Raw genomic sequence first — 70,866 nt, 5'->3', positions numbered from 1 at the left:
CAGCCACATCTCAGGCAATTTGGGGCACAACTGAACAGATTTCCCCATAAAAATTAACGGCAGAATGTGGCTTGTTACTCCCCCAACACCCAGCCAAAAGCTAAGCCTGGCCTCCAAAAGGGCTCACGTTAGCGTCGGCTGTGGCGCAGTGCACGTCCCCGTCCCCCCACGGAAAGGGAGAGCCGCCCGGGCCCCCGGCAGGCACCCACCTGTTGAGGATCCTGGTGACGATGAGCTTGACCCAGGGTGCGGAGGGGCTCAGGCACACCGTCTGTCCCTGCTTCGTGGTGGCTCTGCGGGGCGAGGGAGGGGGTGAGGCCGGGGCCGGGGCCGGGGCCGAGGCCGGGGCCGGGGCGGGGGCCGGGCACTTACATGACCTCGGGCTCGGCGCAGTGCGGGCCCTCGGCGACGAGCTCCACGCGGGCCAGGCGCCGCGGCGGGATCACCTCGGACACGGTCCGCACACAGCGGCAGCGCAGCTCCCCGGCCAGCGGCGCGCCTGGCAGGCGGGAGGCGCCGCCTGAGCCTCGGCTCCGGCGGCCCCCCCCCGCCGTCCGACCACCCCTCCCCGGCCCCCCGCCGGGCCCCGGGGGCGCCGGCACCCCGCGCAAGCCCCTGCCGGCAGCCGTCCGCGGACGGCTGGGTGCCCCCGGCTCAGCCCGCCTGGCGAGCTCGCAGCCGCTTACCCCGGCAGAGAGCGGCGGCCAGGAGGAGGACGAGGAGGAGGTGCGGGCTCATGGCTGGTGCTGGCGGCCGAGGTGCTGCGGGAGGCGTCTCTGCGGCCCCGTTCTCCGCCGGTGCTTTTATCTCCCGCCGGGAGCTGTCGGGCAGGAGAAACGTGATTCACACGCCGTCACCCATCTTTCCCTCCTCCCTGCACATCCTCGGGTGGCCGCTGCTGGCCCTCTTCCCTGCCTGCCATACGCCGGGGTCCGTGAACGGGCTGCGGGGTCGGGTTCTGAGCTCTGGCCAGTCTCCCTGCCTCACTGCTTCTGGCCGGGGGTGTCTGTTCAGCCTGCTCCACTTACCGGGGAGCCCAGCAGTGCCAGGGAGCCAGGGGTCAGAACTCACACAGGAACGGACTGTCGCTTAGACACCAGAATTTGGGGGTGAAATTTAGCCTGGCCCGAGTTTTCAAAGGATCATGGAATGGTTTGGGTTGGAAGGGACCATAAAGATCATCTAGTTCCAACCCCCCTGCCATAGGCAGGGACATCTTCCACTAGACCAGATGGCTCAAAGCCCCATCCGACCTGGCCTTGAACACTTCCAGGGAGAGGGGAGCCACAACCTCGCCAGGCAACCTGTTCCAGAGTCTCACCACCCTCACAGTGAAGAACTTCCTTACATCCAATCTAAATCTACCCTCTTTCAGTTTAAAGCCATTACGTCTTGTCCTATCACTACATGCCCTTGGAAAAAGTCCCTCTCCGGCTTTCTTGCAGGCCCCCTTTGGGTACTGGCAGGCTGCTGTAAGGTCTCCCCAGAGCCTTCTCTTCTCCAGGCTGAACAACCCCAACTCTCTCAGGCTGTCGTTGTAGGAGAGGTGCTCCAGCCTCCTGATCATCTTCGTGGTCCTCTTCTGGACCCGCTCAAGCAGGTACATGTCGTTCTTATATTGGGAGCCCCAGAGCTGAACGTAGTACTGCAGGTGGGGTCTCGTGAGAGCGGCATAGAGGGGGAGAATCACCTCCCTCGACTTGCTAGCCACACTCCTTTTGATGCATCCCAGAATGTGATTGGCATTCTGGACTGCAAGCACACATTGCTGGCTCATATTCAGTTTTTCATCCACTAATAGCCTCAAGTCCTTCTCTGCTCTCAATCCATTCTCCGCCCAGCCTGTATTTGTGCTTGGGATTGCCCCGAACCATGTGCAGGACCTTGCACTTGGCCTTGTTGAACTTCATGAGGCTCACACAGGCCCACCTCTCAAGGCTGTCAGGGTCCCTCTGGATGGCATCCCTTCCCTCCAGCACATCAATGGCACTACACATGTGGGTGTCGTTGGCAAACTTGCTGAGGGTGCACTCAATCCCACTGTCTATGTCGCTGACAAAGTTGTTAAACAGTGCCGGTCCCAATGCCAACCCCTGAGGAACACCACTCGTCACTGGCCTCCACTCAGACATCAAGCCATTGACCGTAACTCTCTGAGTGCAACCATCCAGCCAATTCCTTATCTGCTGAGTGGTCCATCCATCAAATCCATGTCTCTCCAATTTAGAGACAAGGATGTCACGCAGGGCAGTGTAAAATGCTTTGCACAAGTCCAGGTAGATGATGTCTGTTGCTCTTCCCTTATCCACCAATGCTGTAACCCCGTTTTAAGAAGGCCACCAAATTTGTCAGGCAAATTTGCCCTTAGTGAAGCCATGTTGGCTGTCACCAATCACCTTTTCTTGAAGTTCATAAGCCTGAGAGGTACTAGTGGAAACTGAGACATAAAATCCTTTGCCTTCTGCAACTAAGTTCACATTTAATTTTAGCATCTGGCTTTCTCTGCCAAACACACATTAATTTCCATGTGGATTTAGTTGTTAGCTGAAAAGCAAAGAACCCTGAGTGTTATGCAAAGCAGTGAGTGGTAGGGGTGCTCTCCAGCCATCTGGAAAGATGTCAAGGCTTAAACCCTGCCAGAGGATCCAGGGATACCTCTGAGCAGCAGGTGCAGTCCAGGGGTGCCACAGCCATCCCACCCTTTCTTCCCAGTCTTTGGAGATCATGCATTGTTTTATTTCAGTCCTCCAGCTTTTCTTTGGACTGCTGTTGTGCTTCCTGGAGCAGTGAAGAGTGATTAAATTTTTTTCCACTAAGATCTTTTCAAAGATGTAATAACTGTGTTAATTTTTTTTCCTTGGTCTGGGCAGCAAAAGAGCCAATCTGGTATTAGGCAATGAACACCTCGTTTCTTTTAACTCGGGCAGGGGAAGATGACAACACAGACTGATTTATTAGTGCAGTGTGTCCAAGCTTGTAAATCAGCTCTCTGCTTAATTGCACAATATTCCCAGGAAGAGGGAAGCTAAGAACAGAGATAACTTTGTGTTTGCAATTACCTGTTCCATCAGGTATTTCCCTGCACACTGACCAATTTGACTGCCTTGCCATTAATGAGCTGACTTTTCTGCCCTTGGAGCTGGGTGTGAACTCACTGATTTGGGCCTTGCCACTGCAGTGTCTGTGGCTCTAGGTCCATCAGATCTGTAAGCCATGGGGCACTTGAATATTTCTCGCTTATGCCACCCTGCAGGCAGTTATGGAAGCACTAAAGTAACCAGGAGGGGAAGATCTGAGAGCAGTGGGTGTTTGTATTTCTCTCGAAAGCACCTGCCTCTCATCGTGCTCGGTCTGCCAAAGGGTAGGAAGCAAATACCTAATTCCTAACCATCTGTAATTCCTTCTGCCTTGCTGATGAGTTTTCTGAAGAACTACATGTTCTATCTCAATAGGTAAGCACCAACTATCAAATGCTAGCCTGGGTGCTAGTCCTTGCTCCACAACACCAAAACTCAGCTAAAACCCTGCCTGTTATTGTGAAATTTACAAGGTGCCAAGGGAAAAATAACATTTTCATGCTGAGAATCCTGTTTCTCCAACACAGAAATATTCAGAGTAGAACCTTAAGTGGTATGCTAGGTGTGCCAAATGCAAAGACATCATAAAGATGTGGACTAGCTTTAAAATGTGAGGAATATAGTCTCTGTGAAGTGTTTTCTGACTTTTTTCTCCCCAAATTTCAGGTTCCCCCCACGCTCCCCACCCTCTATATAAACTAATGTTTCCTGCCTTGTGGCTGTTTATAAGATATGGCATTATGTGCTGTCTTTTGTTTATTTGGGAAAATCTTGCCTATGCTATCGGTTTGTTTTTCTTTTTGTGGCATGTTCTGTGCAAACAGGCTTTCTGCTTCGGAAAGTACCACCTCCATAGCAGCCTCGTTCTGAATGCAGTCGTCTTGGATTTCAGGGTGAAGACTTCACTTGTTGCGTGAAGTCCTCATCACACTGACGTCAGTGGCAACTTAGATGAAGCTGGCTTTTCATCGCTGACTTCAGTTGTCACTTTAAGTAGACCAGGTATAGAAGAACAATTGGTGCTGACCTGCATTTTACCCCTTTTTTTGAGCAATTCATGGAGGGCAGCAGTGGCTGAGCTCTTAGAAAATTGCTACAGATGGTATGTTAAAGGTCTGTCCCATGGAGGAAAAGGATTTCTCTGTTAGAGAGTGACCAGTGCCTTGCATCACATAGAAATCTGCATTTACTGAGCATATTTCATTAGAGTAACTACTTAAGTCTTATCCAAAACTCTCAGCAGGAATTTATGTCCAGGAATAGGCTTAGCTAAATAAAATATATAGCAATATCAATGATTACATTAGTTTGGCGGTTAAACATGCAAGTGGTAAAACAGCAGTGACAAACTCCCCATACAGTGAGAAACTCTTCAATGAGCCTTCTGTCCCGTTGGTTTCAATTTATCAACTCCAGCAACAGGATCTTAAATTACATTACTTTCCTCTGTCTTCTCAAACATCTGGAAAGCCGCTTCCTAGTCTTTTTTGTCTCCAGTGGGAGACTTCATAACAAATAATCAAGAGGGCCTTAAAAAAAACAAGCTACCTTCAACTAAAGCTAAGGTTCTTGTGAACTGGGAAAGTTTTTATCTTTTTAGTAGAACAGTCACAATCAAAATCTGGAGGACAGGTGTTTGTGGGATTTGGAACTTAATCTGTTCAGGGCTTATAAAGTCAACTAGACAATGTGCCCATGTTTTCCTGGGCCTGGGACCGCCTCCCTGTGCCAATACAGCTTTTCAAAGCAATCTCTTTTATTATTCTTCAACTAGGAAAAATTCATTCACATACATTCACTTGCCACTGCCTGGTCTTGATGTGAATTATAACATATTTCAGCATTAATTCAGCAGATAAGCTGTTCAGGTATATTGCTTTTAAAGGGAGATCTGAGCACTGAGCAGCTCATAACCATGAAATAATGATATGTCAGGGAAGCAGAAACTCACTGCAGAGAGAGGTGAAGAAGCTCTGAGATTGCTTCACTATGCCAAAAAAGGAAATACTCCTCAGTCAGCAAATGTGGCTTGTTGACAAATGTGTAACATCTGCAGTGCTTATGAAGAAGCTGATGTGCTCAGTCATTTTCCTGTGATGTAATTAACCATTTTGTTTGACGTTCACAAGAACATTTATTGATGGGCTAGAATGTCTTCATTCTCTGACATATCAAACTCCTCAACAGCTGGCCTGACCTTTAGCCCAGGCTAGAGTTTGGGGACAGTCTTGTGCAAATACCCATCATACCAAGAGAGCGAGAGGAAACTCGAGATGTACAACAACTCGAAAAGATGTCTCGTGCCCAGGAGTGTTGCTCAGTCACTTCCCTTTAAGCTGTGCTAGACTAACTCTACACATCTGGCTCAGTCAGGGTACGCTCCAAGCCGTATTATCAGGATCACGTTTTAGAAAAAAAAAAGCAATAAAAAGTCAGATGAGCATCATTTATTCTGTCTCTCTCCCTGTGAAACAAGAACACCTTGTGCTGTTTGGACTGGTGCTCAGAATAATCCTGCAACTATTCCTTTGTAGTGGAGTCCATGCAGTAATCTTTAATGAAGGCTGTGACTAGGAGGCAGCTGAAATTATGAATATGTGATCCACACTGTCACTTTCAGATAGACTCTCAACAAAGTTAAGAGGAAAATAATTCAGGATCATCCCAAAGGAATGAGCTCTTTCAAGGATTATGCCCTGGGCAATTAGCTGAATTTTGCAAACGGGACCAGCCCAACCTCCTGGCCAGACTTTTCCGGCTACAGGGAGATTCCCATCCCTTTTCTGACACAACCAGTTGGTCACACTTGGTCATTAGTTACTGGTGAGACATAAGAGAGTCTGACTGGTCCACTGCCAGTTAGCATGATGAAAGGCCATAGGTATGCTGTCCTCTTGCACTGGTGCCTCCTGGAAGAAGAGATAAGGAAGGGAGGCATCAGATAATATTCTTATGCCAGTGCGTATGAATCAGGGAAGCCCAAGGAGAAGGAGTAACTTTAAAAGCATTTATCTGTGATGAGGTTAGTGTGTTAAGAGGTCTATCTGATGACACAAAGAGGACAAGAACCTATGTCGTAAAGTAAGGAAAATATGCAATCTGCACAACTCATCCTGCTGCTGTGCATGGATGATATTTTTGGGACACTGAAGGAAGGCCCAGCAACATTAACCTCTACTTGACACTGACATGGTAGACCTGACCCTTGCTCCCACAAGGTGAGGATTATTGCCATGGATGATTAAGGTGCTTTGAGCAAATAAGTAGCAGAATTGATGAAACTGGTTTTCAATGGACTTGAGTTTTGCAATTGAATTCTGTGATATCTAATTAGATACAAAGTCCAACCAAGGAACTTCCCCCAATTAAGGCTCGAACTTCTCTTTCTCCCTCTGCCTTAGGTTGTCTAGTGTGTTACAAAAGTGTGTTATGTGCTTATGCTGCAGTCTTTTCCTCAGTGTGAGCACAATGGCAATTTCTACAGCTACTCATAGACTTTCAGAAAACATCTAGAAAGTGAATATCTTTGATCCTAATACTTTGAAAATGGCCAACACTCAAAAGTTGCCAGGGGAACAGAGGAATACAGAATAATCAAGGCAGCTTTGTCACATAGTAGACTTGATTTACTAAGAAAACCAGGCTAGATCCTGCCAAACAGATGTGGAACTGGATTTCAGTACTGTTCCACTCCCAGGCAGTCATCCAAATAAAGTAATCACATTTGAACAATAGCTTTGCAGACAGAAAATCCCCATGTTGTCTATGGTAGCTACAGACATGTAGCAGGGGTAGAGTGAAGAGGACATCCAGCCATTCCAGACCTATTTAAATATGTGTGTGCTGAAGAGATGGCGTGGGGTGGAAGTGGAAAGATATTCAGATGAGGACAACAATGCTGAAATCCTGCTGCCACTCTCAAAGTGAGTTGAGAATCACTGTCAAGCTTGTGCTGTACCTCAGATTGTCCTTCACAGTCTCCTCTAGCCACCTAGAAGTGCCCCAGTAGCCAGAGGATTCTACAGGTCACAGAGGGAGTGCTGGGGCAGCCACATCTCCTCTTTGTTCCATCAAACAGCTTTGGAAATCTGTCCACTTTGCTTCTCTGCTATGAACTTTCTGATTTCCAGCCTTTTTTGACCCATGTAAATATGAGGAAGGGAGGAAGGTGCCTTCCTTCCATATTGCAGCAGCAGAATTTGCTTAGAGCAATGGCCTTGCGGCCATATTTGTGTTAAAATGGTGTGTCTGTGTCCCAAACAGGGAGAGGAGCCTCAGTCCTAGGCACTGTGCAAGTATGGACCAAAAGGATCATTCTTCCCCAAAAAAGGCTTCCATAGCTGAGTAACAACAATCCGTATGAACTGGGAAAGGCAATGTCAGGTGTGGCAGACAACAGATACTGCAGTACATTCGCATGACTCCGATTGCACATCTGCAGATTTGTTACTGCAACAACTAGGCAATTTGGAAAGCAAGTTCTGTAGACACTTTAAATTCCACATTCCCAACAATTTCCCCTTTATTAAGGAGAACATCCAGCCTGGTCATGTTTTCACAGAGGCTGGGAATAAACTTTGTGAAGCCATCACAAATGTTGGCATGACCAGTATTTACTTAGGAGGCAGTTTGCCTGAGGAACAAATTAGCAGCAGGCTAATTGGGGCCGAAATAGGTAGTATTGCCCTTGCTTTACCCACAGCCTACCGCCTCCTGCTGCATTTTCATGGAGAACGTGTCAGAAAAATACATTGTGAAAATAGCATTGCTCCTTTGCAGTAGGTGAAAGGACAGAAGCATGACAGTAGACAGAAAGAAGAGCCTCTTGGGCTTGAGGAACCTGAGACGATCACACAGCTTCTTATTTAAACTAACGTCAATCTGTTATTGGTGATGAAGTTACGTTATCTGACCTCTGCCATCCAGACCGCAGTTTGCTGGCTTCATTCAACTTAAACCAGCTCAGACTCGCTCCCTGCCCTTGGCCTCCAAGGGGTCTGCCAAAAGATCAGGGTTTCTTCTCAGCCTCTCCAAGTGGCAGCACTAGCTTGTTTCAAGCACAGCGAGAGGATGGAAGGGTAAAATGTTTTCTCGTAACCTTGCTAAGAAAAGGTTTAATCCATTTGGCCATATGGAACCTGTCCTTTTCCTCATTTCAAAAGGAACCAGAAACTGGCACAAATATTTAGGGGGATACGTGGGAAAGAGTTGTTTCACTGCTCTAAACCCTATTGTCTCTAGCCCAGTTTTCAACTTCTAGGTGACTGCAGTGAAATGGAAGCGAGGAAAATGGAGCCCTGGCGCTTTTCACATCAGCCTCCCAAATAATTTAATTTCCCTGCAAATGGGACCAAATAAAAGAGGTTCAGTCCTACTGCTCTCAGTCCAGAACTCCCATTAAGGCACAGGAATGCTGAGGATTGTAGTTTTGGAATGGTGAAAGTGGGCACAGCTTACAGAAACCATTAACTAAAATGACAAGATTTGATGGTGTAAGATCTGGTTTTTATGTTAACACATGGAAGCAGACACCAGGCAAGTATATCTAAATATTTATTTTTTAAAAAGCACAACTCTGTAAGTAACAAGGGGAAATTTCTTAATTAGGAAACATAGATAGTAATAAAAACATCGGAAAAAATCTTCCATTTGATATACAGGAACTTATTACTGTTATTCTGGATGTATGATGATACCTCTAGACAATAATTATACATGTATAACGATGAGGGTTTCTTCAGCATTTTGGAAAATGAGTAGGTGAATAGAAATCACATGGTCTCACCATGATGACATTTAAATACTAGTATTTAGAAGTGGTTTAGATCCCCCTTCTTTTTAATTTCCTGCTGGACAGAAACATGAAGAGAAGAGGAAACTGCATATACACAATTCCAAAAGGAATCTGGACTAGAATAAATAAACATCCATCAACACAACTGCACGTTCCCTTACATATAACTTTATATAAATTATGACATTATGCCATACAAAAAAAGACATCACATGTCTAAGGTTGCAAGGAGCAAAACCCACCAGCTCCCTCAAAATGCAAACGCACAAGGTAAGCAGTGCTGTGTATACCAGGACTTCTGGCAGGAGAAGGGAACTAGAGGCTGCTGGTGAACTTGCGCTGCCGAGTTAACCTTTGGCTGTGGCACAGCAGGCTGCACAGCTTTCCAACAGAAGCTGGGAAAGTTTTCTCCCAGGCACGTAGTTTTATGATGCGCAAAACAAAACAAAGACGTGTTTTGGAAGGCAGCAGTTCCCATCTCCACTCAAAGCTGCTACGCAGAATAAATGTTTCTACGTGAGTTACTAAAGTCCTTACAAAGGCCTGTAGTGTGGAAATACATTTCATGCTGATGCTAAAGCCTCATCAGTGGTTTGCTGATGATGCAGCCCAAGGGAATATTTTCCTGTGAAAGAATTCAGGATATTCCCTGTATCTTTTCTCCTGCACAACACCCCAAAAGCAAGGTTTTAAAGGCAGTAAATTAGCACAGCACTGAGAATGCTGCTTTTCAGACAATGTCCAAATAAAAGACACGTCTTACATAGTACTTGCAATATTTAAATAGATACAAACAGGTATCGTTACGTTAAATAAAGGCCTCAATAAATAGGCTGAGCTCAAACGCAGTGCATTTCAGGAGAAGAAGGCCCCCGAAGCCTCAGGCTCAATGTCATCTCCCCTCCAGCGCGTTTCTCTTCCCCGGTCAGTTCTTCTGTGCTGAGCTGAAAGCAAAAAGCCAAGGCGGCCGCGATCAGCGATCGCCTGCCATCACCTGCGAGCCTTCAGCTTGCCTGGAAGCAGGGTACGGGGGAGGTGAAAGAGGCTCCCCCCTCGCTTTGCCCGGGGGGTGCTGTGCGGGGGCCGCCCCGCTCCGTCGTCCCAGGACATCCCGCCGGCGGCGGGCGGAGCTGGGCGTGCTGCCCCCGGCAGGCACCCACCTGTTGAGGATCCTGGTGACGATGAGCTTGACCCAGGGTGCGGAGGGGCTCAGGCACACCGTCTGTCCCTGCTTCGTGGTGGCTCTGCGGGGCGAGGGAGGGGGTGAGGCCGGGGCCGGGGCCGGGGCCGAGGCCGGGGCCGGGGCGGGGGCCGGGCACTTACATGACCTCGGGCTCGGCGCAGTGCGGGCCCTCGGCGACGAGCTCCACGCGGGCCAGGCGCCGCGGCGGGATCACCTCGGACACGGTCCGCACACAGCGGCAGCGCAGCTCCCCGGCCAGCGGCGCGCCTGGCAGGCGGGAGGCGCCGCCTGAGCCTCGGCTCCGGCGGCCCCCCCCCCCGCCGTCCGACCACCCCTCCCCGACCCCCCGCCGGGCCCCGGGGGCGCCGGCACCCCGCGCAAGCCCCTGCCGGCAGCCGTCCGCGGACGGCTGGGTGCCCCCGGCTCAGCCCGCCTGGCGAGCTCGCAGCCGCTTACCCCGGCAGAGAGCGGCGGCCAGGAGGAGGACGAGGAGGAGGTGCGGGCTCATGGCTGGTGCTGGCGGCCGAGGTGCTGCGGGAGGCGTCTCTGCGGCCCCGTTCTCCGCCGGTGCTTTTATCTCCCGCCGGGAGCTGTCGGGGAATTTCCCGGGTGCGGAGCGGAGCAGGGGGTTGTGCCTGGCTGGGCTCCCCACCTCCCGGCCGCGGGCCAGGTGGGGAGGCCGGGCGGCCGGACTGGAAGCACCCCCCGTTGGCCCGTTTCCGGCGCCGAGCGTCGGGTGCCGAAGGAGCGGGGCAGGGGGAGAAGGGGCGCCGCTCCCTGCCCCGAGAGGCTCCCGGCACAGCGGCCCTTTCAGGTACGGGGGAGGGGGAAGCACGGCACCGCACCGTCCCGAGCATTGCTCGGGGTCTGCGTGGGACGTGGAGGAGACTCGCCCCATTCTCTGGAAGGACCTGAGGCTCTTTCGTGGGGGATCTCGGTTTGCTCTCAGTTAGTCTCGGTGCAGGGTGCTGAGCCGAAGGAGGGTTTGGGCTCTGGAGCTCGCCTTGCTGGCTAACCCCGTGCAACTACGCACTCTAATCCGGTGGGGGTTGCTCCCCTGAGCACCCCTTTCTTCACCTGCCTTTTGAAAACTGCAGACCTGTTTTTCCTGCAGCTAGGAGACACCCAAATTTCCATACCTACACGCCACTAATACAAGTCTTCAATTCCACTCCTCTGCACAGATAGGTCACTCTTTTTGTCTTCATGACTGTCAAGGCATTTTGCTAACTTTTGTTATAAACCAGCAAAAAAGCAGTTTTCTGGGAGCTTTTAAAGAAAATTAGATGCAATTTTTCTGAGCTTTATTTCTGAGGTTTAGTTCAGTTATGGTCAAAGCACTTGCTTTTGTAATTAGTTTCAGTACAAAATATGATTTTTCCCATCCTTTTTTTGCAGCAGATCCTTTTTCTTTCTTCCACAGGCACTTGTGAACATGAGTGGAGTTCAGCAAATCAGATTGTTCCTGGGTCAGGCTGCCACATGTCTTGTCCCAACAACTCGAATGCCTTGTGTATCCCTGAAGCTTCTAGCTTCTATTTATGATGTGTTTGTGGCTATGCAGGAATTTAAGATTTGCAAGTGTGTTCTTAGTTCTCCCTTCCCCTGCAACTTTCTAATATTTATTTACTTAATAAATATTTCTTAGCTGTATACAGTATACATCTGAAATTTTAAGTGCTAATGCAAAATTAGGTAAAACCAGTCAGATTTCAGTGAAACCTTCCTGGTTTACAAAGAACAGGTCCGCTCATGAATCATTATTAGAATGACTTAAAACCAAGCACATTATAGTGACTGTTTTGAACTGGCTTGACCTGATTTTCAGGGGGAAAATGACATTGTTTCCTTATAAGAAGATTTACTGTCTGAAAACAAAACCAAGTCAGGACTCAAAACAGGTAGGATGTAGCATATGAATCAGTCCTAGCGAGAGCTTAATTAGGTGGCACCCTAGTGGTACACAGAGACTCTCATTCCAGAGAGTTGTTGTCTACAGAGCAGCTAGTTCATATGCCTGCTGGCTTAGTCTCTCGGGAGATCAGCTGTGCGGGAAGATCATATGTCATAAGTAAATGGCGATTGCCCCACGTAATCAGGAAATATCTAATGACTAATTTGCACCCCTTTCCAATTGCAGTTTGGTAATGACATCCTTGGAAGCTGTTGGCTTTTAGCTTGGTCTTAAAAGGAAATTACACGATCAAGACATCTCTCTGTCCTGCTCTGTCATTCCCCCACCGCTCCCCAGTTTCACCACTCTAGTAAAGTTTGTATCATTTGGCCAACTTCAAAAAGATTTGACAAAAGTCTATCAAGGGGTATTAACGAAGTTAGTACAAGTTTGTGGAGAGTCAATATTGGATGGAGGGAGAGAGAGTGCCAGATGAGTGCTGCCATTGAGGGAAAATCTGCAGCATAAGCTGTGCTCTTTCCGTCTTGCCAGCTGGCCAGTCCAGATATTCCTGCCTGCAGCCAGTGCATAGCTTGGAGTTAGCTACCTCCTGCGCCATGTCTCATCCAGCTGTTCGGGTATGATTAGAACATGAAAAATGTCGCAGAAATGCGGACTGGCTTATATGGCCTTGGGGAGAAATGGAGAGGTTACAAGAGAAGCAGTGTGGACTGTGGTCTACTAGAGGACACAGAAGTTTTGCTGGAGTCCAGAGGATGTTACATTGAGTAGACTGAAAGAAGCATACATCTTTAAATATGGGCCTGTTACCCTCCCGTGAGTCATATGCCATCTCTCTCTTTTTCTTTTTTTTAGTTGAAAACTAATTAATTATTTTTAATGAAAACGAATTCTGCACTGATGGGTATATGAAATTGTGCATATAAAGCTGATGCATCATGTAACTTGGGCTTCTGTCTTCAAGACAAAACTTTGTAGCAGAGGTGCTCTTCCAGGCTCAATTTTTGCAGCCTGACTCACTCTTCTAAGTAGTAATAGTAGTAGTAGACCCTGGTAAGTGGTGCTGTATACATTTTTTTGAAGCCAGTAGAGTGGCAACTGAAGAAGTTGGAGTCAGGGAGAGGCAGGGGCATGCCTTCCTTGAAAACTAGAGAGATTCCTTAAAAACACCGTAAGAAACACCACTGTTAAGAATGGACAATTGCTCACAGGTGCTTAGGGGCAACCACTAAGCAGAAAAGTTAGAAGCCTTCCCTGGGATCACTTGAGACCCCTTGAGATCATAGGGATGAAGCCACCATTCCCTCCAGGCTGTAGCACCACAAGCATTGCACTGTGAGTTCCCCATATGGCTGCCCCATGGAAGTGCCATGTTCTTCGCAGGGCAACACTAATGAACACAAATTTCATCTGCAAACGTGCATTACTATGTTGATAGGAACACACACGCTTGAGTGACCTGAATCTATGGGAATCAGGTGCCCTATACCACCCTCATGGGTGGAATAGACTTCTGTGTGTCCCTAACTAGTTTCCTCCTAAACATAGCCCTCACAAGCTGAACAGCAAAGCTGAGGCTTACGCTGTATTTCCAGGAAGAAGGATTTGCCCAGCTGTAGCAAACTGAGGCGATAAAGAGTTAGAATGATGCACAGATAATCCAGTGCAGGTCATTGAAACTATCGTTAGCAGATCCAGCTCTGAATAAATGTGGAGAGCAGATCTGTTAAGTAAGAAATTGTCACTCATACACAGTAGGATTACGTGTTGTTCTTGGACGGTACACATGAGTAAGGACAGTTTACGTGACAGTGCTTGGTGTTATGCTTGGATGACTGTTCACAATATCTGAACTGTGAACTGTCAGATTCATTCCACAGCGGTTACTGCTGAGGAAATTCCAGAAGAAGCCTCCCGGGGTCTGAAGCGTGAGGCTGTTTTGGACGCAGAACAGCAATATGTGAAACTCAGCAGTCAGCTTTCCAGCAGAGAGGCATGTGCTGAGATGAGCAGTAGTCAGAGAAGTCGTGAACATGCTGAGATGCAGTAGGCATTACAGAGCTTGATCCTGTGAGTCAGTACTCGCGCAAACAGGCCTGGCACGAGGGAAATGGGTATCCCTCGGAGTATTTCAGAAGGCAAGACCATCTGCCTGACCAAGGCTTTGTACCTGCTGACTTCCAGATCACCTCTAGCTGCCTTCCATGTGAATGTGGGTAGGCTCTCTTCAGTCCAGATGACAGCAGCCCCTCACCACCTTTGGCACGTTTCCTTCTGAAAGTAAGGAAAAGACAGGGAACAGATAGCATCATGTCAGCCAGAATTTAGAAAGCGAGTTCTTCCCCACCTGCTGCCATATCTCTTTCATTATAGGTGAGTCTGTCATGCATTGGCTGCAGGCGGTACAGATGTGCTTGAGTTATGTTTAAATTAGTTATCATGAGTGGTGGTGTCAGTATAGCTATGACAGAACTCACCAAAGTGTTTGCATCAGCTTCGTTGAAGTTACCGTTGAAGTTACCCACCTTGCTTAGGTTCTTCGGTAGCACCTGCTGTGTGAAGAAACTCTGAAATCCCTCAGTGTCCTTAGCGTGGGCCTCTGGGTGGGCCAGAGCATAGAAAGCTGTCCCGGCTTAGGTAGGCCCTAAGGAAATGCATACCGAGTATTACTACCCACATGACTTAATCTTCTTTGAGTTACCCAGTTGTTAATTCCTTAAATGCAGGAAGCGATTCCGTTGCTTTGTTGCACACTTTGGCTGCTTGCCTTTCCACAGCAGGTATTTGGCTTGGCATCTGTAGTGAGACCATCCATTCACTGGCGGCAGGCCCAGAAAAGCTAATAGGCAATTAAACGAGAGACAATGTCTCTTTCATTTCAACAAGTGACGACCTTTCCTAACTGCACAAAAATGAGTTTGGAGGATATGACCCAGATAAAAGTCTTAGGTCAACTTTTTAACACCGCCTAGAAACCATTTAACTTGAGCAATCTCTGAAGGGGCAGGGGTTTTTCCTAACAAGTCAGATGTTCTCCTCCAGTGCTTTGATCAGGAATGAATAATGTTCTGATTTGTAAGAGAGCGCTAGAAAAATGTAAAGTCACTGCTACTTATTAGTGTCTACAATCAGAGGGTATATACTGCTGATATTCCCTCTTATCTTTATTATTATGTTACCTTTTTTTCTATACCAATATTATGTTTCATAGTATTCCCTAGTACCTATGACTCCTCCTGTGGATCCAGCTCTGTCTTGAGGTACAAACATATAAACCTCTGCTCTGAGAGAGCCAATACTGCGGCTTTTCAGTGTCCAGGATTATTTGCTGGAGGTAGTAGCCAAATTTCAATATCATGATACTATTTTGTGCAAAGTATCTTTTATATCTATCATATGTTTTCTTTCCTTAAATTTCCTTGTGTGCTTCTCTAGTTTTGAACTGTTTCCAGTCCATATTCCCTTGTAAATAATACCTGAATATGTAAGAAATACAAGCATCCCGTTGTTCAACTTGTGTTACAAAGGATCTCAACTCAGTTTTGTGAACTGCATTGTGGCACGCATCACGCACTCTTGTGCGCTCATTTCTTAAATACCTTTTCAGATGTTAACATTTGCATTTAAAATTACGATCTGTAGCAAATGATGGTCAGTATTTTCTTGCCTGTCTTCTGGATGTTCACCTAATTTTAACATTCTGGAGTCCTTAGGTCTGTCTTTTTCCCCTCAACAGAGTTTGAGGGTCTCCTTTATCTGTGCTCATTGGTGACAATAAGAGCACAAACCAGCACACTGTTAATAGCTGCAAAGGAATGTGTTTGTATTACTCAAGCATTACCTTAGCAAATATAAAGGGTTGGCTTTAACATCAGTTCTTTGGTAATCATTTATCCGTTTTTCAGTTTCAAGTGCCAGCTTACCTTTTCTGAGGTGGCTAATGGGATTATAGTTACTGCCATGCTGTGACCTTACTTTGTGTGACTCTTGGACATACAGCAATTTCAAAAAGCACATAAATTGATTGGCTGGTGGTGGACTGACCTGGTTCTGGTATTTTATACCTAACATATAAGGGCAAGAGGGGCTTCCTTTTGAGAATGGGAGCAAGTTGTTCAATCAATTTGTTCTTACCCCTACTGAGGGGGAGGAACCCCCAGGCTTTTGAGTGGTAGGTGTGATCCTGGATAAAGATTACAATTGGGTGATGCCTTTCTCTCCCCCCATAGCTGTTCAGCTAGTAAGCCTTTGAGGTTATCCCAACTCCTGAAAGGCATGAAAAGCTCCTCTTGGCCTTACCAGCAGCTGAAAATGCTCTGCATCTTATGAACTTCCTGCAGGTTTTTGCCCTTGGATCTGTAAAAACATTAGGAGCAACTCTTTATTCAGACGGCAGAGTGGATCTCTCGCCGTGGGCTGTTAGGTCCTGCTTGTCTGCCAGAAACAGGCAGGTTTTCTGATTGCTGGGGCAGATCTTGGTTCTGTGGTTTGCACATTAATTCAGGCATAATTACACTGAATATGCAGCTGGCTGCTGCTCCTTGTGTATCTGGCTCTAACATCTGACAGCAGGACTTGCACTTTGTCCATGCCTTGTACAGGCATGATACAGCAGATCCTGTAACAGTTGATGGTTGTTCCAGTGGCTTTATCTAAGCAAGGAATAAAGGATGCAGGGCCAGCAATATGCTGCCATTGTGCTGATACTTTCTAGGTAGTAATATTTTGCAGTAGTGGGTAGAAATATGTGGGGGTCCCCAGGGAGCACGATCAAAAGCCTGATATAAAAAAGTGGGGGTTTTTCAATTTGAAAATTTAATACAGTATTAATACAGCTCATGAGCAGTAAAATGCGTGTTTCATTTCAGGGCATTGTTAACTAAGATTAAGTTTTTGCTTCCCAAGGGGACCCTTCAAAGAAGCGGTGAAAACAAAGTCCTCCCATCCTGATAGAAAAGATTTCCCTTAACTGAGAAACAAACTCTTTAAAAATAAATACATAAAAGTCTGTTATGTCTGCAAATAGTTGGAAGTGGAGCAAATATGAGTCTCTTATAATATGAACTATTCACCCAATTACAAAATTAACAATTCACCCAATAAAAAAAACCAACAAAAAAAAAAAAGAAAACCAAACATCCCCAAACCTGTGTTAGCCAATTTCAATCCAACTAAGTTTTCAGGTTCAGTGAAGCTGAGTAATTTTTGAGGGTGTGCTTTGGGTAGTTGTGGTCTTTTGGCTGAACTGATGACATCAGTTGAGAAAGCTGTGACACGAGACTGGTGACCATGTGAAAATGGGAACACTTGTTGGAATCATCACAAAATCTTTGAAGTCTTCTCTTACGACACCCACACTTTAATCCTCTATGTTACTTTCATTGGTTGTGTTGCAATGAGGGAAAAATGAAGAAGTCATACTTGACTTATACCCTAGAAGATAATAAATCCGCAATCTCAGAGAATACTTTCCTAAAGCAGTTTGAGTGCTATGTGTAGGTTCATTCTTCAGCATGTTTGGACTCTGTAATAAAATCGATTACGTTTGTTCCTGGCAACAAAAAATGCTTGCTTGTTAGTTGAAAGGAAGGAAAAAATAATATTGATAAGTTTGCTTAATTTTCAGTGAGCTATCCAAAAGAGCATACAAAACAGTGAGAGGGGCAAGTATTCATTTCAGCTTGTTAAAGGGAGATGTTTAGAGAAGGAGGTGTTTGGAGGAAAAACATCGATAACATTTTTGATAAATGCAGTCACTACTGAAGTTACGGTCAATGGTTATCTTCCCCATTATCTTGTATTTCTTTCTTTTTCTCCTTTTTTAAATTTTCTGATTGCTTGGCTTCAAACAGCCTCAATACACACAGGGTGCAGGAATATGCAAGGAGACCATGCTAAAAATTACACCAACAAATGTGAGCACACCATTTTTTCTTTCTCAAAATTGCTAGTGAGCGCTGGTGTCAACAGTACACAGAGAAGGCAGAAGAGTAAGTAAGCTAGAAGGATTCTTTAGAACATGGGCCACTGAAAAAAGCAACTTCTGATTTGCTTGAAATTCAGCATTTTTACCTTTGGTTTTCTTCTAAATAGTCAAAATTCCATTAAAATTAAATTGATCAGAACACTGACTGAAAAGAATCATTTCACCTATCTCCAAATACTGTTTTGCTGTGAGATCGAAGTAGTTTAATTTAGATAAAGTTTGCCATTAGCATTTGAGTATGTGCTTGAATTTGACAAAATAATTGGTTTCTAGTGAAGCTTTTCAGTTTGTTTAAATCCTCATTATTCTGGTGGAACACTGTTTTATCAGCACACTTTCCATCTGGATGGCCCTAGCTTGTATTCATGGTACACATTATTTGAAACAAACTGTACTTGGTACTTCTCACTGAGAACTCAGTCTTTTTCTTTTAATAGTCATTTTAGTATCAGAAGGCATTTGCATGCTCTCCTTTATCCGTTCCTCCAAGCAGGAATAATATTAAGGAGAATTTTTCAACAAGGAAATTGCTCTATAGCATTTGGCCTGCCGATAGGTCAAGTGCGTGCAGATAGATTTACAGCCTTTCCCATGTTTCTTACTCATTCTAGTCTCCTGCTGACTTCGGTGAAAGACTTGGGTATGCAAAAAACACTTTTTTTTTTTTTTTTGGTGTTAATCTTAACTAGGAGTGGGTGAAGCTACAGTCTTCAATATGAACCAGCTGCAACAGTGCCTGTTTTCTTTGGCTCTCTTTTTATTCAAATTGTGTTCACCGTGAACCGTGCTTACGTAAATTGCTTCTCTTTTGTAGAATGAGTCTTTGCTGTCAGAAGTGAAGTACCAAACAGAGAAAGCCTAGAGGGAAGCGAGAGAGAAGCAGGAGTTAGTGCAGCCTTGTGCACTCTACCTCTAACAATAGGAGCCTGAGGACACAAGGACTCCACCTGTCTTAACCTTCTGGAAAAAGGAGTTAGCAGAAAGTGAGGAGTTGATAGAATTTTGACAACAGGAATTAAGTGAGTCGGCAAACATGTTTTTATTGGCTTGATTACTGGTCTGCTGCTGACAATGTTTGGCTTAGTCATCCGTGAACCAGCCCAGATTGCTGTGCGTTTGTTTATCAGTTATCGATAATTCAAACATAAAGCTTTCAGAGCATTACATTTCTTGACAAGTCACTTGCTCTTCGTTATTTGTGTTGGGTCATGAAGTGCCTTTCACACAAAGATCTGACACCTGCATGGACAACTCTTTTCAGTAGGAGCAACTGAGCTGCATTAAATATGAATTAGTACTTAAGGAAAGACTGTGGAGGTTGATGGTCCAGAAGTTCTGGGGGAAGAATAGTCTATAGTTTTGATAAAAGAGAGTAGAGCCTATGTGTTCACATAATGGATTGTGCTTGATTTTAAGCATGCCTTTCTGCTTACAGTGGCCTTCATGCCTTTCCAGTTACAGTGTGCTACCTACAAATTTCTCGCAGACCCCACGTGGCACAGTGAGCTGCAAATTAAATTTTGGCTCTGGTGTTCTGCTTGCAAATATAGTGAATGTTTGTTCTGATTTGGCAGGAAGAAAAAGGTATATAGGGTATTCAGATTTTATTTGCACCCATTTTACGCTGGTGTCGTTACTTTATGGTGCTGGGTGAAGCCCTAACACAAGCTGTCCCGAGACGTGGTTTATATCCTTACTGACTGATGTTCAGTAAATTCTTAAAAGCAATGGCATATGCTGGTTCCTGCATCTGTGTTTCATTCTGCAGAGGCAGGCGCTTTACTCTCCCCAAGATCTGTTGAGCTTTTCCAGCAGCCGCTGAAAGTGTCAACATGCAGTTACGGGATGTGTTTTCTGAAACTAGAATCCATTAACTTGCTGAAATACTCTTGATGCTTGTTAAGGACCTGGATCTCCAGGTCTGATGAATAATTACTTTACAGGTCCATCTGTTACTGTCCCAGCAACATAACTTTTTGGAGGGTCAATGTGAGACCATTTTGTGAAGCAGTTAGCACAGCACTGCTACTTAGGCAAGGTACTGGTGCTATCATGATTGTGCTTGGATTTGTGAATAATACTGAGATCATAGCATTGCAGTTTGGAACTTGTTGTGAGGTTGTCCCAGGATTTTGATGCAAGGAGGTATGATTTATCCTGACCATGGGGCAGGGGAGGGGTTGTGCAAAAAGTAACAAAAAACTAATAACTTCTAGAAGTTTCTGCTGGGTGAAATTATTTTATTCAGGAAACCTTAGACCGTGGGCTTTAGGTTGTTGAATCAATACCGTTCCTAACTGTAGGCATTAGCATCTACATCTAGTGTGATAGAAATTTGGAAACATGGGCAATTCAAGTCAGGAGCTCTTTTTGTCAGTAAAACCGCTGAGGAAATGTGCTGTTGACCACTTTCCTTTTTCACTCAGCCAGTATAATAGTTTTGCAATAAAAGCAATTCCAAAATAAGTCTTGCGTAACAGGATGAGAAGCCTATCAAAGTGCACCTCTGGACTTCTATGGAGATTTGGCCAATCCTATATAGCTTCAAATTTCTTCTTGTAGTGGAAATCCCCTTCCCACTGACCATTCTTCTATGGTTTTTTTGGTTTTTGTTGTTTTTTTTAAATTGTGGTGTCTCTGACCAGATATTTAGATCTGGTGATTTATAGACTAAATGAAAATTTACTGTCCCCCACAGTTTTGAGGGGAAGATCAATTTGCCCATCTCCTCCTTAATTTCTGCTCCGTTCTGAACTGGCAAGTCTGCAGCTAGCCTTCCCCTCACAGCAGAAGTTTAATGTTTGCTGTTCCAAAAAAAATATTTTCACCTCTAGCCACACACATCTTGCAGTTTTCTTTGGAAGGCTTCCAGCCCCTCTTTTAGAACATCATAGCTTATTTTGAACCTTCTCCATCTCTTGGATTTCATAGTCTCACTTTCTTTTGATTTTAATTCTTTTTGCCTGTTTTCTTCCAGCCCTACTCCACACCCACTCACCCCCACCAGCACCTTCACTTACTTCCTCTTGTTTCACCAGGAATGCTGGGTAGCTGATGGTGTGTCTTCTTTGCAGACTGAATCTACTTCTCATACCAGTGTCTCCCTTTCTTGTTATTGGTGATTAATCAAAATTTGGGGGTTCAAAGTGCTTTTTCAGTCAGAAGAAAAGATTTGTGGATGTAATTAGATATCTTTCACGTAACCCCATGTATTTATTAAAATGGACAAAGCATTCCTTTCCTAAGGAGCCAAACACCAGATGTAGTTTCCCCACTTCACATTCCTTTTGTCCAGTGTCTGGCAAAAGCCCTGTCTTGGTGTTTTTTTCTACTGCAGTAATTCCACCTGCACTGGGCTCTTTGTTTGTGAGGTTCTTCTGTGCTTGCCTGCCTGTTACCGCTGCCTGGTTTCTGCATGTGCTCCCTTCCTCACACCGATGTCCAGCCAGGCAGGCAGGAAGTGTTCGTGCAAAGCCAAGTTTTGAGTTTTGAGCTGGCTCCCATGGCTATTGTCCACAAAGCTGGCTTCAGCCTGCGGGGCTGTGGCAGCCTGTCCTGACTGGGGCATGGTGGAGTGGCCTGCATAGTCCCGTTGCGCAACTTCAACAAAACACTGGCAAGACTCTTGCTGAGTCACAGGAGGATTGTATGGGCCTAAAACAACTTTTTTTTTTTTTTTTTTTTGGTCTTAGTGCTCTGACCTTAATCTAAACCACAGAACAGTTCTTTGAGGCCTGTCTTTCAGCCTTCCTTTTTGATGGTATTTTCTGAGTCCTTCTGTGCTCTTGTGTCCTGTACTTGGATTACAAAATGAGAGAGACGGTAATCACCCAAGTACCTACATAATGACAACTTGAGCCCTGTGTAGTCTGGAGGTATTAGCATTTCCAACCCTGAACCTGGAGATGTGACTGTTGAATTCCAATCAGTTTGCCTCTGAGGGAGAATGACAGTGTCTTGCTATCACCACCTACTGCTGCCTCTTGTCTGTGCATTTTCGTTAATAGGCATGAGTTTCTTGACAGTGGGGAGAAACAATTAAACTAAGCCCAAACTCCTGAACGTCTCCAACCGAATGTTTGCTTGCCAACACCCTGCATTTGGGTGGGCAATCTCTGGGAGGTTTCGTGCATTGCATCAAAGAAACAGTAATAGCAAAGCTGTTGGGGTGCAGAGGGATTTGCAGAGAATCATCAGCAGAGCGTTCAGTGCAGAGGGTGGAGTGGTAAGTTACTGGGTGGAAGGGCTTTGTGCTGTTTAAGCTGCAGTGGCACATTGTCATGTATTCTACAGGTTGTCTTCTTATCAGTTGTACAGTTCATTTTTCATTATGCATTTAGTTTGAAAACACCATCTGTTTGTTTTGGGCAGCTTCTCTTGCATAATTATTCAGAGAAGGGTAACTAAATACTAGTGAGGGCTCTTTCCTGTGTCTTGTGTCATTTTTCTTTATTCTTTCTCTACTTCACCTGTACTTTACTTGGAAGTCAGATTGCATCTTTTTCCTAGATGGCATGGGGGACTTTGAGAATTAACCTCCCAGTGTGAAATGTTTTCCAGATTTCATTTCTTGGGGATGTGCTAATAAAAGGTACCCATAACATATGGGAAATAAAAAGCTGCCTGCCTCTGCTTAGCTGCAAAATCTTCACAGTTTTTCTTATTGCATACTGGGTAGACCCTGAGGCACCTGTGAAGTCTGAAGCAAACAACAGATGTATTCCCCCAAATTTGTATCTCTAAGATAACTGTCAGCCTGCAGTGAACTCTGGCTTGCTAGGAAGAGTTCAGCTATGCTCCTGTTTATGAACAGCTGAGTTCATCATAGTTGGAAAACTGTGAGTGCTACTTAAACAAATAATGGATGCACACAGGCATAGTTGCCAAACCCTCAGCAAAATGTCATCTGGACCAGTATCTTGAAGGCAAGTTACAATGAGTCATATGGGGCTCACAGTATTTCAGGACAGTGACAACTGCAGCTACTTGCATTTTCTAACTAACTCCATGAATACATGTTTTAGATGCTCCTGTCTCAGTAGATAAAAATTAGATGCAGATGATATTCAACAGGGACTGAAAGCTCTCTGCTGTGTTGGAGGGTACTAAAAAAAAAAAAGGCTTATCTTCTTTCTTCTAGATGCAAAACATAACTGAGTGCACTCATAAGAGCTTTAGTGATCTCAAATATTCCGCTTTTAAATAAGTACACAGAATCTATATTTCCTTGTATCATGTTAGATCCCTAGCAGTGCTGCCACGTATGTATAACTTATAATCTTTTCACCCCATAGGACCTCAGAAAAACAAAAGATCAGTTTTTAAAAAGTTTTTTTCTGTTTTCAAAATGCCTTTCTTCTGGTGTTCTAAACTTACGTAGTTACTTAAAAAACTGCTTTAATGTTTGGGGGTTTTTTATCAAGTAGTCGGGCCAGATGTGAGGGGTTTCTAGGGGTCAGATCTAAAAGCAGGATTTTCACAATGTCCCAGATTTTAAGCCTTATTTTGAGGTGCCCAGTTGTCCCCTTTCACAGACACTGTGTCCAGGTGCTTAGGTTTCTGATTTCCAGGGCCAAGTTAACAAGTTCTTATTTGTATTCCCCCCCTCAGAAGACCAATTTGCTTTCATAGTTCAGTGTAGCACCTGTAGTTAACTTACTAAGACCTGCAAATAACATCACCACTTTTTGTGCCAAGTGGCAGACTTAAATTCAGTGTTCAGGGAGGTGAATTTAGGAAACAGGAGAAACTTGCAATGAAGTGAAATATTACTTTGGTGACATTGTTTTTGTTTACAAAGAAAGCACAGTTATGTTTGCCTGGATGCTAGTAGCAAAAAACTTGTTTACACTATTTTTTCCAGACAGCAGTTAGCCCAGAGTGTCCCTAGTGTTTTCTGAGGAACATATTCTAAGTGCTTTCCTTGGCTGAATGTACTTTATTTGTTTATATCCTGCTTCATTTCCACCTCCAACCTTGTCTTCCTAGTATATGGGAAAGAGGGGTGTTGTGGTTTAACCCCAGGCAGCAACTAAGCACCACACAGCCACTCACTCATTCCCCCTCCACCCAGTGGGATGGGGGAGAAAATCGGGAAAAGAAGTAAAACTCGTGGGTTGAGATAAGAACAGTTTAATAGAACAGAAAAGAAGAAATGAATAATGATAACACTAATAAAATGACAACAGTAATAATAAAAGGACCGGAATGTACAAATGATGCGCAGTGCAATCGCTTACCACCCGCTGACCCACACCCAGTTAGTCCCCAAGCGGTGATCCCCCGCCCCGCTTTCCCCCCAGTTCCTAAACTAGACGTGACGTCCCATGGTATGGAATACCCCTTTGGCCAGTTTGGGTCAGCTGTCCTGGCCATGTCCCCTCCCAACTTCTTGTGTCCCTCCAGCTTTCTCGCTGGCTGGGCATGAGGAGCTGAAAAATCCTTGACTTTAGACTAAACACTACTTAGCAACAACTGAAAACATCAGTGTGTTATCAACATTCTTTGCATACTGAATACGAAACATAGCACCGTACCAGCTACTAGGAAGACAGTTGACAGTTAAGTCTATCCCAGCTGAAACCAAGACAAGAGGTTTTCCAGCCTGCTGCCTGATCCTCTTCCCTGCATGTTCATGTTTCTTTCCTGTGGAGATGAGGATATGGCAGGGGATGATGAAAATCCAGGTGTTGTCCTGACAGGAAGTCAGGATGCAGCTGGGTCACTTGTGCAGCTCCAAGAGTTGGGGAGTGCTCTCAAAACTGTCTTTTTAGATGGAGCCACTAGGAATGGGTATTATCCAGCCTGGCTTACATCAATCAGCGATATCCCTTTACTTGTCTGTGCTTTTCATAGGTCTTTGTTTTGCATGGTGAAACAGGCTTTTGTTTTGCTGCTAATTTTTTCATCTGGAAAAGATATTACTTGTTCATAAAAATTATTACTAATGAAGGATAGTGATTGTATCTATTAGTTCCAGCATGATTTAACCTTGATGCTGTACATACTGTATTCACCCACTGGCATTTGTCTTCTGAATCGGTATCTCAGAAGCCACATGGAGGTGTGCTAGCATCTTGATGACATCCATACATGCTATTCTTATAGTCCTTCTGCCATTCCTCCTGGTGCATCCACACCTGGACATTCCCCTTCGTTCTCTATTCAAACCAGTTTTAATGTTGATATCACAAGGCTGTACAGCATGAGGCAACCAGTGATATAAAGCTGCATGTGATAAAGAAATCCTCATGCTCTTCTAGAGATCTTTGCAGGTTACCTAAGTTTTTCAGGAGTCAGTTCTTAATGTGTTGTTTCTGTCGCATTTGCAGGGCTAACCACAGCAGTTATGAGGGCCATTGACACAGCAGGTATAAAGAGGAATCCAGTTCCAGTCTTAAGAAGCCTTAAGGATGGAAATGTCCCAGAACATGCTTGTGTCAGGTAGGTAAGTACATACTTGGAAGCTGGTTCTGCATGGAAGCAAGGCATCTGTGGATTAAATAAATCAAGCAACTCTTGCTCATAATGCAAGTTTCATTGTTTGAAAATAAATATTCCATAGACACAGATCATCCAAGGTACTTCGATATCTACTTCCTATCTACATAAGGGGGCTAAGTGTCTTGACAGACTTTGGACAGTGAATCAAAAGTGAGCTACTGGATCTGTTCAGCAGTGTAGCCTAACACTGTGAAAAAGGTTCCCACCTTCCAAGTATGGATGCTGGAGCCACATGTCAGGCTACTCCTGAGGTAGTGCAGTTTTCAGTCTGATATGTTAGTATGAGATGCTTCATTTCTGGTTTACGGTAATACAATGGGCTGTCACGAATTCCTAATGCAGAAGGAAAATAACCCTTCTATAGCTGTGTAGATAGCTGCAGACAATAGGAGCCTCAGGAGTAGGAGAAATATCCACTTGTACAAAAAAGTAGTGGATGGCTATTATGAAGTCAGTGTATCATGGTCTTTTTGCCCAACAAGGACCTGGAGTTGCCGTATTTCCTCTAAGAGTGTGTGACACAATGCAAGAGAGCTGAGAAGAAGCAGAGCTGCCCCTTGATATCTGTCCTCAACAAATTACTGTGAGATGGTGTGAAACCAAAGAGATGAAGGGGAAATTGCTGACTTGTAAACAAGCTGCTGGTTATCAGGCTGGTCAGTCAGAAATGCCTATGCCTGGGATAGACACATACCTGGGGAGAGCCCAGGAAGATATTTTTGTTGTGTTTTGGGGTGGAGCAGTCTCTGAACAGATCAGCGGTAAACAAACAGTGCTGGCTGTCTTGGGTTTTCACTTTTTCAGTTACATCTTAGCCTAGGCAACAGAAAAGCAAGAAGTCATTAATTATAGCACACACATGATATGCAAACATCTACGGGTATCCTTGGACACAAGCTTTTGTCTGTATACTACCAACAGGTAAGGGAGTAGATGCACTGGGCTTGTACTTGACACAGCTTCTCTACAGTGAATGCAGCAGTGATGCTGAGCAGGATGAGAGAGAGTACAAATTAGGTGCCTCGAGGAAGCGATGGTGCTGAGGGAGGTGGCAGTTCTCTTTGGCTTTTGTAATCATTGCAATAACATAGCGCTGCTCGGAGAAAGGAAAGTGTCCCTGGGGAATAAAAAAATGACTCAGATGCACCAGCATGTCATGACCACCTAGGAACCGCTCATTACTCTGTACTTACAAGACCTGTGAACTCAGAACAAAGCTTGAAAAAGCACTCCCAGATACCTGACACAGTAGCAGTGCTGAAGTATAAAGGAGGGACAAAAAAGAGAAAGAAAAATCCTACTGATAATGAGGGTCGTGCTCCTTTTCAGCTCTGTGAATCTGTGAAAGGCAGGACATGTGGCACATGAATTGAAAAGGACTTGCACACTGTCTCCAGAATGCTTCGAGCATTCAAAGCAGGAGGAAGGCAGGGTGCTTTTGAGAACCAGAACCACCACATTTACCATAAAAACATCAGCCATAAGTATACATGCAATATACCAAATGACCAATAGCACAGGTTAGAATTGAATGGAACAGTGCAGCTGACTGCATTGACTATATATGCTCTGCTCATTATGCTTAGGGTGTTTACTCAATAATGTCTCCGTTTCCTTGAGCAAATACATGGCTCAGATTCTGTGGTTTCCCCAGAAATGGGGTGGGGTTCAAATACCTGCTATTTCTAAACCTTTTGTTTGCTGTTCCACAGGAAAGAAATCTGTACTGTGGTAGAATCTATATTTCTGTTTCTGTTTCTTTCAAAGCCAGTTACTGTAGGGTGCTATGGGTTGAAAGTCTTTGGCCTCATAGAAACATACAGGATGCCTTGTAAGGAGTCTAGAATCTGTTAATATATGGCTATCAGGAGTAAAAATAGAATAAAGCTAAATGTAAAGGTATAAGGGTTGCATAAAGCCTTTGCATTGGCCGGTACCAGTTCAGATCATCGCAGGGCACCATCGTGCCCCAAACTCAAGGTATTAATGCTGTAGTTAAATACTATAGCTCAAATCCTGTTCTCACTCCACTCTACTTATAAATGTGGACAACCTAGTGTCTTGCCATTATGTGATGAAACCAGAGCGCTACGATCCTAGGCCACTGTTTAACAGTTGGTAGCAATGGTCTTTGTATTGGTTTGAATGGTCCCCATCCTGCTAGAGATATTCACTCCTAGCCTTGATTCCCTCTTGTTGATTACACCAACACAGGTGTTCATAGAATGGACAAGTCAAGAGAAAAGAGCTAACTCTTATTTTGTGCCACATTATTGTTCAGTTACCAGGTCTTAATTGTGATGCATCATGCAGCCTGCATGTTAGGCATCTGAAGGGTTGGAAGAAATGAGGAAATGTGGAGATTAGATAGGAGAAGAAGGGGGATAGCAACTTCTTCTGAAGGCAGCAGTGATGTAAAAAAATATTTTTAAATCTCACTCAGAAAGAAATGCCCTGGTGTGGAGCTGCACAGGCACTTCACCACACAGAAGAGCTGAGGCTGGCCAGAAAGAGGAGGTTAGATGAACAGAAGAGATTAGTGTGTTTGTAGGTTAGATGAACAGAAGAGATTAGTGTGTTTGTTGATGCTATCCTTCTTACCCAAAAAAGCCTCAATGATCTTGAATGCTTATGTGAGGGTGGTGAAGAAAAGGTAAATGACCTCCTAATGTAGCAGGGGCAAAGCAGCTTTTTTTGCTTTTTTTGAGCGAATGAGGAACACTGTATATTGTGGCCTATCTTGGGGATCTGGTATGGTTTACAGGCTGTTTTGGGTGGGAATCAGAACCATCCTACAGTGCAGTGGTTGAAATCAGTTGGAACTGAGCATGCGCCTTGATTAAGGTCGGTTGCCCTTTAAGTGCTGGGGAAAAAGTTCTCCCAAATATGTATCTGCATCTTTAATATCAGGGGGCAACTGTATTGGAATTTGATGGCATTATAGTAAATTCCGATTCATGGTGACTTAGCTGAACTGAAGAATATCTGTTGTCTTAAGCTGTCAGAGACCCTAAAGATTAATGTAAAACAGGAAAGAATTCTTGTAGGCAAACATGTTTTCTCACTCAGATCAAATAGTTAGCATTCAGAAATATTCAGAATGTGGCCATTTAATTTACAGCCTTTCTTAAAAGTAGAAAATGCAGGATTTCCAACACTGCAGCTCAGAGGACGTTTTTGATTGCAGGGTCACAAAGTACACTTTGTATCAGTCATATCTGATTGTTGATACGGTGAAAGGAAGCAAACTGAGTCAGTGAATCACATTGTTTTAGAGACTAAGCCTGTGTGCTTAAAAGCAATCACTATAGTTCCACAGAAGAACATTGCTGGGCTTGAGATTCCCATCAGTGAGACTGAAATGTTGATCTGAAACTACTTCTTGCATTTTCTTATAGATGGAAGTGTTTGTCAGCAACAGGTAGAATTCATAGCTCTTAAGAACTAGAGTAACAATTTGCTAGCAGCTGGACATGTGAATTGGTGTGAGAGGTTTTTTGTTGTGTCCCTATAGATAAAGGGGCAGTCCGTAAAAGCCTCAGCTGAGGCCAGTGCTGGAGTTAGTGGTGCTATTCTGTCATGCCCATAGTGCTTGGGGTGAAATTGGATTAATATCACAGGAACTAATTTTGCTCACTTTTGAGCGTTTCCAGAAATTTTGACCAAATGCTATTACGTGTATTGTACCTTATCTGATTTCTTGACACTTAATAATAGTTCTATTTGACTGGACAATAACCTTTAAATATTTTGTTATCTAAGAAAGCCTCACTAAGCAGCTACTATCAGGTACTAGTACTAGAAGTAATCCTAAACAAATCTGATTCAGGCAGGTCACCTAGTTCTTGAGTCTGCAACATGACTTTTAAATTTTCTTCATAAATCACTTTGGATTCTGATGTAGACCAGAAAATGTAGGAATGGCCATTGAGGATCAGAGTGAAGTTCCATCAAAGTTGGTATTTTATTCTGTTCCTGAGCAAGGGGTGCCTTAGAGAAGAGCAGATACCTTGGAAAAGAGGAAAATAAGAGGACAAGCATTTGGGGCTACTTGTCCAGAATTTTAGAGCAGGTGTTTTCTGACCTGGGTGACATTTCTGTGCATCTACGTGTCCTTGGTGGATTTTCTTCTGTGTTCGTTGAATCTTGTCTTCAGTCTCTGTACACTTTTGAAATACACAAAATTCTTTGGCAAGAAGTTCCCCAGGTCAAGTATTTGTTGCATGAAGAATCACCTATTATTGTTTGTCTGAACTTTGCTTCCATTAGCTTTATATGATGGCCCTAGTTCTTGTATTAGAAGAATATTCTCATATTGACAAAACTCGAATAAAGGATTGCCTCTGATCCTTGTTCTAAACTGCCTAAATATTAAAAAAATCTAAAGGTTTGTTTTCAAGCACCTTCAACATGATATAACCACAATTTATAGTTAGTTATATCATATTAAATATGCACTAATGCTTTTCCAAATATTTATTTGTTATGGCTTTGAAGCTTGTTTATAGATGCTCCCTCCATTTGAACAATCCTTTTTCATACAGAATAATTGTTATATTGGAAAAACAAATACAAACCAAATTCTGTGGCTTTGCCATACAAAAATCAAGAAAAATGAATATGGCATGAAAGAAAATATTATTTGAGTCAGAATGAGGTCAGACAAAGTAGAAAATAGGACACAAATAATTTTCTAATGTGAGTGGACTGTTTCTCTAAATATATGCCAGGAGTTCAGAGTAAGTACTGAGCAGGATAGGTAGATTTCTCCGTGAGTGTAGACTGTTGAAACTGAAAATAATTTTTCAGGTTTCTTGTCATTGCCTATGCATACAAACACACACTTGGATTTTAACAGGTAGGTCACTGGGTATTTTTGGAAGGTTATTCTGGTTGTAGTCATAAGGACTGGAAAAATTTGCTCACTTTCAGACACAGCTCCTGATATCAGGAAGAGCCAGGGCAGCAGCAATGCCATTCATGATTAGATAAGGGATTAGATAAGAGATAAGCAGGCGTTGCTTGTTGCAGAGCATTACGGGCATCTGGGGAGTGTAATTCATCCTCTTTCTACATTGCGCCCTCAGAATTTGTTTCATGTTCAGTGGTTGGTTATGTCATAAAAAAATCCTAAATGTTGCAAAAGGTAATATTTTCCTGTGAGTAGCATGTGACTGTGGACTGTAGCGAACTTGCTGTTTACACTAGAAACCTTGCTAAGGACAGAGATGTAACCAGACATAAGATAGGCACAAATTTATAGAAAAAAATCCATTTACGTTGTATCAGCAGCGTAGTTTCATTTACTGGTTTCTGTAGATCAGTTTCTTGGGCACTGTATTTCCATATCTTTTCTTGCCATTTTGTATTCTCAGCACATTAACAGTTAACATGTTTTAAGACTTCACTTTTTTGCTTTTGTGGAACATGTAGGTTTAGTAGAAATGGGAGAATTATGTTTCAAACCCAGTGTTGTAGATTTGAACATAAAGACAATTTCTACTTTTTCTTTCCACCTATGAGAAAAAACAACTACAGCGGGCCACTTAGTTTTCGAGCACATTGCAAGGGAAGAGTGGCCTGCTTAAACCGAGAAATAAGTCCTCTCTGTTTTCCCCTTTCTGATCAAGAGTAATTTCTTGTCCGCCCAGGAGATTTGAATGACCATAAGCATCTCCGATGGCTCTGTTTGCAAATAGATTTTGGGTGTTCTTTTTAAAACTGCTTAAGGATTTAGATACCTTGTTGTCCCAATGACTTTTGGGTTTTTTTAGTTTTAATTCACATAAGTTTTGTGTAGTTTCAGTTAGTGGAAAAACCCAAGGTGAAAATCAGTGGAGGCTGAAGTCTGAAGTGCTGTACACTCTGAGGAAGATTTCACCCTGGATGCCTCTGTATGGGAAGGAATATTGCAAAGTTCTGTCCCATGTCCAAGACTGGGTGGTGGCAGGTGATGTTTTAAGTTCTGGTCTTTGGTCTTTTCCTGTGCTTGGTATATAATACTTCTCCTTTACTTCTGTGAAAGCCTGACTAAAGGGAGAACATAATACAGTCATCTGTTGTTTGTACACTCATTAATTATCTCCCATTGTAGCAGGTGGCAGTGCTTTCCTGAGTACCGGTAAATAGGTACTGGCTTTCAGTTAGAAGACCTTTCCTTTTGACCTTTTGACTATTAATTGTTTCCTTGATGCTTATGCTTTGCCCCCACACAGTGGTTCATCCTCCTGCAGTCTTATTCCTTCTAGAAGTTCTGCATCATGTAAAAAGAAACACATGTGATCCAGGCTTTCACTAGCGTGTCCAGTCTTACTGCTTATGAAATCTGCCACTGAATGCTTTAGTATTCAGCTAATGGGGCAAGAATGTCTTCTGTTAGTGCTTTGGTGTTATTGATGCTTCATAGCCATAAACAGAGCTTTCTTCAATTGAATGGAAGGGGACAAAGTTTGTTTTCATAAAATGTATATGCTCCTTCTTATTTGGATTTTTAAAAGTCACTACAAAGTGAGACAAAAAGTCCTTTCAAAAGTTAGCAGTAAACACTGCTGAAGATTGCTATAGTTTGAATATACACTAGCAGAACTCTAAGAGAGATGGTAGTCTAGAGGACAGGCAAATGTGTGCCTCATATATGTGTCCTACACTTCATACAATGGTAAAGAAGGAAAGAATACACTGCAAATTGTGTAAAAAAAAAAAAAAGTTTACATTTCTCGTATTTAAGGTTTGTCTTCCTGTCATCCACCTAAGTTTTAGTTTCTCTTAAGTCATTCATTATTTCCTGGAGGGAAATTCTCCCTGGCACCACCCGATTCCTTTAATTTGCCAAGCCTCCTGTGATAAGAAGGCAGTAGAAGTGAGATGAAATAGTTAAGAGAGTAGTTTCAGTAGCAGAGGCTTGAGCACAAACCTGAAGGCCAAGCACCCCTCAGCCTCTATTACAGGGAGCATCCTCAAGTCAATCCCCTGAAATTCTGGGCTTGCATCCCCTGTGGAGCAAAGGCAGCCTTCTAATCTTGTTTGTCCCCTCAAGGTAATCTGAAAAGGCTGTCAGAGACACAAGCATAATTCAGAGGGCAGACGGGTAAGCAGGAGCCCAGGGGCTTGGCGTTTTTCTTTCTTAAGCCTGGGAATGCTAGTAGTTCATTCAAGAACCTCTCAGCATGTTCACATTCATAGCAAAACAAAACTGTCAAAAAAGAACAGTATGAATCCAAGAACCATAAATATGGTCATTGCCCTGACTTGGTGCCAGACAAAAAGATGAAATGTGTATCCATGTTTCAGATATGAGAGAAGGCTCCCTTCCCCGTGATACCCTTATGTAATAAAAAGGTCGACAAATGTGATTCATAGAAACATTTACAGAGGAGGTCCCTAAAGGTAAATAGAAGAGGTATTTCAAGCTTTTACAATTTTATTGACATTTTGGTTTTAGCATGGACAGTTGAATTCTGATTCTCTTGTCTGCTTGCAATCTTGAAAAAAATATGGCCTCAAAAAAAGAGGAGTAAAAGAAGAATTGTCAGTATTTTGAAGTCTCATTTTTTCTGTGTATGCATGTAATATGTATCTTTTATTAAAGAGCCAGTCTGAGAGAGTGGACTTACTCATTTGGTCCTTTTATGAGTTATGGAGCTTTCATTATTCTGGAAAATTGTTGCAAGGAAAAGGTAGAAATCATTGATCTCAGGACCTCAGTGTGAGTGTTGCTTCAGTGCTTAGTTTTGGCATTCTGGCATTTTGTATTAGCTGAGTCAGAAAAAGCTGCTTAGCTCTCCTGTTTCCACTGTCTTCTCAAAAACTGAAGACTCATTTGGAGGTAAGGTGATTAACTGGGTCCAAATGTGCTCTCAAAACAAGCTACTTGTCTAATAACCTCTTATTTCCACAGATTTTTATAAGGTCTATATATATGAAAAATTGCTATCTGCAAAAGCAAAAGAATATTAGATTTTCCCCAGTTTACCTATATTCTGGTAAGGAATAGGAGAAATTGATAGACTGATACTGGAGTTGCCAATGTGCCCTTTGGAGGGAAAAGTCTTATTTCACATATCTGCTGGAGTCATTGGCTGAGTCCGTGGAGATACAGGCAAGTGGGATCTGGTCAACCTAGTACAACCTTTTTTTTTTTTTTTTTTTTTCAAAAAATGTGATCATGTTCCTTGTGAATTTTAACTTTCATGGAATAAGATAGTTGGACCTGTCAGAGGTTGGTAATTGTTTAAAATAAATATATTTGTAATGATGCAAAATTATTGAGCATTGCTATGTTGAAATCAGCCTGCAGAAAGTTGTAGAACAATGTCACAATGTTACCTGTTTCATGAAAGGGCAGATGAAACTTATTATCAGTGAGCCTAGTTATACCTATAACCTAACTGTATATGCACAGAAGGAATTGTAAATTAGCTATTGTCACTGAGGAAGTAGATCTGGGGTCACAGGTCTGATGTTTTTGTAGAACTGTGTACAATGTCTTATGGCAGTCAAAAAGGCACCTATAGTTTTTGGAAGCATTTAGAAAGGAATTATGGGAAAAAAAGAAGATAAAATATGAGAAAATCGTATTGCTTTCAACGTGTTATGTTGAAAGCAACCAGATGTGTGTACTTCCACAGTGTGTGATTAAACAGTAGAAGTCATTGTCACAGGATGCTGAGCTGGGTTTGAAGAAAATGCTTTGTAAGTACTGTAGATACGCAGCTGTAATAGTACAGAGTTTGCACTTGAACTCTTGCTCAGCATTAGATCTGACTAAAGGAAAACAGTTTATTCCTTTCACATTTTCCGAATTGCACTTAGATTCTCAGCCTACCTCCCAGATTCTTACACACATAGTATCTTCCTCTGTAGCAATCCACAGAAATTGTGAAGTCGTCTGTGCGCTGACTGGCTCTAATAGTTATTATTAAAAATAATTAACTGCAGATAATATTAAAAATAAGTTTTCACGATGGTTTTCAACAACAGAGATCTCAGGTTTATATTTTAGGTGGCAAAATTCTTGTTTCACTTTTGCACACAGAAACAAAATGTCTCTGTGCTGGCCCAGAAGTTTCCATGGCAGTCTGAATAATTTACAAAGGATCCATTTCCTGTGGAGTCGCTCCTAATAGCCTGTTATAAACAAAAATAAATACAATGCTTGGAACAAGTCTGCAATATCAAGCCAGTGCTATGTGTAATTTTCCTGGGATTTTCCCATGTTATGTGATAACAACATAAGAAATGCAATAATTTCCAGAATGGGAAGGAATCCATAAGCAAAAGCAAGTAAATGTTACCTGATACATAACCAGGATGTTTGTATTAGTCAATATTGAGGACAGAGAGAGAAGTGGAGGACAGCAAGCCAGTGTTTGTATTCTCTGTTCTCCTAAGGAAGAGTTAAAAGTATTTTTCAGGGACTTTCCAGGATTCCTTTCAATGACTTCCTTTATGGTTTGGAGCATGTATACATTAGAGAGAAATATACTTTTGGTATTATAAGAACAGTAACATTGAAACTTGAGGGAACAAATTACAGTTTGTGATTGAAAAGGCTGTTGATACAAGAGCAGAACTACAGCAACCAGGCATGGGAGAGGGAGTTTGAGGATAAGGAAATGACACGAGGTTGTTGCTTGGTTGATTGGTTGTTGCTACTGTCCTCTTGCCTCCAAACTGAAATTGTTGATGAAAGAAGGAAGTGAATGTGGTTTGGAAGGAAGGTGAAGTAAGGGACCAAGAAAATAGCTGAGGACAGAAAGGACATGTAAACATCTCTGCTACATTTAATTGTGAGGAGGAGGGCAGTAGAAAAATGAATGGAAGGCGGTGAATACACAAGGCAGCTGTAACATGCAGTGGCCTTCTGACAGGGTTGTAGAAATACAATTTAGATGCTAAATGAAGTGGCTGTGGGGAGCAGAAGCTTACATGAGATTTGGAAAAGGAGAGATGGAGAAGAACATGTAGTTAGCTGCAGTGAAATTTCAGGGTCCTTCCTTTCATTGTGGTGCAAATGTCCTGACTCTTACTCACTGCCTGGTCAGCTTCTGGGTATGTTGCACAGACATGCACGTACACACACAAAGACACTAATTAAATAGTCTCCATGTTTTCAAAGGGTGCAGTTTTCTCTTATGGCTTCTGTATGGCCTGGTAACTGGCGGGTGACAGGGGACATTGTTCAGAGTTCAAGTGGCTGAACACATCAAACTGGTGCTGAAATAATGTGGGTCGAGGAGAGGACTGACGTCAGTCTTACTGCAAAAGGTCTTCAAGAAGAAGCAAGCCAAAGACAGCTCTCTCATTTTGTGACAGCCAAGTTAGCTGGCAAAAATCCTTCTTCTGTTTTAAGACTATCTAGATCGTAGGTAAAAGTGAAATCAAAGTGTGCATACCTCAAATAAACAAGTACATACTAGTTTAAAGCAATAGGCTTTAAACCTATTCCCCCTCTCTCTTATTCTCAGTTTCGTTCCTGAAGATGCCCCACATGTTACTGGCTTTCATTTGGCTGCCGTTGCACTTTGAGCTGATGATTTCAGGGAATTGTTAAGCATGGATGTTTTAAACTACTGTCTTACAAACTGAACTGGGAGTCCTGTGGGAAGACTCATTACAGCCATGAGGGCTATGCTCTCCAACAGTCCCCATGGGACAGGAGATGGGGTGGTAACAATATGAAGCATCCCAGATTTATCTGCCAGAATCCTTCCTCGGTGTTCATATGCAGTATGAGTGCTTCTCTCCCAAAGGGCCTGAGCATTGGTACCTGTGCTTGCTGGGGAGGAATAGCCAGGCCTTTTAAAAGAGGCAGGCATTTGTACTCAGCATTCTTCATATCAGGGATCAGAATAGGAAGCAGTTGTTACACGAGGGCAAATGCTTGATATTGGGCTACCCAAAGTAAAGGTTACAAATTCCCATTTTGATATTCAAATAGTGGCCCTTTGATGTAGTAACGATTTACAACTCTGGAGCCGATCTGGACACTGGCAGTGTTTAGGCATCTGAGGGTAAAATTCTCTTGTCTGCAACGTACGTGAATAAGGAGCCTTGCCCTACAGTGTACCAGTCCGCAAGTACTGGGAATAGCTTGAAGAGAGGAGAGTGAGCATTTTACCCTACCCTAAGAGTTTGTTATTGCATTCAGTAATGTCGGGTTACCTAACAGCGTGAGTTACAGTACCATGTACTAGAAATTTTCATTTCAATTCCAGAAGTCAGGCTGAGGTGGCAAAAATCAAGCAGACTGTTTCCAAATAAAGCAAATGAAAATGTAAAATAACAAACAGATAACAAACAGATTTTTTTGAAAAAAACTCCCACATTTAATAATACATTGTTAGAAATAATTACAGTGTCACAAGCAAATTCTCTGTATGTGAGATGTAGTTTTTTCCATTTCCATTAGCTGATTGTGTAGCTAATTAGACATACAACCAAGTCCTTCTACAGAGCAATGAGATTGTGAATATTTCTTATGAAATGAATAGCAGGAATGGAAAATCCAGTGGAAATGAAATAAATTATCATTTTCTCTCTTATATAGAAACTACTCGATAAATATATTTATAAATACCACGGAAATCACAATAAATAAATAAATACCAAACACACTATCATACAGATTCTGTAGGCTAGATTTTTAAAGTTAGAAATCACAGTTCACAGTCTAGCCACAGTCTGACTGTGGTTCAGGAAACTGTTGTTGACACAACATACTAGTTTCACTCCAGGGGAGCAGGAGGAATTATCAATTTGCTGGTGTAATAGCAAAATAGTAAGGCTTAGCGTAAATAAGCTGTGCTCTAAGTGCATTGCACTTAACTAGTTGAGTTTGGCTGAAGTGGCTGCCACGGGTTCTTCATTTCCTGTAGCAAACCACTTTAACTATTTGTTAAATGTTCATTTGTCAATGAACAGTGTGTCCCACAGACAACACTGACCAGTTTGAAAGACTTTCTTAAATAGATGAAGTTAAATAAATAAATAAATAAATAAATAAAACCCATAATTAACATAATAACACTGATGCAGGAGGTGGAAGATGGTGCACTGCCTAAATGATGCTTTTCCCAAATGTTTGTCTCAGCAGAGGAGCTGGAGCAGTTCCCAGATTTTTTCTGTCCTCGTTTTTCTTAGAGTGGTGAGTCAGAATTGAATTGAGCTCTGTTAAGAGGTGAGGGAAGAGGATAGTTTAAAAGGAGGTTCAAGAACAGTTATCATTGCTTAGCATTACACAAACAGTTAAGGATGAGTGGTCTGTTTCCAACTCTATGTGCTATCTTGAGGCATAGAGAGAATAAAGTTGAGTTTCAAAAGCAATTAATGAAATCCCAGTGTGTGCATATCTGTTGCCCAGCTAGGAAACTTCTGCAGCATGAGTTTCTGCATTTACTTGCATCAAGAAACTCATTAACTCAGAAATATAAATTATTAACATATGCTACTGTAAGTAAGGGAAAGATGAATTTTTTTAAAGCCTTGTTTTTCAAAGGAAGACAAACACTTCTGTGTTAGTTTCACTCCAGACGGAGTTGCCGGTACTCGAAGGCTTAATAGTGTCGTATCAGCTTGAACAAAGACCTTGCAGCAGTCAGAAAGACTAAGGCTAATTCTGTAATTAAGCAGCAAGTTTCCTTGTTCTTTAAATCTGATTAAGAGAAAATGGAAGGTATCACTAAGAAATCCTACAAGCTGGCTTTTTGGGGGAGGTTTACCACGCAACTGCCCAAATTGACAGGGAATGGGACTTACTTGGCCAAAATTGCCTTTACGATCAGCTGTACCCAGGGAGCAGTGGGCTCCAAGCACACCTCTCTGCCGTCCTTCAGAGTAGCTCTGCAAAACAGGGAATAAAGAAAAGTCAGGAAACTACTACATGGATTTGTTTTACTCACTGAATGTAATGCTGCGGTTTTAGATTAGTTAGTATAAATTCATCCCAACTGCTCTAAGTTAGACTTGGCCATTTTGTTATATGTGTTCCACAACTGAGGAGACTAAAACCGTCCAGACATTGTCTGAGTCTGTGTGCCTGCTCTCAAAGCAGTCACACACTCCCAAAAGTCTTTCTCAATATATGTGGGTGCTTTGTTTGAATTTGTTTACATTAGTAAAGCTTTCTTACACAACGATTGAAACCTCCAGTGGTGAAAATGTGTTTCAGCACTATAAGGATTTCAACATTTTAGTCCCTCCTCCACACTATTCCAGGTAACAATAGTTTCACTGTTTCCCTAAATCTGCTTGTGGGAGCTTATTTGTCTCTCTGAGACTGATGCAGGCTGTTTTCATGGAAGTTTTGCCTGCAGGGTTTAAACTATGTTATTACCTCATGTATTAAGAACTGGCCAGCCCTTGAAATTCATGTTCTTCCACCAGAATTATTTAATATGTCGCATGACAAAAAAATAATGATCAGTTCAGGAATACGTAAGGTCATAGAGATGATGAAAAACATGGTGTACTACTTAAAACCATCTCTCAAAAGAATAACCATCTACATAACTACATCATGTCAGCCTGCTGTCGTACTTGTCATGAAGTGTAAAAGCCCCTGCAGCCACAGCAGCGTCAGAGCATAGGTGAAGAAGAGGGAGGTTCTTGCAGAGCTACTTACATGACTTCAACGTTCTTGCAGTGGGGGCCGCTCTGTGTCAGCTTCACATCTTGAATGGATTTAGGAGGGATGAACTTTGAATGCGTGGCTATGCACTGGCACCGCAGCTCAGTTCCCATCCTTGCCAGGGTCATACCTGTGAGCAGAAAAGGAAGATCGTGGTTTGAGAGGCATCACTGTATCAGACGTAAAGCACGACTGCTCTATTTTAACAACATTCTCAATTAAAATACTGCATTTGTCCAAGCTGCCTAAATCCTCACGGTATAAAGATCAGTTGCTTCTTTGTTTCAGTGGAGCTGATGCCCAAGTACATTTAAAACTAAATTAACACATCTTTTAAAAATAAAACCACATATTTTGAGGTTACTTGTACTGACTACACTGTACAGTTAATTGCATTGGTTTAGTATCTGGATCGACAAACTGGCAACTCTGCAGAAGTTAGAGCCCTAGATTTTTTTTTCATTAATTGGAGGCCTGTCCATGCTTCTATGTTCATACTGCTTATTCTCCATTCCCAGCTGTATATTACTTGCTTAAGGCAGTATGATCATTAAGTAACAAATATGAGATCATAAACTGTTCTTTGTGTGAGAAGGGAGAGAAACGTTCAAACACTTCAGAAGAAGAGCCTGTCTCTGGCTGCATATACTTCAAGTGAAACATAGAAATAAAGCAAATTTAAGTTGCATCCTTAAAATTTTTCCCACATGATGTCAGTAACTCTTCAGTACAAGGGCTACATGGTAGATTTCGGACTGAAGAGAAGTTGCTGAAAATCTCTCAAAAGAAACTAATTTGCTGAAACAAATCTAAAGCTACCTCTCTGCAAGGACAAGCATCTTGGTAGATGCCTAGACAATACTACAGCCATGGGGATCTTGGGAGGGATTTACTTACCCTGAGACATAGCTGCTGAAATCAGGAAAAGAGCCAGGACAGTCACAAGTTTGCTGTTCATGATTAGACAGGAGCTTTTCGCTAGATTGTTTAGTTCTGGTCCTGTGGAGCAGTGACCTCTCTTGTCCCGGAGGATTGCTGATGCCTGATCTGGGCGATCCATCTCGCTTATATACCGTTTTGTGCCCAGCATGTGTGCTCTGCTAGCATGTAGATTGCGTTAGAGGAATTTCCCAGATGCAGTAAAAATGAGTCACATGACTGTTGTGAAACTCCTTCCTAGATGACGAGGAATTATTCTGCTGAGAATGATATAATGTATTAATATATTAAAATATGTTAATAATAGCCATGCATTCCAGTTTCTTTTGTAGACTTTTGTAAGTTTTGTGCTTTTTCTAATGCATACCCTTATTTAGTAATACGACTTTATGATGGTTTCAGTTATGTTTATGTTGTAAATTTCATTAGTTTCTTCAGGGAGATAACTGTTCTTCATAGGGATGCCAGATATATATTTGAGATACGTAATTTCTTATCTCTGTTTACGGTGATAGCTTCTACTTATCTGATTTTAAGCCTCTGGAGTGGAAATCAGGCAGTGCTGAAATCACTGAAAAGTTTTTTCACTGGGGTCAGGATTTTACCTCAGCATTATTTTGATGTTAATGGTTTTAATTTGTTGTTTTTTTCTTTTTTTCTGTTCAAGTGGCACCTTACAAAGTAAATTCATCTCTAATACTATCTGTTTGGTAAAGGAATTGAGGGTGCAGTATTCAAAGCTTCCTGTGGGAAGCAGATATTAAATTCTGAATGGCTTTGAAAACCATGCCTGCGTTTTTCATGTCACATGTGTTAATGAATGATAAACAGAGGAGGCTTTGTATGCAAACAAAACAGCATGACCTGCTGAACACAACTGCTTTTGTTTCCTTTGTAAGTCTAGCTATTTTCGCTAAGTCTTTTCTGTAATCTTTTTCAGTGACCTTAACCCTAGGTCTTAGCAAAGGGAAATAACATTAAGTATTATGGCAGTGCTATAGACATTTCTGTTGAAGAACCTTCTGGCATGAATGCTGAGTGTTTATTTGCCGTGGCTGGTAGAGAGATTACCTTGCGAGGGAGACAATTTCAGGGGAAGACTTGGGCTCAAATGCAGATCTGTTGCTTAAATGAAGATTTGGTTTTTTAACCCATCTGGAGTGCATGTGATTAGGAAAAGCCATTCTGTTTCAGTGCTGTAAAAACGTCGTCCTTTTGACCATGATGACTTTTGCTGCTTGTCATCTCCAGCCTCAAAGTTTCACGTTTTTGTGATCTGTGGATTTATAGAGGTACTTCTCCCCAACTCTGAGGAGTTCTTAAAAACCCTATTACCTTTAGCATGTAAAGCATTGTGATTTATTTATAGTAATAATTTAATAGTTTGCCCATAATTTGTTACAGTTTACTGTGTACCATTTATCATTAACTTATTTGATAAAAGGAACTTTGTGATGGTAATTCATCTGTTTCCCATCACTATGTCAGCTGGCTCAAGAAAAGGTGCCACTGAATTTGTCTCTCCTACCTCTTACTGAGTATTGAGTCAACAAAAGATACCGATTCAGACTCCTAATGGTGCTTCTCCTTAGCCGTATGTCTTAGAGAACTTTACTGAAAAATACACTTAGTTCTCTGAAGGCGTGAAAAAAGGAGAGGATTTTACCAGCTACTGAAGGTTATGTTTTATTGTTTATGTTGTATTGCGTTGTATACGTTACATTAAATTAACAGGGTGGTTTCACTGGTGTCAGAATGTAGATGTTGGATCTTTAACCAGTTTACTCGGAGTGAGGTTCTGCTGGTTCTTTTCTCTTTTGCGTTCTCTCTCTTTCTCTCCGTGTCTCTACATAACGTATGCACACACACAGGGTAATTAAAATTTGATTAGGGATCCCACTTTTCTTAGTTACTATTTTGCAGCTTTATTATCTAATTTTGGTGTGCACTGAAATGTCATTAATGTCTGAGACAAAAAAAGGAAATTCCCCCTCAAATCCCCAAGTAAAACCATTGACTGCTTATTATCCTTACCACTAGACTCAGCTATTTCCTGAGTGTGGCAGTAACAGATCTGCAGAAATCCCCAGGTCAAAAGTGAAGGCAAGAGCCTGCTCCACCTATATGATTAACCCTGCCCCTGAGCTAAGAGTAAGTATCTGTCTAAAAGAGCAGGATATTTGTAATGAAATAAAAATCCACCATGTTTTCTGAGAGCTAAATCGTCTCCTCTACCTCCACTTTTTCTCTGATGTGACACAGTTTCATCGGGACTGTGTGAAGGGGGTGTAATAGAGATGATAGTGGCATAAAAACGTTGAGACACGAGATCAAGCCCGAAGGCCAGGCACTCTAACCCGTGTTTCTGGGAGTGCCATGCATCGCCCAAGTTCTCCCTACATCCCTTCAACACTTTGCCCACAATCTCGTCCCAGCCCCTGCCTATGGGAACTCCAAATCCATTATCTGATTTTGGCAGCATGTGCTTTCCTGCCAGCCATCAGAGATGACTTGTGCAAATGGAATTGCTGCTCCTTTTGAAGGATAACGTCACTGAGTGAGCTGATACCGCTGCAAGCAGAGACCTTCCATGCTTAAGCCTGTTAAAAGCACGCTTGTAACGAACAAAACAACAGTTATGCAATAGTCCGATTACTGAAAGACTGCTGAAGAGGGAAGTAAATGCCTCCCTTGCCTGTGTTTCAAGGCAGGCTATAGGATGTGTTCTCTGTGCTGCAGCACGGAAACTAGTGTTTTTTCTTTTTCGTGACTCATTACCTTGTCTAATGAACACAAAAGTCAAAAAGGGAATCTTTTGGGAATCTTGACTGGGATCATTTAGAGTCTTTGCATGTAGCAAAGGATGCCCAAACACAAGGGACACAGTGAGGGGGATTCATGTGTGCTCTGGTGACCAAGACCATCATGAGGGATGGTGGAGAGCTGGGCTTCATTCCCTTACTGTTTTGAGTCCCCCCAGTTGCAGAGGAATGCTCCAGCCTCTGGGCTGATGAGATTACTCTCTCTAAGAAAATTAAGTATCTGTCTTGTTTTAAACAAACTCCAACCTCTCACTTGAGAATTCGTGCACACAAGACCCCAAAGACACAGGAGACAAAGCTTTTGCTGGAACGAGGGTTCAGCTTGAGCAAGTTGAACTCTCTTGACTCCTGTCTCCTGTGTGTTGTCTCTACCACCTATTCTTGTTCTGCAGGGAAAAAATCCCACTCTGTCTTCTGAAACCACTGCCTTTTCCCCAGAGGGGGCTTGGCATTTGCCTGCCATTTGCCTGCCATTCCACTTGACACGTGGAGAGCAGAAGGGACAAATACAGGGGCTGGGAAATAATCACTTCTGCTGCTCAGAAACTGGGCACACGGTTGTGCAAACACTTGGGGAAGGTTGCAGTGAGGCAGAGCGTAGGAAACAGATACGTAAAAAGCAGAATGTGTCCTAGACATCTGTTTTTTTACTTGCTATATGAGGAAATGATAGCAAGGAAAGGAGAAAAGCTTAGGTCAGTTTGTGATTTTTTTTTCAAACTTAAGTGTCTAAATATAGATGGTTATGTACCCTTAGTCAGATCGTGGCAAATGCTGGACTTTCCTGAATCCCTCTGGAATCACAAAATAGCAGTACAGCTCTTTTTTAGTTGATTTGCCTTTTAATTTATATATTTATAATACATAAGTATATGTACTATAAGTATATATTTATGTGACTGTGTATTTATGATATATGTTTCAGCTCTGCTTTAGAACAGTCAATTCTGTACTGTAGCTTTCAGTTAAAAAATTGTTGTGGGTTAAATGAAATGTTTCATTTGATCCAATGCAATATGAAAAGTCATTGTCAATATTAATATAAGGTATCTAGTAATATTAGAAACTTATACATTAATATTCATTATAATATTACCATAAAATATTAGCAAATAGTAACAAATATTCATATTAAACATAAATTAGATCCACCTGGTATGAACAGAAGAGGTACTAAGTCCAACTAGGGAATTGTTAGGGACCAGCAGCTGGGGTTTTACCTCCTCTATGAAGGCTGTGTTTACTGTTTTAGTTGCATTTTCCTTTCACAAATTTGGGAGGAAGCATTTTCTGACTGTGGAAATAAGATATGGAAGTGGTAGGAGGAAACACATGGTAAGTTTTAAGAAGTTCGTGCGAGGAACTTTTGACTAATTTAGAAGTGGTCAGTAGACATAATATACATCATGCATTCATCTCTGACTCTTAAAATGTCGCTTGCTGTCATCTTACTGTCTGCTTAAACTAAAGCCAATGAAGCTTGGCAGATGTTGGCCCAAACACTTCCCGGCAGTGCAGTCACAGTGGGGTATGCACAGAGATGGATGGAGAGTTTCTCTGGGGCACTCAGGTGAACATAGGTAGGTAGCCTGCCTGTGAAAGAAGTGCAAAAATGTAGACATCTGAATCTTGAATAAAAATACACCATTGAGTATTATAAATGAGATCTGTGTTGCATAAAAGCTGTTCCATATAAACTTGCTGATCCATTGCATCTCAAGCCACTGGACAGGTCAGATCTTACTCTTTACCAAAACGTGGGGGAGCAGCGGTGTGAAGGAACAATTGATGTATTTAGTCAGCTTATGAATTCAGGTTTGAATCCAAAGTTGGTCTGGTTGGGGGTTCCAGTGGGGGTTACTCCCTATCAAGAACGAGACTGTCCTGAGAGTTTCCTACATGTCCGTTTGCTGTCTGATGTTCTACCTAGCCTGCGGCTATCCCCCAAACCCCGCTCTCCCACCCTGGGGCTCAGAAGGTCACACTCCATGGGGCAGTCATGGTATTTTTGCCTGCAGTCCTCCATTGCTGTGAGCACATATCTCTGTTCTGGTGATTGCTGCTAGAATCTGCACTTTAGCGCTTTCTGTCCTTCAGAAACTAGATTTATATTTAACAATGTTATATTTATTTTTATTTATATTTAACGATGTTATATAAACTATGTGTAGCAAATAATTAAGAAAAAAACATTTTTAACACCCTTTTTGACAGTAGAAAGAAACTAACAGTAAATGCAGTGGGAATTAACACATTAAACCAATGTTTAGTCTTATAAGCAGTCTGCTGAACCCTTGAGCAGTAACATTTAACATAATGAATATGTAAGCTGCAAAATCCTTTTGCAAAGCAAAAAATGTGGTCTGTTATAGTATCAGGTAGAACTAATGTGAGAACAAAGAAATTGCGAAAAAAATTCCTGGTTTATTAACATTAATAAATAATGCATTCTTTTCTTCAGAAATATGACTTTTACATTTCTTTTTCTGTATATGTATATATGTGTCTCTGTGCCTGCATCTTGCTATCTATAAGTGGAAATTACAGCACAATAAATATAACTTCAGAAATAATACCGGTAATTTAGTATTTCTAATTTTAGCTGCTTCCTTCTGAAAGCCATTAACTCATAGTCATTAGGCTACCCTGAGGCGGGCAGTGACTTAGACTGTTGATGAGCCATAGCGAAGCACCTCACAGAAGGTAGTTTAGGTGTCAGTCCATGCTTACTTGCTTGCAGCTGTGCTGCAGGTACACCCAGTCAAATACTGTTGGATAACATCACCTATGAACTCTCTTAATTTCCTTCAGTGTTGTGGTTTAACCCCAGCCAGCAATTAAGCAGCACGCAGCCGCTCACTCACTCCCCCCCATCCAGTGGGATGGGGGAGAAAATCGGGAAAAAAGAAGTAAAACTCCTGGGTTGAGATAAGAACAGTTTAATAGAACAGAAAAGAAGAAACTAATAATGATAATGATAACACTAATAAAATGACAACAGTAGTAATAAAAGGATTGGAATGTACAAATGATGGGCAGGGCAATTGCTCACCACCCGCCGACTGACACCCAGCTAGTCCCCGAGCAGCGATTCCCTGCCCCCACTTCCCAGTTCCTATACTGGATGGGACGTCACATGGTATAGAATACACCGTTGGCCAGTTTGGGTCAGGTGCCCTGGTTGTGTCCTGTGCCAACTTCTTGTGCCCTGGCTGGGCATGAGAAGCTGGAAAATCCTTGACTATAGACTAAATGTTACTGATTTGTTATTGATTTGTTATTAGTTAGAATTAATCATATTTAATTTTAATAGGAATGTAGAATTATAATAAATATTTTAGCAAAAATTATACATGTCTATTGCATTTTATATTTAACCAACAGTTTGAATAAGAAGTAGAAAATTGTGAAGCATAGGTATGGGAGTGTTAAGTTTGAAATATAGTCATAGGAACTTAAGAACTTTAGAAAATATACTATGTGTAACCATAAGAATTCAAGTATTGTCTAAAATCATTTAAGCACAGAAACTTTGACAAAGATTTGTTGATCAGTAGTGTTTAGTTTTAAGAAACTAAGGAAACCGTTATGGACACCAGTTTGCTGCTTGGAAACCCCTTACCCTTCCCACCTCGATCTAATTATCAAGGATTCCAATCAGTAGAGTTAAGTGAGATTAACCAATGATTGTTTTAACATAAGAATATTAATGAGATGGTGTGACGGAAGGACCAATCGTTATAAAGGTTATATTTAAGAATAGACATAGTATGCATTTTTATGTAAATGATGGTGAGAATCGTACTGCACAGAATCACCTGAGAGGTCAACTATCGGACAAAGTGAGGAAGCCTACAGAAGACCACCAGAGGGCTTCTGAAGACCACCAGAGGCTTCACCACGCCTGCATAGAAGGACATTTGTATATGCTAATAACTTCCCAGAAATCTAATGAATATGCATAACCTTTCTCGGAAACCTAATGAATATGAATGAATAAGTTTAATATAAGGTGTATGATTTTGGTGTTCAGGTGTGCATGGTTTTTTTGAGAGGATTCACCCGCGCACCCGGCCGTCAATAAAGAAGTGTCTGCTTATCTACACTAAATTGGTGTTGATAAGTTCTTTATTCCGAGTTTTTCGGCAACATAAACACTACTGAGCAACAACTGAAAACATCAGTGTTATCAACATTCTTCGCATACTGAACACAAAACATAGCACTGTACCAGCTACTAGGAAGACAGTTAACTCTATCCCAACTGAAACTAGGACACTTCAGTCAGTCATATTTTAATCAGCATTCTCCATTTCAGTGACTGGCTTGTCTCATAGTTAATTTTAAAGATACGCTACCAAAAAAATTATTTTCTGGGTACTCATAGAAAATGAAGTCATGTTTGGTCTTTGTAGAAAACATTGCTACCGCTGTCAGGACTGGCTGGTAGATGATCTCTGCCACTTTCAGAAAGATGGTTCTTTCATGGAGAAATGGGTGTGAATTCGCTTCCCCCTTGGCCACGCAGAAGTATCTCGCTTTTGAATGAAAGATCTGTTTTGCTTCATCACTTCTTGTACGGAGTATTTGTTCATCTTTGTTGCATTACCTTCAACCTTTACCAACTCTACTCTGTGTTCTTGAAGATGGGAGCCAGGGGCTGCACAATGCTCGGCATGTGGGTGAGTCATGCAGTTACACAGTGGCATAACAAATTTTAGTAGTTAGTTCTTACTCATGTCCTAGTATGGGTTGGGTTTCTGTTTTTTTTGGTTTGGTTCTGAAGTTTTTTTCACTGCTGAGCCCTGATCTGATATTCCTTTTGTACAATTTAGCATAATCCCAAGATCTCTCACTTGTGTGCTAGTGGTCAGCTTAGCTTGCCTCATTTTTATATGAGCTTTGTAATTTTTTCCTCCCACGTCAGCCATTTTTGCTACTTCCTGCAGTGAATTTCACCTGGTATTTTACAGCCTACTCAATGAGTCTCCTAAGGTCCTTCTGCAGTTCTTCATAGTTGAGCCTAGTCTTTACCACCCTCCATTTAGCATCACCAGAATACTTCAGCTTGTAGCAAATGACCTTCCCAGACCAGTTGTGGATATGCCAAACCAAACAGGACCTCACACAAGCTGGTGTAGGAATCCATGGGTGATGGCCCTTTATAAAAAAAAAGCTGACCTTTTCGTTCTGTCCTTCATTTCTATGTATTCACCTGTTATGTACCCATTTCCAAGACTTCTTTCTTAGCCCCATTATCTCTAATGTTTGGTGAGGGTTGTGAAAGGATTTCAGAAACACAGTTTGACTATACCTGTTGGACCTTCCACATACGTAGGCTTGTTGTCACCTTCAAAGAACTGTAACAAATGCATAAAAGAAAACTTCCTTCAAAGCTGCACAGACTCTTCCTTATTATATGTTTATTCATGTGTTTACTAATTGTATCCTTTCTATTTCTACGTTAAGTATGACCATTTAAGGGTAACTAATTTCCTCTTGTTTATTCTTGTCCTTATAGCACTAAAACACATTCATTAAGCTTGAATTCCTTGATGCATCACAGATAGAGTTTTAGAGATAGACACAGCAAAGAAACTAAGTAGAATCAGCAACTATCTTGGGGGGAAAAAAACCCATCAAATGTAGTAATGTAGCAGAAGGGGAGTCTGTTCCTTGACGTTTCTCATCAGCAAGTGTTTCCTCTTATTTCATATCCTTGAAAAACTCCAAGGTCTATTTTTCCTTGACTTTTCTTTGATTGGTGACTCAGTGTTGTCTCTGGCCCTGTAATGAGATGAAGTATAAAGTGAGTTCAGAATTTTTTTAATGAAACAATTACCATTAATACAAGCTACAGGAAGAGCAACAGGTGCTCATAAGTTGTTAATGACCTATTTTTACTGTATCAACCAACTGACATGCAAAGACAAAAAAATCCTGTGTTTACGCAAGTACTGCTCCAACAGAAAGGACTTCCATATGCCTATGTCTAAATTGTGCAAAGTAGGTACCTGACTGTCCCCATTTACAGCAGTGAAAGCTAATAAGCTTAGAAATGCCAGCTGTACATCTGAATTATACCCAGAAAGAGGAAGTGAGTCCTTTAGAGCTCAATTTTTGGAAGTGTCAAACATGCACCCAGGTCATGCTGTCTCTCAGCGGATATTTAGGTGCATCATACCTGTGACCTTCTGGGTGGCTTAACACACAGGGAAGGTATCAAGCTAGGAAATTATTTTAATCCTCAGGCATTTAGAAATACAGGTTTAGAGAGAAACACTGGAAAGAATTACTAATGCCTGAAGAGGGTGAACATTTTTGTCCCAAGAAATGAAAATCTGCTTTCTAAAAATAGCTTTCAATTGAAGCTGTTCTAGTAAAAAAAACAACTTACCTGGCCAAAATAGCCTTTACAGTGAGCTGGACCCAGGGAGCAGTGGGTTCCAAACACACTCGTCTGCCACCTTTCAGCGTAGCTCTGCCAAGAAAGAAAAAAAGACGTTAAGGCCAGGTGGATCCCTCCCACTCTCCTGATGTTTTGAAATTTATCTTAGCTATTTGTCAAGTAAGTAACTGGACTTTCATTTATTAAAGTTGTTTGATATTTTCCATCTGGTATTTCTGAGAGAAATAGGGAAAAGTGATTTTCCTATACTTTTTCTATACTTGGGCATTTAAGTTTTGTTTTTTTTAATGAATGGTGTCAGTATAGGTGCTTATGATGCAATCTTTTTAATGAGCCTGATGAATTTTTTGGTTTCTGTTCTCTATCTGGTCATAGTTTAGCAGATCTTTCAGGAACTTAATTATCTTGGAAAATATTTTTTTTTTTAAATCAAACCTGGCTGAAATTACCAATTACTAGTGAGGTAGAACTGGATGACACACAATGCTGCTCAGAGGGTATGATTGTACAAGTATTATTTGCTTATGAAACCATAGTGAAAGCATAAAAACCTGAAAGCTCCCTTCTGTTTACATGAATGTATTGATTCAATTCATATGAATAGTTCCTGATGTGATTTTAAATGAAGCTTACCGTATCTTTTACTTTGTACTCACATGGATTTTACAATTTAAGTTCCACGCTCCTTGCTCAGGAAAATGCTCACTATGCAATTCTGACATAGGGAATAACTCATGGTGTTTCAAACCTTGCCACATGCAGACCAAGTTAGTGGAAATTGTTTGAATTCATGTCAATGGGATCAAGATTGTATCTTTGATTATTCTTCATTCTCCTAAATTATTAATTGTGCCCTGAATGTGCATGGGGGATCTAATTCTCTCCTCTGGTGTTTGTCATATTTAAGATAGTAGCATAGAGAGACTTTTAAAATACTGTCTGGAAGTGGCTTGTAACATTGGCAGGAAGTTAGCTTATTCCTTTGGATAGAAGGCCTAACACCTTATACTTAGCATCTATGAGGCTTTGCAAGGGACATATAATTCCACCCAAAGTAAATAAGTAACTAGAGTGTGAAATGCCAAGTCACTTCCTCCTATTGAAAGCCAGATGATATTTTGCAAAAGGGCTCACATGATTTCCACATTTTTGCAGCGAGGTCCTCTTTGGCTTAATCTCACATTCTGAATAGCCTTGGGAGGGATGAACTTGGAATGAGTGCTTATGCACAGGCACTGGAAGCCTTTTTCCTTTGTCTTCACCAGGGCCTTACCTGTAGAACAAAAATAAGTTACCTCTAGATAAATGAACAATCTCATTATTTGCTCCTGTGAAGCAAAGAGAATTCCCTTCTGTCAGCTGCCTTTTTGTTACTCAGACACTCGGATTTGCTGAAGACTTTGAGATAAAATTAACTGCATCTGCACAATAGCAGCAGTTATATTTTCAGAGCTGCTGGTATGCAGATGCATTTAAAGTTACACTTGTATCTCTAAGTGAAAATACTGAGATGTTTTCATAGTGTATTTGTGCCTGGCCAGATTCTACACCTGAATTGCATCACTTGAACAAAGTAGGTTAACGTCATTAACTATGTCCACATATTGCTTACTAGTTCCTGCCACGATCATCTGCTCATATTCTTTATTCTTTTCTGCAAACTGCATAATTCTTGCTTTGAGGAAGAACTATCATCAACCCGCCTACCAAGAATAAAAGTACAAATAGGAGAAAATTGTCATTTCGAAAAGAAGAGATGTATGGACACATTTAGAAAAAAAAGTCCTGTCTTAATTAAAACATTTCTTAAAATCTAGGGTAAGGCATATATTATGGCATAGGAATAAACTAATTTTCTAACACAAGCACATTTTACCCCTGGAAACAGCCACAACATCCTAACAGATGCAAATACAAATGATACTTTTTACTTCTGAATGACAATTTATTGAAGATGCACACCTCTTGCAAAAAGTCAACATTAACATAGCATAAGCCCACTTGCATTTATTTATTTATTTATTCATTGGTTATGTGAGTTTTAAAAGACCATTTTCTTACCTTCTGACCCTGCCATTAAGACCAGATAAAGAACCAAAGCAACAACAACAGGTTTGCCATGCATTGCTGTGCAGAAGTTTTCTTCTTAACAGATGTCCTGCTCTGGTTCTGTTTCACATCAGTTTTTATATTGAAAAGGTGCACACCCAGCAGCCTAAGTGCTGAACAAGTGCTCTCCAGCACAATGTGTGGCTTCTGTACACACAGGTTTCCTAATATGTGCGAGTGTTGCATAAGAAAACCAAATCTCTGTGCAGTCTGTTCAGTGGCATTTCAGAATTCCCTAACTTACCTCTGCTCCTGTGTATTTTAAATTATTTCTTTAGATTGTGATTATTATCCATCACTTTTTGTTTGAACTTCTTCATGGGATGTTAGTTTTAACCAACAATGCTGAGCTTGCACTTGGAAATCAATACAGCATTACCAGACATCCCCCCAAGCCAAAATAGACTTTTTCCCCCCCTCTCTGAGTGTAAAATTTCTGTTCAGCTCTTTGCATTGAGTTTAAATGCCTTGTGCAAAAACTTATACCCAACGTAATTACGGGAACTTTTCATCCCAATCTTATGTACTGTATTTTGATATGACTCTAATGAAGTTATTTAGCCAGTGTCTTATGAAGGCAAGACATAACTAGTTTCTATTGTTCTCTGAGAGGATTTTGTCATTTTCAGTTTGGCTAAAGGGATTTAGATGCTTAATTCTGTACTGAAAAGCTTCTCCAGTCATTGAACAGGAAATGATGAGCTTAAAATGACTGAGGCATTATCACCTAAGTCACTTAAGCTCTCCTGAAAATTTCATTTGTTCAGAATATGAAAAGAGAAAGTATCTGACAATAAGACAGTTGTAATAACACCTGATTAAAGTAAGTACTTAGGAAGTTCTAACGTCATGCATCTAGAATAATCGTAGGCATTTAAACCAGAAGATAAACACGTGTCATAAGTGAAATCTCTCCAGTGTTCCTCAGGAATCCATTTCTAGAGTGCATACAGTTTAGTCATTGGGATATTGGATATTCTTATTTTTGTGAAGTGAAAAAAAGGTGGTGTCAAGGAAGGAAACTGGACCAAATTGTGATCTGATAAAACATGCTGTTCATGTGTATTTCAGTACTTTACTAAAAATAAGAAATTAATTGGGTTTTGAAAAGAAGGAGCCTGCCAAATGAGAGCCTTGGTATTGTGTCTAGGGGAGATGGCAGTTTGTCCTGGACATACATAGTGTCTGGCTTTTGCTCAGTGGGGAGCAGGACAACACTTTGGATATGTTAGCTAAGATTGTTAACTAGTTGTCCTGGTTTCAGCTGGGATAGATTTAATTATCTTCCTAGTAGCTGGTATAGTGCTATGTTTTTGAGTTAGGTATGAGATGTTTAGTAACATCTAAGTAGATAAGTAATGTTTAGTCTAAAGGATTTTTCAGCTTCTGATGCGCAGCCAACAGGAAGGCTGGAGGGGCACAAGAAGTTGGGAGGGGACACAGCCAGGGCAGCTGACCCAAACTGGCCAATGGGGTGTTCCATACCATGTGATGTCATGCCCAGTATATAAACTGGGGGGAGTGGGGGCAGGGGGATCACCGCTCAGGGACTAACTGAACGTCAGTCAGTGAGTGGTGAACGATTGAATTGTGCATCACTTATATATTCCAATCCTTTTATTGTTACTATTGTAATTTTATTAGTGTTATCATTATCATTATTAGTTTCTTCTGTTCTATTAAACTGTTCTTATCTTAACCCACGAGTTTTATTTTTTTTCCCCAATTCTCTCCCCCATCCCACTACGGGGGGGCGGGGGGGAGTGAGTGAGCGGCTCTGTGGTGCTTAGTTGCTGGCTGGGGTTAAACCACGACACTAGTTCAGTGTCTCAGCGTAAAAATATTTTGCCAGGAGAATTAGTAATTTCATAGAGTCCATGTTCAGCTTTGGAGAGACAATATTAGCAAAGCAGAAACAACAGGAGAGAACAGCCGACATTTGACAAAGCTAGTCATCAAGTCAGAAAAGCTGCAGTGCTTCTCTCAGCAGCCTCTGAGAGCACTGAAACACATTTTTGGAAGCTTGAGGGTTGTTGTTTTGTTTCTAAGAAAGGTGTCCTCTGAGTGCATACAGAACAGGAATGCAATATTTTATCATTTCTAGCCAGCCTCTGAATCATGTCTGTCGGATGAGCGATAACCTATGGAGAAAGAAGGGATACAGTGCAGCCGCTGTGCAGATGCCCTGCCTAGGGTCCTGGGAGCACAGCCATTGCTGATGTTTTGGACAGAAAAATTTACAAGAAGAGCCCTTCCTTGGCCGTGATTCAGCACCCAGTAACTTAACTAGGATTTTGCTGGTGATAAAGGTTATGCGCTTACTGTAAGTATCTGTGTAGCACTAAAACTGGTGCCAGTCCTTTAGGATACACACATACTTCTGTTGGGGTGCATGTAAAGTAGTTCTTTCCCACCTCTCCCCAATCTTGGCTGCTATTTCTGACATGCTTACCTGCAAATTAGATCTTGGAAAGAAGCTAGCTTGAAAAAATCACTCAGAAAACCGGAAAGCTTAGTGTTGTAAAACGAGGCTGAAGAAAACCTGTCCCCCTGAGAAACTTTGTCTCCTTAACATTCTGAGGATGAGGTCTAGCAGGCTGTGTAATGCAGTGCTGTGGGACAGAGGCAGAGATGGGGATAGGGAGCAAAGTGTTGTTGGAATAGTTGTCATCTTGCACAAGAGCTTGCTCAAACAGTACCGGAAACTCCCTTTTTATCTTGCACCATGAGCAAATGTGAGCTGTTTGTGCAGAATGTGGAGTGGCTCCTTATTGGAAAAGACCAAAGCAAAACAAATATCAAAACTTGCAGAACTTTCCCATTCTCTCAAGTGTTCGCTGCTTCTATTCCAACCATTCCTCTGTAACTGGCTGTGTCACTGGCACGTGTGTGGCCGTACAGTCAGAGCTCTACTTGTTAGGACTTCTCATGATGTAGTTGTTCCCCCCTCACTGGAATTAGGGAGAATGCTCAGTGACTTCCTTAATGTTTATCAGATTTACCTGCTTACTTAAGTTAATGAAAAAACCTGTTCAGTGCCAGATTCTCAGCTGACATGCTGTCTGAGCACCACCACTGCTATGGCCTTGGAATTCCTGCGATTAAACGTTATTTGTTCAGTACTTTCTATCTGTGAATTTTATCACCCAGACCTCTGAAAACACTGAGTCTGGCAAGAAGAGAGGGAGAAAGTAGATAATTTTTATAATTCCACCTATTGGAAACCGTCTGCACTCACCAGAGGCAAGAATCTGCTGTTGCAATTTGCTGTGCCCCGGAACTCGGCCACCACTTGCCCTTCTGAGAACCCATTATGTGATACAAAATGAAAGAAAATGCACCCTCTTTTTCAGTTCTGTATTCAGTAAGAAAATTAATAACACACAATATTGGAGTGAAAATATTTCAACAAGCATTTATTAGGTACATAAACATAAATATTTTCCATAAATAAATAAATAAATAAATACTGAAGACCAACTACATTCTTATGCAAAAGTAAATAAATATGCAAAAATAAATAAATAAAATAGATATGCAAATAAATAAAGTGGGTTTTTTTTACCAAAAGATGGCATGAAAATATATGTTTATATATTCACAATACTAATTAACAATAAATAATATCTTGAAAATGGTGGCACAAAACCTGATGTCTCAGAATTTTGGCTTCTTAATTTTGCAAGCTCCCCTCTTCCAGTCAGTAGCCTGCTCTGAGCAGGAGTGACCTAGGTACAGTTGATGCTACCTATCCATGTTTTCCTGTAGAGGAGTCACTGGTCTTTTCCTAAACTGTTAGCAAAAAGGGAAGGTGTCATTAGTGAAAGCTCTTCTGAAAGCACACTGCACTGATCCAGCTGTGTTTAGCAAAAATGACTCCAGAATCATCTCCATCTCCTTTCACAAGCCATTTTTTCTGCCAGCTTTTTCTGGTGTCAGTGGTTTCTCTCCCACATAATGAGACCTCTTTAAAAGTCCTAAAGTACTGTTGTCAGCTAACTACAAAATCTCTCTAGATGCTGTCAGAAGTGTGAAGGTAGGAGGAAGGAGAAGGTGAGCTGCCAAAAGCTGGATGAGCATCTCTCCCATTTTTGCCTTTCTGGAAGAGTTAGGACGTTTTTCTTCTTCATCTTAGGACACTATTGCAGGTTTGGCATTTGCCCTAAAAAGAAAGAAAATGGAAAATGAGACGATTAGAACTTGTCCATGGAACAGGTATCACTCGCTGTGATGAAATGCACCACTAAGGGTTTGTGCTTCTGTGTCCAAGCCCCTTAAAAGCTGTTACTGAACCTAAGGGACACTGGTACATTGTGACCTTTTCACAAGCACTCAGTTAACTGTGGGCTTCCATAGTTTGATGCACACCTCTTGGGCCTGATTTTTCCCCCGCTTGTCTAAATGCCATTAGTTTGGAAAAACTGATTGTTGCTTTCTACCATTGCAACCAAGAGAAAACCAGTGGGTTAATGCCTGGATTTCTTGAGTACTTGAGCTGCAGGTTTTCAGCATGCTTGTGCCGTACGAGAGATGTAGCTAACATTCATGTGGGGTGTGTGGCACAGTAAGGGATTAAACCTAATGCTATAATTAAAGCTCAGAGCAATCACAGTGTTTGTCCCCGTTAGTGAACACAAATGGTCGTAACTGCCTGAGACAGAATTTTTGAATGCTTTATGCTGTACATGTTTGCTAGCTCACTTAAAATACAGTTTTTTGATAAGCCATGCTCACTGAGAACAAATGACTCACTTGTCCAGAATTGCCTTGATGATCAGCTTCACCCAGGGGGCAGTGGGCTCCAGGCACACTTCTCTGCCGTCTGTCAGGGTAGCTCTGCAACAGAGAAAAAAGGAAGGGGAAAGGTCTACTTAATGAATTACAAGGCAATTTCCCTTTTCTCTCGTAACATCATTCTAAGTGTACACTTACATGTTCTACTTTAAACTGTATCAGGCTGTAGCCTAACATAAAGTTCGGATTTTTTCTAAATGCTTTCATATCTTCTCATATCTGTTTGTTTGAATGCATTAAATCATTTGCAGGATTCTCACTCTTTTCAAAATTGCTTCTTTTTTTTTCCCCAGCTTGCTTTGTATTTATGATGGTGTTTAACTGAAGGGCTAAATCTTTCCATCTTGATTCAGAAACTGTATTGCCCAGTCCATAGGAATTTTGTTACAGTAAGAGTTCTGGAATTGTGACCTGATTATATGATTTGTATGCTAATGGTAGTTTTTTCATTGACTTGACTAGCAATGTGATCATATTTTTGACCTAGCTGTTAAATTCCATGTTTTGATCACTTGCTCAGCATGGCTCTATGAGTTTAATTCCCTTCTCACGTGCTGGTAGAATTCAGAGTTTTTGCAAGTTATTTGCTGTCTGATGACTGCGGGCTTAGGTTGAAATATTGTATGGGGTGTTTAAAAAGTAGAGACTGGCAAAAACAACATGCAACTTATAACACGTAGCGTATCGTTCGTAACAGCAATGAGCATTGCTGTTCTGCATCCTGAGTAGCCGCTCCTGCTGGCTTGTTACATCTATCAGAGAAGACTTACATCATCCTTAATGTAAAATCTGTTTCCTCCTTGTTACGTAATCGGCATGATTTTGCAAAAGCACTTACATGACTTCAACGTTCTTGCAGTGAGGTCCGCTGGGGGTGAGGTTCACATTTTGAATGAACTTGGGGTGGATGAACTTGGAATGGGTGCTTGGGCACTGGCACCGGAGTTCAATCGCTGAGCGTGGTAAGGCCTTACCTGTAAAATGAGAAGAAAAAAAAAGGTGGCCTGTTTCACTGTTTCCACAGGCAGCATAACATGTTCTTTTTGCTTACAGTATTAGAAGAGTTATTTGCTGCACTTGTAAGGAGTGTTGTAGCTCCCCCATCAGCATTTACACTAGCAATTAGTTAGGAGAGCTTTAGGAAGGATTTCTTTACCTTTTGTTCCAACTGCTGAGACCAGGAGAAGAGTCAGGACAGCAGCCACAGCCTTGCCCGCCATGATGCAAGAGTGTTTCTTCCTTGTGCCACTTGGGTCTGGTTCTGTGGTGAGGTGAGCTCCAGCAGCCCCAAGGGTGGCCAGTGCCTGTGCTCTGGGACCTGCCATGATTATATACTGCCTTGGCCTCCCCGGTGCACTCCAGCACCATGAGCGGGTCATAACAGTGGAAACTCCAAACCTGTAAGATGCTACTGAGAAATGAGTCATAGGTGAGTGGGTAAGCACCTTTCCATAGATGACCACAAAACTGCCTTTCATTAACAGAAAGCACTTTATTAATTAAAGAAATAAAAAAACATCAAATATGTACAAAATTGCCCTGCACTTAGCTTTGTGGAATCTAGGGGGGGTTTGTAACACTCTATTCCTCGTGATTATTTTCTTCTGTACCTTTGTACTTTTAATGTTATTATATTGTTACTGTTTGGAAGGCATTTGATCTGTGATTTTCCATCTGTATGTCTTTGGGCTTTGATTTTTTTTCATTTTAAGACATCACAGAAGTAAGAACTAATACTTCGTACAAATGATAGATACTAGATAGATAGATAGATACTAGAACTGGATGTTAATAAGCTCCCCTTGTCCTTATATGCAATTACATTTAAAAAAATCTTTCTTCATATGCTGAGATAACTTCTGCAGAAATACTTACAGTATCTTTTGATACATTAAAACCTAGCATCACTGAAATAAGCAACAGAATCCAGATATTGTCTTACTATTGAGAACATACAGAATATATTATTATGATTATGATGAACTGCTTTGTCTGATGAGGTGGATTTTTTTGAGGATGACTGCTTCTTCTGAAGCCAAAACTTCTTCACTGTTTGCTGCTTTGAATTTGGGCAGAGGAAAATTCTAAAAGCTGCTGCAGGATTCTCCTTCTGAAATAAATTGAAGCACTCTTGCAAATTTAAATTTGACCCTGTAAAGAGAAGCTTTCTTCTGATTATCATAAAATTAAAAGAAAAGTGCAGATGGAATCACGAAGGAGGATTATTCAGATAAAGTCATAGATGTACAACCATTCTTATTAACAATAGAAAATCATACTAAAACACAGGTGGGCTTTTGGGAGATTAAATATTAAGGAATCCTGTTATTGTTCTTCTGGCAGGTAATGGAGACAGTCAAAGGAACAAAGCATAGGAGCAGATATGAATGAATATACGTTTATTGTTCTCATACAGAGATTTATGCCAGACTGAATTCCACTTACTATTACCATGTCTGTAGTTTTACACAATTAAGTTTATAAATAGTCTTAGAGGATGTGTTCTGAATAGTAGCCTAATAAGATGTGTAGATATGCAATTAAGCACCTGTTTTTCCTGTAAATTTTCAGCTTGCAGTGAACATAGCTGGAGTAGCTAACGTGAGCACATAAGCACTTAACTACAGTCCTTCTGTGTCAAACGAGAGGTCTGCCTAGAGAGTATCCTCTCTTCAATCAAGGCCATCAGCAGATGTCTAGGAATGTGTAAGAAAAGATCAAGTATGTTTGAGACTTATCCCTAGTAGTCTCCCACTCTGAGCCTGGTTTCATTTGATGCCTCATGATTCTTTTATGGGAAAACAAGAGTTAGATATTGGTCCTTATCTCTGATTTCCACCTCCTTCATAATTCTGTAGACCTTTATCACATCTCCAGGTTGATCTCTTTTTATAAAATGTTATCCTGTTGCCTGATAGCAGCATAGACTGGGTTGTTCATTCCTATCTCTGGACTTTTTATTTCCCCGCTTACACACTATTTCCATGCACAGCAAACTGTTCACAGAAATGCAAACTAGAGTATCAATGGAAATGTCTTTTGGCCAGCATACAAGGAGAAAATGAATTGGTATGAGCTTGAGGTACCTAAGTGAAAAATTTGGAGTTTCTCTGATGGTTTTCTGTATGCTTCTCCCCAACTTTCCCTGACTGGTGAGTGACCTGGGACTTTACATTTGTTTATGCTCACATGAGCAGTGGGTGATTTCTTTCCCCTGGGGAACCCCTTGCACTGCTCTGTCCTCATCTCCCTCAATGATTGCTCACCAGTATCTTTAGAAATCCTGCCTCATGCCTGGAATTTTGGATCTAAACATGTAAAAGATCATTTAGAAGTAGCTGAGCAGCTAAGTCAATGAACGTGACAACTCCTGTTGTGTGGTTTTTTTAAAGAATATTAGGTTCAGCAGGAAAGGGTAGTTCTGCTTGAGCTTTAGATTTCCTTTTGGCAAATTCTTCCTCTTATTTTCTTATACTTCTGTGACCCTGTATGCAAAAATCTATGCATACTTTCGATCTGCGAAGGGAAAATATCTCAACTTTGCGTCTCTGTCTGGCAGTCCGGATCTTCAGTGTCATCTGCATGTTCGTGGCAAGACAATCTCTACTGTAAACCTTACCTGAGGCAACTTGACTGACTTGAGAGGGCCAAACAGAATTTACTTACAGTCACAAATACCATAAGTATAGCTCTTTTCCCCCTAACTATTTCTTAATTAGATAGTAACAGAAAACCCAAGATTTTAAGTTTGCCAACTGTCACAGTGAATGACCTTTTATGAAAGATATGGAATAAACAGCTGTAAATAGAACTGCAACCATGAGATACATGTTTAGTACCTATCTTCCTGATGAACTTCAGCAGTGTCTGGGTCAGCCCTCTAAAAAAATGTTTGTTCTCTTTTGTTTAGTTAATATGCAATTCTGAAAGCCTAACTCATTTTGCTGAGCCCATCTTCTCAGGAAGGGCTCACTGTAATTCTTGTGGTTGTCTCTGCCCCTCTTCCTGAAGCTGCTTATGCTTGATATTTACCACCATTAACAAGAATGGAAATTGCATCATTTGTTTCCAGAAGTGCTGGGCATGGAGTGAAGTGTATTTTCTGAACCAGTCCTCTACTGGGCAGGTGTTACAAAGGTCACTGTGGAAGTGCTGTAACAAAGGAGTATTAATTAGTCATGAAGTTTCACAAAGTCTTCTAAGAACAAGGATGAGAGCCGGAGCTCTGCTGTACCACAGTGCTACTTCCTCACAGCACAGGAGATGATGATCCCTATTCCTTTTTTCTGTGTGGCCCGTGATTATTGCTGAAAGGAAGTACAGTTGCAACACCTATGCTGATGAATATTTTTTTCCACTTACACTGCTGATGAAATCTCTGGTTTAGAGGCAGGAGAAGCACCTTTGTGTTCTGTCTTGAGAGGACCTGGCATGTGGATCTACCTGCAGCACAAGCAAGTGCTCCAGCAATTCACAATTATATACCACATCTAAAACCATCGCTATCACTTCTTTCTCTCTAGGCGGCTTAATTTGCCTTTGTTCGTCTTGCTAGCTGTTCTGGATCCTAGTGCTATGCTTAATACTACACCCTTGCAGATGGACTTCAAAAATTCATTAATGGTGACATTGAGCATTGCTTCAGTAAAGTCCCTGAGCCTCAAGCAGAACACTTACGGTTGACTGAGAACTTTATTCACAGTTTTCAGCACTCTGAAGGAATCCAAAATTGTAGTCCTTCCTTTTTGTGCCCTTTGGCCTATTAACAATACAATCAAAAGCCATTTACTGATCGGGTTTGATGGAAAATATCTGCCTTTGTTTATTCCCGGGGTTTCCCGCTGTATGTAGTAACTGCATAGGAAATGAAGTCATCTCCAGAAAGGGAAGTAGTATTGGAAAAAAAAAAAAAAAGAAGAAGAAAAGAAAGAAAATGGACAGGATGCTGCCTGAAGCATGATCAGGATGTTCATGCTATTCAACATGCAGCAATGTTTTCAAAGAAAAAAGTGACCACTGTGGTTTAATTGCATTAGTTGCATTTTTAAGAAGAAAAAAAATTGCGGTAGGATTACTCAGGGACTTTCCAGTATTTCAGCTGGTATCACCATGTGTTGTCTTTCATATTAAATAAATACCTTTTTTCATTAATCATCATAACTAACTGAAAACCAATTACAAGACATGAACCAAAGGGTTACTCAAATATTTTATTTAATGTGACAAGGTCAAGATTTCCATGACAGAGCAGAAACAGTAGTTGAGAATGAGGAAAGGACTGGAGAAGATACTTAGGAGTAGGACTTGCTCACTCTCTCTCCCTTACTCCCTGGCCTCCCTTTTGCAAGTTTCTATCCCCTCAGCTGTGCCAAAACTAGCAGTCTGTTTTCTAGGTAGCCTTTATCTACTTGAGGGAGGAGGATAAAATAATTACAGTTTTCCCAGAGCTATTGTATTTTCAAGCCTATTGCAAAGCCAAGCAGAATTAACAACTCTGTGCTAAATGGGTATTGCAATTCTAATCATCCGCCTACTGGTGTAAATCAGCAATAAATGAAAATCACTGGAGTCACGCTTCGGCATTGGCTCTAAGTCTGAAGAGAACAAGGTCCTGAATGCAGAGGCAGTGAGATGATGTGAAGCACAACAGCTATTAGGAGACAGAAGAGAGTGCATTGCCCTCAAATTCCTGTGTGTAAATCATCAAGGCATTTTTTATTTCTGAAGGTTCAGCTGTGTGGAGGAAAAATCAGTTTGAACTGGAGTTAGAAGGCTTACGTGTATGCCTCTTCCTTGCACCTGAGTGCTGAGTGAACAAAAGGTGAAAGCAGAAGAACTTGGAGAGGAAGGGAACCGCAGTGTGCATTTTATCCACGAGGGCCCATCCCCATTGTGTGGGAAGCTGGATCCTCGTGGGACTGATCGCCACTCAGCAGACTCTATGTATGTTTACATCACATGAAACCAAAACAAAGTTTTAGCCCCTTAAACAAAGACCTCTGACACTGGACCTGAGGGATAATGTGACTAAGTGCCAAGTGGAGGCCAAAATGGAACAAATGCATCCTAAGGAATCTGGTTCTGGTGCAGTCCTGCTGGTCGGACACTGCAGAAACATTAGCTGAGTCCAAGCAGGTAACTTCCCCGGGAATTCATTTCTGCTGGTTTACTTACAGGTTTAAGTATTTGCCCTGCTGAGTGCACGGCATTGATTTTTGCAGGTTAACAATTTGTGTTTGTTCTGCTCTGTGATGTGTTGATTTTGAATATTTGCTGTGGAAGAGATTGGTTTTCCCTATCAATAGGTACAAATAAGGATTTCCGTTGCAGTTGCACCTGGGTATTCTGCTTCCTCCTGCAGTTGTTACAGATGCTAGGCAGAAGTCAGGAAGGTCAGCTGAGATGGGAAAAGACCCCGGGTCCTGTCTCTTCCCACCCAGTCCTGCTGCTCAAGAAAAAAGAGCAAAGGCAGCACCTCCAGCATATACTTCTTCTGATTGGTAATGCTGTGTGGGAAGGTAGTGGTTTTCAGGGGAACCAAACTCACTTTTCTTGTTACTGGCTTTCCCTCTTCTTTCCTTCATTTCGTGTTGTAGTTTTGTTCCTATATCAAATTGAAAACCCCAGGGAATAATTCACATTATTCTGACTTGATGGCAACTCCTGCCATGGAGTTGCTTCCTTTAATTGCAATGGATTTTGTAACACTGATCAAAAGTCAGCAGTGGGTCAAACAAATGCTTTAGATATGACCTGTTTTGCCTTCTCCCACTCCTCACAGACATGTAATAGCAAACCAGAATACTTGTGTGATAGGGAGAGTTTGTGAATTTGCACCTTGTTTTTTTCCAAGCACTCACAAGTAGCTCTCTAGATTTTTAATGGCCCGGTGGTACAAAGACAGAATTCATATTTTTTAAGCCTCCATAGATTGTGGATGTGGATGTGGATAGATGCAGTATTACAGCATGTCATGGGACACGCCTGTCCAAAACCAGCACACAGCACTTTTAGAAAGCAACTCTATTTGTGTGTAAAGTTTCTCAGATTTTGTGAACTTGAAATTAAAAATACCGTTGTTTAGTAGTGCAAATCTATGTCTAACCATCGTGGTAGTTATACACTGAATCGTATCTCCTCACATCCTAAGTTTCTAGTGCATTTGCAATTCACCCTGGTGCTTTGGGGAAAGTGAGGAAGCTATTCTTTAACTCTTCAAAAGAAAGTGACTTGACAGTTGAAAGTAGTCATTTGTAATCTGACCTAAACACTTCCTACACAGATTGTTCTTCTTAATCTGAGATAGATCCTATCTCTATATGACTGATTTGTGTATAGTATGACTGTGCGTCTGATGTTTACCAAACCACCATCAACCAATAGCTGAGCTAGCTTGAACTGTCATGGTTAGAATTGCATGTGGTTTTATACCTTTAGTAATTCCTAAGGTATGTCCTGAGCTTCTGAAAGCCCTAATGTCCCTCTGCCATTCCCACCCTACCCACTCTTCAGTATTATGCTTCAGTGTTTGTCCTTTCTGGGCTTGGTTCTCTTTGAATAAAAGGCATCTTCTCCTATTTATTGTAGGAAAAGTATTTGTTGTTGGGATTCAATGAAAGATGTGAAAATTACTCTTGTATATCATTGTTTCTCTTACTTCCAGCCCAGAGCTAATTTACTCTTATAAAAAGTAATGTAATTAGAATACAGGAATTTACCCACTTCAATTCAGCATTAACAGCTATGTTGACAGAGACCATTAGTGGCCAATGCCAAACCCAAACGTCTGAATCTTTAGTGTAGATCAAGGATATAAACCTACAGCAAGGAGTTTGATTTTCCCCAGCACTTTTTTCATGAAAGTCTGCCAATACCTGCTTTTTAAGTCCAACCTGTTGAGGTATCCAAACCCAGTACAGTTAACCAGGAAACCATCCATTAGGAGCATAAGGCATGCACTGAGGGTAGTCACCAAGCAGAATGTTCAAGCACCCACACAAAACAATATCCCTTCCCCATTCTTCTTAAGTATAATGACTACTGGAGATCTTCAGAAAGGTTGAGTCATTATAAACTTGAAAATCAACCAGTGCTCCTGGACCCCTCTGCTCTCCAGCATGGTCTCCCATGGGATTCTTCTGAGCAGATGCCTGAAGAGCCCCAAGCCTGCTCTCCTGAAGTCCACAGCTGCGATCCGTTTTTTTGCCTTGCCTCCTCCTTTCAGGATCCTGAAATCTACCATTGGGGGTGATGCAGCCACAGTTGGCCCCAGTATGATTTGTGCTAATAAACTAATCATTTTGGCACAGTAACAGGAGAGTGACTTTTCTCAGACCAGCAAGGAGCACCATTACAAAAATTGTAGTCAAGTTTTTGCCAGAACCTGACTCTGTGACCTGTAAGAATGGGTGATTCATGAATCCTGGCAAAGCAGTTAGGTGGTGACAGTTACTTTGGCAACGTGTGGCATTCAGAGTTTGAGCCTTCTGTCCAACCTTGAATCTTAGAAGATCTCGTAGGACATTAACATGGCTGCTCGAACACTCCTCCTACTGTACATGAGCTTTAGTGTTACTTTTGTGTTGACTGCAAATTAAATACTGATCGCAGGTGGAGCATGATGAGTGTTTCAAGAGTGACAAAAGTCTTCATGAGCATAGAAGGCCTAGCAAGCTAATACAGTTGGGACGTAAACAATTTTCAGGCAATAGTACCTTAAAGAGTAATTACCAAGTGCCATATTCAAAGCATTTGACTGTCCAGCCTGAGTATGTACTTACGTACAATTGCGTTAACTTGGAGCCATCTTTGGTGAAAGCTTTAAGTGACGCATGTGGAACTGCAAAGGTCCTGTAACCACACTGCACCTCTCAGCTCTGTTTCTGGAATTTTTAAATGCTTTTCCTCGTGAAATGGAAGTCACTTTGGAAAGTATTGCAGATAATAAAATTGTTCACTTTGGGTACCAGGAACAGTGACAGGGGCTCAAGTGCTTTATCTCATTCTGTACAAGTGGTGGTTAGTTGTAAAACACTGTGCAATTATGAGTTCATGAGTATTTGTTTTGTGCTTTAGTGAGGGCGATGTAACAGTATTTTTGATCAGGGAATGGTTACTAAACCAGAGTCTGAAAACAATTTCCTTCCAGCTAATGTTGCAAAATGAGCAGGATGTGCACTTGTTGACTTGAACGTCACTTTGTTCACCTTTCACATGAGTTTTTGAAGTACGCTATGGAAGTGTGGGAAAGAGAATAGCTATACATTACACATGAACTCATAGCCTTTGTTATTATAATCTTTAAGTAATAAGGCTTGACTTTCAAGGTATAGAATTGGACAGGAAGGGAAAAAATGAATTCTGGAGTATATTTGTGCAGCTTTACTGAAATTTTTAGTCTTTTATGCCCAGTTTCAAGATAGAGCTCAATTTATCATCAGCCTTTGAAGCACTGTCTGCTGAATGTTTTCAGTATGAAAAAGCTGATGGGTTCTTTGTTGCTCTGGTATAAACACTCCTGCCATTATAGACAAGAAGATCCTGCTCAAAGCTTTCTATCACAGTAGTACTTTTCATGATGTAATTTTTTTCATTGGTGTTTTGTGATATTTGTTTACGAAGTTACTAATTAAAAATTGTGTGTCATGTCTTAAACTCACCATAGTGCATTCTGAAAGGAATGCTTGTAATTCCGTATAAGCCACTGCATGTCCTACTCTTTTCACAACCCAGTCTGAAAGGAAATGCCAAACATTATGGTAATCACTTACCAAAAGAAATTCCAGATGAAAAGCATATGTCTGTAGCAGAAGACATAAAAGCAGGGAAGTTTGGTTTTCATACACATTTTTTGAGTACTTACATGATTTGTTGACAGTAAGAAGTGTAAACCAGGTGGCACAAGTTCAGACAACAAATGAATTGCTTCCCTTCTGAAGATACTAAAAATTGCATTTTACTGTTTAGGCAGAAAGTTAAGGCAAGTCGTGTAGCATCATGGTGAGTTCTTTGGAGTCCTCCTTTAGTGGCCTCTCGTTATTTCTTCTCTGAATCCAAGAAATTTCCCAATAACCAACAGTTATTGTGCTGGTTTACTATGTTTTGGACAGATTAATTTGGACAGGAATAGTGTTTCTCATTGACATGCAGTCAAATCAAGAGTTGCAGTAGAAGACTTTTGGGACTTATTTTGAGACCTAGGAATAGGAATAGGCTGAGATTTCTGCAGTATGTGTTATTACAGACAGGTTTTTTTCACTCCAGTGCTGGTCATTTTATTTTTAGAGTGATTCTTTCTTATATTTTTGAGGGGGTCCCATTTTATACTCTGGCTCTTAATAGTGTTAGTGATACAACTGAGGAGATGGTGCAAAGATTGCACTGCACATGTAGGAACAAGAGGCCAGGGCTGAGGAAGGCATAGGAACTTCTTACGCTGGTTTCCCCAAAGCTGTATATCATCTCAGACTGCATCCTTAGTTGTAACAAGGATAGCCTAGAAAATTATTTACTGTAATCCATTGTATGAAGCATTAGACATGCTGTATTAGCTGGCGGATAATATCTGAAAGATTATTTCAGATGGTTTCTCTAAAGCCTTAAAGAGCTAAGGCGCCATCAAATTAAGTTATATGCCATAATAGAATTACGAGACACAATGACATTTTTATTACAGAATGAAAGCTGTCTTTATTAAGCCTTACTAACATATAGGTCACTTCATTTCGTGGCAAGTTCAGTCATGTTGGCTCTTCCTGCTAGCAGCAATGTGTGTGAATTAAGGAAGTACTGGATCTCTAATAATATGCTGAATCCCTTCATCTCAACAGCACCCAGTGACGGTATCAGGTACTCAGTGCTGCTCAGAAAGCAGTCAGACCATACTGTTATTGTTTCTATTTTACATCTACTATCACAACTATAGCATTACAACTAGAGCATTGTGTTGCATGTGACTGCTATGGTATAAAGGGAAAACAAGCAGGCTGGAGGCAGAAGAGCAGTTGTTGCCTAAGGTGAGTTGCTCACAGATGTGTCTCGTGTCTTTCAGACTGTGAATATGTCTCCCTGTGCTGCTTATCTGCAAAAGGCAATGCCGGTACATCGCATTTTGCTGTTTTTCAGGGCCCCATCCTCAAGCCCCTGTACCAGCCATCGCTTGTTTCAATATGAATCACTCATTGTGGGGACATCCAAAGGCCATTTTCATATCATTTTTTTACTTGGAGGCAGGAACTTGGTAATGAGTTTCAGCAAGATAATAAAATCATACCAGCATCATGTTGCAAACTCATTGTGTCGCACAGTTGTCATCCTGGGAGCCCTGTGCAAGAAGTCACTTCTGCACTAATGGTACGCAAGCAAGGGTGCTGTCGTTTTGAAAGAGCAAAGGTGGTCCCTCTTTCAGGACAGCAGGGCAGCTTCCTGCCTAGGAGCTGCAGTCAGCATTTAAATGTTTCAGCTAAGTAAGAATGCTTCTGCTCTGAGCAGGTGGCATTTCACCACCGTTCAGCCTAAGTTCCTGGTATAGCTCATTAGTGGGTTCAGAATGATCCTGTGTCTCTGTAAGAGGATCGGTAAGTGGATGCATTAGATCCTCTCTTTCAGCATGAACTCAGCCGACAACATACGTTTAGAAAAGTCAGTAATGGCAGAGAGAGCATATACAGGGTTTCTAGCAGCACTTGCAGTCTTACCAGATGGCATCTTAGAGCTTTTGGTGCAGGGCTTACAGCAGGTTATAAGACTCAAGCACCAGCAAGCATCCCATTTTCCTATTTTTGAAGAGGTTCTAGAATAATGTGCTACTTATTTGAAGCTGAGCTTTTGCACACTGCCTCAGCAAAAATGAATAATAGTAGCGGTGACTCAGCCCTGAGGTGCTCTGCACACTGCTCCGTTGTTGAGCCACAGCTCTTTGAGATCGGACAGAGCCTTTCCACACCCTTCAGTGCTCTTGCACAACCAGCAGCTACTTGCTGTTGTCCCAAGCAGTGAAGAAGAGGCCCGAATCACAAAGCTGAGATCAGAATCTGGAGCTGAAGCTCCCATTCCTGTGTGGGTATTTGAATACAGAAATTTTGTCTAAGGGTCATCCTGTGGATACGAAATCACTTTGTGTGAAGGAAACAGATGTGCATATTTTCTAGCTAGTGTTACCTGGTATGAGATCTGATGTTAACATTCTGCAGGCAAGTTAACAGCATGGCCTTTGATATTTAAAGTTGTACTCTTGAATCTGCATGTGGATGCTTAAATAAGTGGCCTGATTTTCACATTTGTAACTGCTGTTGAAGTTGCTGGGTATCTGCGAGAGCAATAATCAAGACAATTTCAATATCTTACTTTAGAAGTGCCCATGTTAAAGCCTAGACCTATTAGGAATTTTCAGCTTAAGGGAAGTCCCTTGTGCAAGAAAAATATAAGGATGACCCAGGACAAAATTGGCAAGTAAGTTAGATTTATTATGTATACATGATGTGGAAGATTGATAAACTCAGAGAAAAGACAATCACATGCCTAAAACATTAACCTGGACTCCCAGAGATTTCAGTCCAGCTCTTGGCTTTGGTGCAGAGTTTTGTGACTCTGGGATAGTCTGTGAGGCCAGGATCTGCAAAGATCTCATCAAAGCTGAGGCTGTCATCCGCAAAGGTCATTCCAGAACAAATTAATTACCTCTCAAGATTTAAGTTTTATTTCTTTGTGCCTGACATCTCTATAAAATTACATACCTGCCTAGATTGAAGCTGCCTGTCTCCCAGGAGATGTATTTGAATTACTGTGAGTCTTTTCTCGAGGTTCAGAAAAAGAAACACTCTAAAGTATACAGCATGGAGGAAAGTTAGTAGAAGGGCCTTGAGAACTGAGTGATTAATATTTTTATTTTATTGTATTATCCTTAAAAACCAGGAGTGGAGGATTGCCACGGGTTATGTGATTAAATAAAGTATTAGCACATTTCTCAGATACAAGTACAGACCTCAGACAATGTAAGTGAAACTGGGTTTTCTTTTTGCAAAAGTAGGATTTATGAATTACCAAGTATACTTTAAGGTACGGATCTAGAAGACCTTTGAAAGAAACATCACCTTTGTTCTGTGTGTATTGCGTGAAAAGATGCAAATTATGGGTATGAACTTATCTTTAACACTTTAGGCACTTGAACCTTTTAAAATGGAAAGAGAATCTGTAATTCAGAAAAACACAGGCTTGCTTTCTTCCTTTTTGAAATAAATCTCTCTTATAATCCTCTGGAAAGGATTCAAGCAATGTATTTCCCCCTCACTGCATTTCATAAACCAATAAACTAACACAGAAAAAAGCATTTAAGTTGGATTATGGTTTTGCTCCACACCTTAGAGCCAGGAAGTTCAGCTACAGGTGATACACTGGTTTTCAATGCAACCTGTTTTGTTTTCATAGTAATGCCAGTTACAGACACTAGCTGAAAGCTGAATTTCCTGCCAGAAACAGATGCAGGTCACACCTCTAATGTAGGATTTGCATGATTTATTTCTCTTTTGCATCACTTGACCTAATACATTGTTGGGGATTGTAAGGATCTTATTCACCCCACTGAAGTCATTGAGGTGATTTCCCTATCACACTTTCCACTTGTGTAATATGATAATTTTTTTCCCCTATCTCACATGCCTGAACAAGATCACTTAAGTGAAAAACACTACTAAGTGTTTTTTCTTCTGGTATGTGATACAGTGCAAGCTTCAAGCATCTAGGCATGAAAGACATAAGTCCCACCACCTCTGCCATTTCTACAACATCAAATTCCTTTCACATGTGTATAGTTCACCAGTCTTTTGAATTCAGAGGTTTAATGGTTCTGTTTCAGGTGTGAAACAGGTGAACCTAATAAGCATCTGAACATTTAACAACCATTAAAGTCAATGGGAATATTTTACTTCAAAAAGCCTGAGGTGAAACATTATATAAGTAGACACCAGTAAAAGGGGATGTTACAGGAAGGTGCCAGTTGAGTATATGGTTGCTTACACCAAAAATAAATTCACAGCATCCATTTGAAAGCATCTTTATTTAAACACAGATTGCAAAACTAAATATCTCCCTTGCTATTACCTGAATCCCAACATTTAAATATTTCTAAATCTATTCCAATTAATATCAATGTAATTTTTTTCATCTTGAGTGGGATAGCAACCAGGAAATACTATCAGGAGTCAGTGCTCAAGTTTATAGCAAGTGGGTAAGTTAATAGCAGGTGGGTATCAGGGCCCAGCAAGAACTAGCTGCTCCCGAAAGGACTGGGAGCCAAGCACCATAACACAGCAGCCAGGACAGTGACTTCACTGTCCAAGCTTCCTCCCACAGTACCTGAGCAAGGTGAGCCTGGCAGGCCCAGAGATCACAGCCAAATTCAACCAAGAGTCCACATCATGAGTGAGTTCATGGCAATGAGGCAAGTCCAAGGTCAAGCTGGGAAGTCAAGTGACAGGTCAGAGGTCTGGATCAATGTGGTCCATGGCCAGACCAGCCCAAGGCTGAGGCTGAACCATAGACAAGCACTCCTGCAGCATAGTTCAAAAAGAGTAAAAATGCTAAAGCCAGAGCTTAAATGGGTTTATGGGCCCATGGGCGGGCGTGTGTTTCGGGACGCTCTGGGTGAGGCTCATTGGAACTATTAAGGCTCATTGGTACACTCAGGGCCCTGACAGCAGGCAACCTCTGTT

General features: G+C 41.7%; 3 protein-coding genes and 1 long non-coding RNA gene across 6 annotated transcripts; all 4 read right to left on the bottom strand.

Annotated features, from left to right (window-relative positions):
- Positions 1-282: 282 nt before the first annotated feature.
- On the bottom strand, positions 283-10,597 carry LOC126044939 (uncharacterized). Its single transcript, XR_007507831.1, has 3 exons — positions 10,511-10,597; positions 373-499; positions 283-293 (listed from the first exon to the last, which is right to left on the bottom strand). It is a non-coding gene; the product is annotated as an uncharacterized LOC126044939 (long non-coding RNA).
- Positions 10,598-36,767: 26,170 nt separating this feature from the next.
- LOC126044932 (interleukin-8-like) lies at positions 36,768-40,161 on the bottom strand. Of its 2 annotated transcripts, XM_049815347.1 has the most exons (4): positions 39,983-40,161; positions 39,080-39,215; positions 38,215-38,298; positions 36,768-37,626 (listed from the first exon to the last, which is right to left on the bottom strand). In XM_049815347.1, the coding sequence occupies exons 1-4, from the start codon at positions 40,143-40,145 to the stop codon at positions 37,596-37,598; spliced, it is 414 nt and encodes a 137-aa protein (XP_049671304.1). In that variant the 5' UTR covers positions 40,146-40,161; the 3' UTR covers positions 36,768-37,595. The 2 variants fall into 2 exon arrangements, with proteins under 2 accessions (XP_049671304.1, XP_049671305.1); XM_049815348.1 differs by having other exon boundaries at positions 36,768-38,298; positions 39,983-40,160.
- Positions 40,162-47,007: 6,846 nt separating this feature from the next.
- Positions 47,008-51,477, bottom strand: LOC126045010 (interleukin-8-like). The gene is made up of 4 exons (XM_049815508.1): positions 51,317-51,477; positions 50,390-50,528; positions 49,244-49,327; positions 47,008-48,633 (listed from the first exon to the last, which is right to left on the bottom strand). Exons 1-4 carry the CDS (start codon positions 51,378-51,380, stop codon positions 48,558-48,560), a joined length of 363 nt encoding a protein of 120 aa, XP_049671465.1. The 5' UTR covers positions 51,381-51,477; the 3' UTR covers positions 47,008-48,557.
- Positions 51,478-55,016: 3,539 nt separating this feature from the next.
- On the bottom strand, positions 55,017-57,537 carry LOC126045009 (interleukin-8-like). Of its 2 annotated transcripts, XM_049815505.1 has the most exons (4): positions 57,315-57,537; positions 56,997-57,132; positions 56,117-56,200; positions 55,017-55,526 (listed from the first exon to the last, which is right to left on the bottom strand). In XM_049815505.1, the coding sequence occupies exons 1-4, from the start codon at positions 57,535-57,537 to the stop codon at positions 55,496-55,498; spliced, it is 474 nt and encodes a 157-aa protein (XP_049671462.1). In that variant the 3' UTR covers positions 55,017-55,495. The 2 variants fall into 2 exon arrangements, with proteins under 2 accessions (XP_049671462.1, XP_049671463.1); XM_049815506.1 differs by lacking the exon at positions 55,017-55,526 and having other exon boundaries at positions 56,113-56,200; positions 57,315-57,439.
- Between the last annotated feature and the right edge of the window lie 13,329 nt (positions 57,538-70,866).

Source organism: Accipiter gentilis, chromosome 12, assembly GCF_929443795.1.
Source record: "Accipiter gentilis chromosome 12, bAccGen1.1, whole genome shotgun sequence".
Taxonomy (NCBI): Eukaryota; Metazoa; Chordata; class Aves; order Accipitriformes; family Accipitridae; genus Astur; species Astur gentilis.
This window is presented reverse-complemented; position numbering and strand designations above follow the sequence as displayed.

Coding starts and splice junctions, on each gene's coding strand:
- LOC126044932 (XM_049815347.1), bottom strand. CDS start 40,145: ATGGATCGCCCAGATCAGGCATCAGCAATCCTCCGGGACAAGAGAGGT. Junction 38,299..39,079: donor TGCAAGAACGTTGAAGTCAT/GTAAGTAGCTCT, acceptor CCTGTTTTGCAG/AGCTACTCTGAAGGACGGCA. Junction 37,627..38,214: donor GTAAAGGCAATTTTGGCCAA/GTAAGTCCCATT, acceptor ACCTCTTAACAG/AGCTCAATTCAATTCTGACT.
- LOC126045010 (XM_049815508.1), bottom strand. CDS start 51,380: ATGCATGGCAAACCTGTTGTTGTTGCTTTGGTTCTTTATCTGGTCTTA. Junction 49,328..50,389: donor TGCAAAAATGTGGAAATCAT/GTGAGCCCTTTT, acceptor CTTTCTTGGCAG/AGCTACGCTGAAAGGTGGCA. Junction 48,634..49,243: donor GTAAAGGCTATTTTGGCCAG/GTAAGTTGTTTT, acceptor ATCTCATTACAG/GGCCAGAGACAACACTGAGT.
- LOC126045009 (XM_049815505.1), bottom strand. CDS start 57,537: ATGACCCGCTCATGGTGCTGGAGTGCACCGGGGAGGCCAAGGCAGTAT. Junction 56,201..56,996: donor TGCAAGAACGTTGAAGTCAT/GTAAGTGCTTTT, acceptor TCTCTGTTGCAG/AGCTACCCTGACAGACGGCA. Junction 55,527..56,116: donor ATCAAGGCAATTCTGGACAA/GTGAGTCATTTG, acceptor CTTTCTTTTTAG/GGCAAATGCCAAACCTGCAA.